The sequence below is a fragment of the Plectropomus leopardus genome, chromosome 21 (genome assembly GCF_026936395.1).
Source record: "Plectropomus leopardus strain MGB_pleo_1.0 chromosome 21, ASM2693639v1, whole genome shotgun sequence".
Lineage (NCBI taxonomy): Eukaryota > Metazoa > Chordata > Actinopteri > Perciformes > Serranidae > Plectropomus > Plectropomus leopardus.
Window position 1 is genome coordinate 22891119 of NC_142196.1, and position 60948 is coordinate 22952066.

The 60948-nt window shown below is 37.8% G+C and overlaps 2 protein-coding genes across 3 annotated transcripts; both read right to left on the minus strand.

Annotated features, from left to right (window-relative positions):
• Positions 1–16173: 16173 nt before the first annotated feature.
• tnk2a (tyrosine kinase, non-receptor, 2a) lies at positions 16174–43043 on the minus strand. 2 transcript variants are annotated; one of them, XM_042510377.2, is made up of 21 exons: positions 42816–43043; positions 40767–40871; positions 35573–35735; positions 35358–35428; positions 34437–34643; positions 34145–34294; positions 33952–34047; positions 33139–33320; positions 32894–33020; positions 32597–32743; positions 31721–31815; positions 31099–31293; positions 30442–30533; positions 29328–29372; positions 28987–29222; positions 25000–25203; positions 24269–24915; positions 21931–22066; positions 20406–20501; positions 19927–20054; positions 16174–18614 (listed from the first exon to the last, which is right to left on the minus strand). In XM_042510377.2, the coding sequence occupies exons 3-21, from the start codon at positions 35733–35735 to the stop codon at positions 18608–18610; spliced, it is 3024 nt and encodes a 1007-aa protein (XP_042366311.2). In that variant the 5' UTR covers positions 40767–40871; positions 42816–43043; the 3' UTR covers positions 16174–18607. The 2 variants fall into 2 exon arrangements, with proteins under 2 accessions (XP_042366311.2, XP_087927756.1); XM_088071630.1 differs by lacking the exons at positions 40767–40871; positions 42816–43043 and adding an exon at positions 37564–38507.
• Positions 43044–44063: 1020 nt separating this feature from the next.
• On the minus strand, positions 44064–60061 carry tfr1b (transferrin receptor 1b). Its single transcript, XM_042510204.2, has 19 exons — positions 59939–60061; positions 57233–57270; positions 56203–56398; positions 55743–55941; positions 54352–54489; positions 53492–53576; positions 53253–53375; positions 53050–53145; positions 52785–52924; positions 51409–51572; positions 51191–51310; positions 50593–50678; positions 50447–50510; positions 50300–50367; positions 50148–50212; positions 49660–49750; positions 48846–49073; positions 48570–48710; positions 44064–47630 (listed from the first exon to the last, which is right to left on the minus strand). Exons 2-19 carry the CDS (start codon positions 57263–57265, stop codon positions 47424–47426), a joined length of 2244 nt encoding a protein of 747 aa, XP_042366138.2. The 5' UTR covers positions 57266–57270; positions 59939–60061; the 3' UTR covers positions 44064–47423.
• Positions 60062–60948: the final 887 nt, after the last annotated feature.

A 60948-nucleotide genomic window follows, 5' to 3' on the forward strand; every position in this document is an offset into this window, starting at 1 on the left:
TAACTACATCAGACACATACAAGCTGTTTTTAACCGTACAATATGTTTATTGTTGGAAAAATCACCTGTGTAAGTATTATACGCCAACAACAATCTATGGGATTATTTGTACAGCACAAAAAAAAGCAATTTCCTGTGGGCTTCCTCTTTGACAGCAGGTCGACAAGCAATGTGTGACATGAAACACAGTCAGGCATATTACTGCCACTGGTTTATGGTAGTAATATGAGTAATTACAATTACCAATATGAGTAAATATAATACACAGAAATAATAGGACTGATAATAGAATTAACCACAATCAAGACAAAATAAAATAATAAATCAAAAGATAAATTAAAGGACAAAACTAAAGACAACATCACATCACATCTCATCACATTGACAGGACTACAAACACCCAAATCTATTAATCTTAAAATGTTAATACGAGGTTAAAGAAAGTAATGGACTTGGTCGGTTTTCATTGCAACTGACTGCACAAGACATACAGACAATGCAAACAGAAGAGATGGAGATAAAAATGTGACTGCAGCCACAGGAGACTCATCTCTGGCATTTCTAGGTGAATCAGGGACACAAAATGATGTGAATTCATTAAATCTGATCTCCTGAATCACTTATCATATATTACCTCAATATGTGGTCCAGCACGTCAAAGGAGTTCTGATGGTTGAAGGTTGTGAAATGGATTCAAACTGTTGCAACTTTTTTGACAAATTTGGCAGATTGCTCAGATTACAGTAGATATCAGGATGTATAAACATGATATTGCATTTCCTGATGTTTGAAACATTCATAAACAGGCACGCAACACAGAGACACAGAGCAACGGTGATATTTTTATTGAGCTATTTAGCGTTGTATTCATTTATTTTGTCAGTTAATTGTCCTAATTAATTCCAGTGACACTTTGCCAGTAATGTTCGTTAGCAGTAAGAGCCGTGCCATTAAGGTGTATCGACTTCAGCTGAGAGACAGAGTGAGACAGGAAATAGGCACGAGGGCAGCAAGTTCGAGGACAAAAAAAACAAACCCTGATTGCAGATGCAGAGTGAATAGAGGCAAACATTGCAACATGGGAGGCTTACCTTGACAGTATTTTTCCATTCACCCCTGGAGTCTATTGAAAAAGGTTATAATGTCAGTTGTCAGCCTTTGGTACGTGCTGATTGAACTGGGAAGTGAAGATGTCCATGTGTAATGAGCGGGCTGTAGTGGCCATTTAGAAATACATTTGCGACCTGTCCTTTCTATGGAATGTGGGAGAAATGCATATTTTCACTGTTAGCCCTCTGGTGTAAGTTACTGTGTGAAAGAGCTGCTTTATTTCACAGAGCTGAAAATAACATGATTGATTAAATGTGTGTGTGTGTGTGTGTGTGTGTGTGTGTGTGTGTGTGTGTGTGTGTGTGTGTGTTTGTGTGTGTGTAGGAGACACACAATGAGGAATATACACTATAGAGTATAGAGGTATGTGGATTCACTCTAGCATTAATTCTTTTCAAATCAAAGCCTGGCTTTGCAATTTTTTCCATATTAATCAAATACCAGTCAATACCTGGGAACAGTACGTTGCAACTACATGCAGACTTTAGGGGGATGTGCGCACCACAACCTTATGCAGATCACAGACCTATATTGGTGCAGACTTTGTCAAAAATGTAAATAAACATTCTAAAAAAAAAGCAGTTTTGTTACAACATCGGGGTTTTTTTGCCAAAATAATTTTTAAAATTGCATTTTTCTGTCATTCAAGCTGCTATTCCACCTTTGACCACCATTTGGGTTGCAATAGCACAGTGGCATTGTTCTTGTTTTCATTAATTGAGTTCACGGGCAAAAGAAGAAGCAAGTCAGCATAATTTATGAAGTATTCTTATACAAAACAGGCACAGGCAGTGGCTGAATGGCAATTTTCAGTGCTTACATGTAATTTCAGATTGGCTGTGATGCCCATACAGACAGACAGAAAGACAGATGAACAAAAGGGCAGAGGATGGACAGAGGTCTTTTCATTTTATGATAGGATAAGTGGGTTTTTGTCATAAAACTGTAGCAGGGGGGCTACCAGGGAAGCCGGGGTGCCATGGCCTCCGTGATACAATCGCTGGTGTTTAAAGCATTAAAATTCTGAAAATTGATAAATATTTGATATTTATGATAAGGATGTTGATTAAAAAATGAACTAAATGAAAGTAGAAAATAATATTAATGTATAATTTTTTTAAGCTTAATTGTGAAAATAGCATTTTGTGTGCAGAGCGATACCAGTATGTGTAATGCCAAAGCGCGCGTTAAGGGTTAAGTATAGTGCTTGAGCAAATGTACTAACTGTATAATGTGTGTGTGTGTAGAAGGGAAGACAGTGTGTCAGGCTGTAGTAACATTAATGGCAGACAGCAGGACGAACCAAAAACTAAAAATGCCACGGATCCAATTAGACTTGCTCGATGTTTTACTGCAGATGCTGTAATTTTTTCACCATCTGCTCCTCCTGTTTCTGCTGCTGCTGCCATGTGTCTTCATGGATGCTGATCACCTCAGCCTCGGGCAAGATGTCATCTTAAGCTCGTCAAGATGACTGACAAGTGTTGGGGCAAGAAGGCAGAATTAACAATATTTCCTGCCTCAAGGCGGAAATGTTGTTCTGATTAATTAGCGGACTTGGATGGAAAACACAACTGACGATGTCCTTACTTTTTCTTTTATTTCTTTTTTTACCCTAAAGCCATGTTAAGTCAGATTTTACTGCCACACACACCCCCCCACAAAATAATTTGTTGGTTTCATGGGGTTGTTGACTGGTTCCAGTAAATGGTAAAACTGTCAGAAAGAATTGCATCTTCAGTTTATGCAGATTTTTTTTCAGATAAATTCAAGATTCCTGATTTCCCAACCTGAAAATGTGACTCCTATGAATCAAGCAAATACATCTAAAAAGCAATATTTTACGGGGTGTGATGAGGTGCCAAGGGGAAAAACATGTGATCTGAGGACATCTACATACTGACATAGTTGAAGATGTTTTTCCCTTCTGAGTATCCGAGTAATTCCAAGTAAATGAAACAACATAGTTACCTGCGTCTAAAGCAGCAAAAGGTTGGTAAGGCGCATGAAACAGTCTGCGCCATCAAGAGGAAGCAATGCAAGCTAGCAAGCCACCAGCAAAGAAACTAAAAAAGAAGAAGGGGTCATTAGTCAGTGACAGTTTTCGAGGACAATGCTGTCTGTTCTGAGTCAGTAGTACGGGCACAGTTATTCAAACTATATATATATCATATCTTTTAACCAAGCATTTTAACCTCTGAAACCTGAGAAAATTGGTTTAATTTGTTTCCAAAAACATGGGAAAAAATATACAATGAGCAAGAAAATGTCAAATGCAAATGTCAAAAAAAAAAGTAAAAGTTGAGAGGAAAATTATCTGAAAATTAGCTGGGGGTATTATTAGGTATGGTCAAAAAGAGGAGGAAAATGTCCAGAAAACTGTGTTTATAATTCTCTGAATTATATACTTAAAATTATGTTCCAGAAATAAGAAAAAAGATATTTTTTCATGAAATGTTGCTGTTGTGCAACATTTGTTGCTGCTGTGTGTCATGATTTCGTAATTCATCTTGCAGGGTCACTAATGTGCATGTTAATGTTGTTAAGGACTTGTATAACAGCTCATCTTTTTTCCTTGGTCTTTTTTATATTCTTCTTTGATCATATTTTACAAGAGAAACAGCCAAAACAATCAAAAAAAATAAAGTTATTAATTAATTTTTTTATTTTGTTTTATTTTTATTTATTAGCAAACGGTCCTATGATTCTTTAACAGTCGAAAAAATAATGAAGCAAGCACTGCAGATGTTTATTTTAAAAAAGTAGTTTTAAGTCAAAGAGAAATTGTGATTCTCCTCACTTTTGAGGCAGATATAATAAACAACTATTTGGACTTTTGTGGAAGGAAGTGTCTAAGCTTTGGGCCTCGGGGTGGGCATTTTCTTCAGTTGCAGCTGACTAACATCTGAGGTCCAGTGACGCTACAGGATGATCTGTCAACTTTAGTGGTGACGGAGGCTCAGCATGGCCCTGTGCTCTCTACAGTCATCGATACAAGATGTTTTTACGCCAACAAGCCCACAAAGTATTGGTTATGTTTGGAGAGGACCCTTTGCGCTATTAACTTTGTATTTAAAGGTCCAATATGTAGGATTTTGGGGGATATATTGGCACAAATGGAATATAATAAAGTAAATATTGCTGTGTTCATGTTACCTTAAAATGAGATGTTTATATTTACACAGGGAGCAGATTTCTGTTTTCAGAGATCACCATGAGGCACCATCATGTTTCTACAGTTGACTATACACTATTGGTGCTGTTTTCCTGCTCCGCGTGTATACGCCACAAGATTAGACAGCAATAAACACTCCCTCATTTCTGCATTTATTTGCACTGAACATGGGAGGGCGTACACTCTACACTATATGGCAGTGGCTCTCAAGGTTTTTAAACCGTGTATCACCTCATAAAATATTAGGCTCTCAAAGTATCACCAAATAACCAATGTTAAACTATAGTATTACAGTAAAAATGTAACCTATCTTCTTTGTAGCTTCTGTTTTATTCCCACTTTATGACCTCAAAGCACATGAACTTAAAAAGTTGGAAAAACAACCTCCTAACTCAGAAACTCCAACATCACATGAATCAGCAAAACTCACAGTGATGACGGAGGTTGTGACTTTATCACGTTACCCTGCAGTTAAAATCATTTTGTCACCATTCATTATACTCTATTGGACCAGTCAATGAATGTATCTCATGTTTATTTCCATGTGAAAATTTAGATAAATAACGGAAAATTAAACAATCAAAATACATGAGAGGCACTTCTTTAGGGTATGGATCTTATGATCTCACTCACACACTCGCAGCATCAAACCAAGGATGACCAAAGGCATTTTTTATTAAAGAGATCAAAGTGAAATGCTTTTGGTTTTCCATTTGAATGATTTCTTACCGTCAACCTAATAAATTGATGATTGAACAGGAAGGCAAAAGAAGGGTAGTGAGGGGTGAAAATGAGCAAAAAAGGGACGAGGTGAACTGAATATCCCTCAATCAAAGGGTTTTTTTGTAATAAATTCTCATTGAAGAAGACGAGTGAATTTAACAGAGGGAGATGAAAGGTGGTTGTGTTTGTTTGTGCTTTCCTGTGTCCGTCTCAGGTTCTTTCGCTGCCTCTGCCGGAGGGACTCGCTTGGCTGTGAGTGAGTGGCTGAGTTGGGAGAAGCATCAGTATCCATTTATCCACACCATTACACACATCAACCGCCAGCACACAGAGTTCACTCTCCAATCTCCAGTCCACAAGATGACACTTTGACCTCTGGCAAGTGCTGGCATGTGATTACAGGAGACCAGAGGAGGAAACAGACAGAGCTGCACACCAGTGTTGTTGGGGTGAAATGTACTGACTTCAGGCGAGTCACAAGAATAAATGTTGATATTTCAAATATATATGTAACACATTTTTGTTATAATGCAGTGGTTATGCTGTGGTTATGTTTATGCACAAAACCATTGATTGAGGTTAGGAAAAGATCATGTTTTGGCTTATAATACTTCATTTCGGTGCCACAGTCATGGCTGGAAATGCAGCCGATATGTAGCTGTAAAAATATTCTATATATGGCGTACACAGGTGGCTAAAACACTGCCCCTATCCACATCAGTACACTGCCTAGCTTCTGTGGTGGTACACCTGTCTGCTTCTCCACATTGGGGGCTTGCTGACTGCCATCTATACATTGATTATAATTAAATCTCTTAAAACATCTGAATTATCTCTTTCAGTTGTGAAATGAAAGGTATGGAAACTTCGGAATCACTCCAACTTTTCTGAGCACAATCTGCAAGCTCTTCATCTCACAGCCAATTAAATTTTAGTAGGGGTTAACATCAGGGTCAGAAATTAATAAGGGCTTGGGGCGTTTTTTGCCCCAGGCCCTGAAATTAATAATGAGCTGGGGAAATATATTTGGACCCCTTGTTTTTTCTCTGTTAATTTTTTTCCCTCTGAAAAGTTGTCATATATTCATGCATGAATGTGACCGCTGTTCCCTTGTGGGCCTTCACAGGTGACTCACAGGGAGTTTGTGATTTTTTAAGAAAATAAGAAAAAGAAGAAAATAAAGATTACTGGTACAAGATGCCCTATCATTAACAGAAAATGCACCAAACTATTAACCAAAAAAAAAGCCTGTGGTAGTGCTTGTGTGCAAGGTGAGAAGTCTATAAGACATGCAAATCATTTTCTAGTATTGTGCTGTCACCCTGCACACTGTCTATTCTGCCATGTGACCTTGTGGACTTTACATTGGATGGATTCAAGGTTAAATTCTTAATGATCAGCGGCTTAATATCAAAGAATGTCAACAGCCAGCGGAGGTATGAGCAACCTTGCACTTACAACCCATTTGCTGAACAGTTGAAGTCTCTTTATATGCCTGATGTGATGTGCAAATTTACATAATAATAAGATATTTTGCTGATGGAAGCATAGCAGTGGCAAAACATTTTAGTTCTTTGCTCTGAATGGGAACCATCAAACTACAGAGCCCTAAATTCCCTTCAGAGATGAATTTCAAAAGGCTGAAAATTTAAATTAGACAAAAATTCTTGAAATTGCTTACAGTAAGTAACTTTCCAATAGGAACACTTTTCTTGGCGATTTATCAGAAGTTGTCAGTTAAGTCATGATCACTGTAATATAGCTTCCAGCCACCAGAGGCAGCACTGAATATGATGCTTTGAACAAAAAATAATCAGAATCCAGTTTATTGATAAGTGGCTTGTCACATGCACGTAATTTGCTTTGTAGTATTGATGTATAACATAAGCACAGTAAGCAAAAGAAGGGAGAATAGTGACGGTTAAAAATAATTAACCATTAGTCATTAGTTATCTGAGGATTATTACAGTCAATGTGTTTGAGATGTGGGTGAATCTCATATCGGCAATCCTGCTCATTACTGACTGGGTCATCCTCATTAAAAAAATAAACAAACATAGGACAGCATCAGATAAGGACTTAACGGGGGATAAATAAAGCCTGAGAGCTCCCTGGGGATCTGTAGCCGGCATACGATTTCACTCTCCTGTTCCACATGAAGAACAGAACAGAGCCTGGCAAACAGCATTAGCCAGATACTCGCTCTGCCAATCAATAACACCAGGCCTAAAGTTTGTTTTTTTTCCCTTTATAACTCAACCATTGCACTCTGAGGATATTGCAGCAGTGGAGAATAGTCAAAAGACAACGTAAGTGAAAGGTCACAGGTTTAACCTCTGCAAAACCCAAAGGCTTCCCATTAATAGATGTGTTGTGCCAGCTGGTTCCACCTTGAGTTGACAAAAAGTGTTGTTAGTCCTTTTAACTGAGTTTACCTTCATCTAAGACGTGGCAGGAGGAAACAAAAAGGGGGAGCGAATAAGATAGGGAGCAGCTGAGCAGGCAGGTCGTTCAGGTCAGGTGGTGCTCAGGAGCTGGAAATTCATCAGTGGCAGATAGAGGACAAGTGAGAAGGATTAGCAAAGATAAGAGGAAGATGACATTCCTGATATGCCCTGAAAATTGTATGCACATATCTGTCTTTCCAGCTCTTTCAATACATTCATCTTTGTATTATCATTTCAAACTTGCTCATTCATCCCTGATTTTTAACATGAGAATGATGCAAATTCTCACTGAGCATAAGTTTGCATAATTGCAATCAAACAGAAATATGCAGAAAGGGCTTAAAAAAATCTCTGAGGACTTTTTTCTGGAGGGAACCATCTATAAGGTTGTCTTCAGATGGAGCTTAGAAACATGTAAATTGGCCAAAGAAAAAAAGAGGGAAAAACTACATGAGAAAACGCTGTGTTATTATTAGATGGCCTGGCTGGTCTCTGAACCAGAAAAGACCATAAAAGTCACATTATTGCTTATTGTACATGCAACGCATGCACATACATGTTTCATACCTGAGAGCATTTCTGTACCTTTGTGTGCTTTGTTTTGTTTTGGGGAGAACTCTTTTACTATTTTCTTCTTCTTGCACCTCCTGCCTCGTCTTCTGTCCTTTGCGCTCCTCGGGGATAACACATTTTCCTCTCGGTTTGACACAATCGATTTCAACCCGGTTCAAGGATGAGTCATTTTCACCCTGTCTTCGTTGGCCTCCCCTCTCTCTTTCTCTGTAAATATTTATATAAGTGTCCAATTACTTCCTTCCTTTGGTCAATACAACCAGATCAAATGAAATCAAATATAAGTGCGACACTTGTGTCCTACGCACAGTCACTGTTGGCACTAAAGAAAGGAGACATGCACATCATGAGGCAAATTAAAACAGTAGGACTGATGCCGCTAACATCATGTTGCTAACAAGGTTAAAGTGGGACAGGTGCCAGAAACTGTAAGACACTGCAGGTATTCTTCACTGCAGGTTTTTACTGTTTTCTCACACTAATATAACAACATCCTCTATTTGTCAGTTACTTTTAATAAGAAGAGCCCAGAACCGTAAAATCGTCTCAAAGGTTTTTATGACCTGTACAACACAACAGCCTCTGTCCTCAGACCGGCAGCAGAACAGAATTTTGATTAGCCCCGGTGCAAGGGTTTTTCTTTGGCCCTCACCTCGGCCCAAGTGTATGCACATGCACTTTTGTATGTGCACGGAAACATACAAAAACCACTCAAGGAAATTGCAAAGCAGACAACTGCCATGTCACCATGGAGGTTTGATCAGCAGCACAAACAGCAGCCAAATTTATCAAACAAACAGCTTGCCCTGGACTTAGACCAGCACACAGTTACAAATAATTTATAGTAGTAGTTAATGCACAAGAGAACCAGTCTACCTACAATAGAGAAGTCCCAAAAAATTCAGTTTTCTATGTGCCCCTAAAAGGTTCTGGGGCTCACAGGAAGTCAGTGTTTTGCATGACAAGGACTTAAATCTGGTCTGAAGCTGAGTCAGTTGTAACTAAGTCCAACCTTATCTTCTTCTCACATAAACCACTAAGACGAGGCTGAAGTTTGGTTGGTGCAACCAATGATAAGTCTGTTCTAAAGATTAATATTAATGTAAGATGAGATGTATTTTTTTGACGTTTTAGTTTATTTGGTAGATTCAGTTCTCTGATCTATTTAGATGATTACGTTAATTTCATTAATGGTAAATCCTCACATTATATTGTTTTAAGTTGTTCCTGCTTTACGTGAAGCAATATGAGAGAACGCTTTTTGTGTGCAGTTGAGTTGTGTTGTTGTCCTGTTGAGAAACTGAGAAGACACTGTTACCATGCTTTCCTTACCCACAGCCCTTAGGTAATTCAACTTCAAAAGTTAAGGCTGGTAGAAAGCAGCGTTACATTTGCAAAGACAGCCTTAGCAGTTAGAACAGGGCTTATTAAGAGTTATTAAGACCAGCAGGTGCAACAGGCTCTTTGGCCTCAGATCTCAGCAAGAATGACCAAAGAGAGGTCCCTCTAAAGAAAGTTTCATCTTCTGTCCGAGAAGAGCGTCTCAATGTCTACTCTGCAACTTTGACATGGAGATCAAGACCAATTAAAAGTAGATTTTCTTTTGTTCAACATTTATGATCTTACAAACAAAAGTTCCCCTCTTACCATAGCAAGTGCTGCCCTGCGTTTACACTAGTGTACACATCCCGTGTGCTGTGTGAGGCCTGCTCATATGGTGATTGCTTGAAATCCCTTTGCCTTTCAGTGGGAGATGTTTGTATGTTTTCATCAAGGAAAGTATACGGGGTGTCAGTCACCCCATGTAGCCTCGAAAAGTGCCAGAAAAATTGCTATATTAATCTTATTTACAGAGAATGGCAGCCGCATGAGGTTTGACATGAGCTACACTGGACTTGTGTGATGAAATGTTTTCACTGTAGGGCTGCGTTTCCCAAACCTCTTCTTAAGTACCACTTGTCCTGCACATTTTAGATCTTTCCCTACTCCATCACAGCTGATTCAACTGATCAACTCATTATGAACTCCCAAAGCTGCTTGGCAAAAAGCTGATCATTTAATTCAGCTGTGTTGCAGCCATCCGGCCGTCCAGCAGCATGTAATAACACTGGACCAGTTCTGTCTGGCCACATTTTCACCTGAAGCCGTCCAGCAGCATATCATGCAGACCCAAATGTTGGCTTTTGGTGTTGTATATCATATGTTCTTTTTTTATTGACAAACCAAACATATAAGAAACATCAACCCTAGCATTTTTTTCTTATTTTGTACAATAATTGAATGTTTCATACATTGAAAAGTATTGTATTTTATGTCTCCATATACTGGTGGATCACCATCATGATAAGAGTGTGAAAAATATGATGTTTATTTCAGAAGAGACTTGATAAGTATAATTAGGTGGGGAAAAAAACTAAATATATTGATATCTGTATTGGTTGTCAGCCAAATGAGTTGTTATCAGAGTATCGGGTATCCCCAAAAGTAATGTATTTTGACATATTTTGACATATTTTACCATATAGGACAAACTGAAACAAGCTGAAGATACCTGAAGTTGTTTGATTATTTTTGCCTTTGTTCACCTTGATGGAGCAAACAAAGCCACCTGTCTGGCCTGCTGAGGGTATCTCATACTCAAAGGCAGATTGTGAGGTATCACTTGGGGATAATTGGTGGTGGATCTGCGCTCTGTTGTGGTCTTTGTCGCTTCCTAAAAATGTGCAATTATTCCTTTTGTAATTGAAGTTGTGAGGGTGTTTTGTTTCTGACTCACTCATTTTCTCTAAGATGTTGACCCTTTCAAGTACACTCATTAGAGCCCTAGTCAGGCATAGTTGCCAGGCTGTGTTTGGTCAGCTTTGGCAGGAACACAAACAGACTGCCAGTCCTGTTTGTCTCCAAATTGTCTGCCCTCTAAGTCACAGCTTAAAAACAACAACAAAACAGTGGGATGGCATGGTTTCGGGCCTGGATCTGCGTCACTGAAGCTTGTGATTTCGGTATAATGAGCGCCGACTTTGGTTTGCGTCTCTTTCAAACACTCACATTTATGTGATTGACTGGACTGAACCCAAGAGCAGATAACAGACGGGAGACAGGATGTTCACAAGGGAACAGATAAACAGGACTTTGAAGAACTTAAAACCAAACAATGTACTCAAAATGACTACTGAGTGAAGTTACACTTTATTGGTCCCCCTGCAGAAATTTGTCCTCTGCATTAAACCCGCCCAAATTATTCACAAGCAGCTCGTGTTCTGAGGCCAAGGATGATGGCATTTCTTATTTCGAGCAAAGTCAATGAATTTGTGTTGTGCATTACAAAGCCGAAGAGAAAGAAAATAAATGCGGCAACTTTCAAGCCTTTGCCATCACATTGCATTAGTTAAAGCTTGTAGAACAATTCAGCTAAAAAAAGTCATAAAACTAACACAGCAGATCATTCATTTTGATCATGAATGTGGGGATGCTACAATGTTTTAACACTGCTACTGTGATGTCAACACAAGCACATGATAGGATTAAACTGCACGTGGCTATATTTAGGCAACAAAGGCACATTGCAACTAAAGCCGGGACAAAATCACATGCTTAGGATTAGACAACATGGCACAGAGGGTTAGGTTTAGGTAAAATAGGCATATTTGAAGAAAAAGTCTGCCATCACAGGCTAGATTTTCGAAATCTTGATAACAAGTGCTATGAGCACGTGTGGTAGTCTAGTTTTCTCTCCAACCACTTACATTACAATGCTATGCTCAAAGGTCCGAAACACACAGTCACACACATTAATTTGCCTGGAGGAAATTTAAGTGCATATTGAATTATATTTAATGAGTTTCATAGGCTGGCTATTATAAATCTATTTTGTATGTTCTGTAATTCTAACCCTGAGTTAATAGGTAGTTAAATAGAGGATGTACTTCCTGCAGCAGCTAAAGAAATTTAACCTGCCAATGAAGATGATGCACTTTCTGTCAATGAGTCAATTTTCACCTCTTCCATCACCATCTGTTACGCTGCCGCCACTGCCAAGGACAGTGGCAGAGTGCAGCATATCACTGAGAAAGTGATTGGCTGCAATCTGCATTTCTGATTTTGTCAATAAGCAATCACAGAACTTGATAGATATGAAGAGGTACTGCCATTTAGGTGTAGCAGCAGCAATGATTAGTTGTCATTCATAAAATGATATTTCCTCCTCCTGATAATTGTTTTTTTTTTTTTTCAAAATGATGGTCTGTGGTCGAGGAAATGCGAACATCTTCATAACAACAGACTTGCCGATAATGTTTTCATTGAATGATGAAGTTCTTTTGCCATTAGTCAAGGTCACATGTAAAGTAGTCAAATGCACAAATGGAGAAGAAAAAGACTATTGTGAAGCATGCCACTCTGGCAGCGATGAAAAGAATTGTCCCTGAAATCAACTCTTTTGTAAAGTGTGTTTGTGCAGAGCTACTGCAGCCCAGGAGGCTGATACAGGGACAGGGAGAGTTATCAGTGGGTCAATTGCCCAGTTAATTAATCCATTTTATTCACTGACTTATCTATCAAACGTCCCATTTGATCCTAGTTAAGCCCTAATGATCAATCTCTAACAATCGCAGGTCTGACCTCCAGCTGATTGGCTGCACAAGTCTGAGCTGCATGTCTGAAATCAATTCAACATCCGGCATCAAGCTTTGACTTCAGCATTACCAACTAGATCTCATCCCAAGTTGTCACATATTGCCGCTTTGCAGTAGACTTCTGAGTCTACATATTACAGTCTAGGTCAGGGTTGGGTATTGTTTGGGGTTTTTTCCGATACTTGCGCTAAACCTATACTTTTAAAATAGTACCAGTGCCTCAACAGTGCCTGAACCTATACTTTTTTTTTCAAAATAAAGCACAAAATGACAATTAATAATAATTAAAAGTAATTATTAGTAATAATAATTGCTTTTTTAAATAGCAAAGGCAAATTAGAACAGTAAATTGAATGTATTACCTCTTAATAATTTAAAGTTCACCTACATATAAATATAAATTGATAAAAAAAAACTCTATGAACAGATTTACATAACACATTCGCATATTCAATAAACTTTAACACAACAACAATAATTTAACACTAATCAGCAGTTACAGCGCTAATACTGTGTACACAAAAATAATCAAGCCCGCAAATACATATTGTGAGGCTTCTGTTTTTCATTCAAACACCACCAAAATTGAAACAGCACTTTAAATGTGTTATTAGAATAATAAATAATAAATAAATATTTTATAAATGTTTAACCTGCATCTGCATTAAAGTGATAAATAAGATTTTTCAACTCATTTCTGGTAAAAAACATAATTATACACAAATTGGTTAACACTTTGATACAACTAGGGAATATATGCAGAGCATTATGTGGCTGTTATAAATCAAGAAAAATAAATGATAAAGCACCCCAGTTTGTTATATTTGATACAGTTTTGTATGAAAAAAGTTCAAACTCACAAACTAACACAGGATGTAAGATTTTTTAAAAATCTGTAAGTTTTAAAAAAATATGATATGATATGATATGAAAAAATACAAAATATGATCTTTTTTGTTATTTTCTGTTCACATTACAAAAACATAATCACACATGCACACACACAAAACCACTTTGCACACCTGTTACATGGAGTGACTTTTGGAAGCAAGGACGTGGTGACACCTCGTGGTTACATTTGTGCATGTGCGAGACCTAAAAGGTGCATGGGTGCACGGTGTACGTGTGTGTCCCATGCATCATCAGTAAATGTGACAGAGTGCTTACTGCTGTAGCAAGTAAGTGCAGAGTGAGCGTCCAGGGAGTCCAGGGATCACACTGAGCAATCGAACCACAATGCACCGCAGCTGCGATCAATTTAGGAAGCGAGAGAGTGAGTGAGGGAGACAGGGGGGTGGAGAGGGGAGGCAGCCTGGAGGTCCCATAATGGAAAGGTCACAGGTTTGATCCCTGAGGAAGCAGAGACAGGACTTCCATTAGAGAAAGGAGTCCTGCACTTTTTGAACCTGTCACTCTGCTCACACGCTGTTCGGAGGATGTTTGGTGACTAATAGCGAGTTTTAGTTAAAACGGTTTGAACTCTGGTCCTTACTTCCTGAAAAATGTGCGTTTGACCATTGCAATTAAAACTTCCAAAGTGAAATTAGCAGAAACATGCTGCAATCAAGAATAAATGTGTTTGTTTGTTGTTTTTTCCTGTCATATTCAGAGTGAAAATGCAGATGTGAATATCTGGGTTTTATCTTCATTTCCACTTAAGTTTTCAAGGTTGTGTTCAGTAATGTTGGCCAAAAACTGTTTTATTCAGAAAATAATAAATCAAATAATAACTGCTGTCAAAGAAATGGTAAATATTAAAATAAATGTGTAAAACTCAGTGTCATAGTCTCCTCTGCCCTCATGTCTAAAGACTTTTTGGAAAAACTGGACCGATCTGAAATAGACTTTCAATTCAAAGAAGTTCCCAGTATTAGCTTCTCTGTCTTTCTTTTCACTCCAGTGAGTTTATTATTAAAAAAATGTTTTTTCAGAGTTTTGGGGATTTTATTTATTGTGACCTTACCTTCCTCTGCTGCCTTTCCCTTTTTTACCTCTCCACACACCTGCTCTGCATCAGCCTCGTTACTCCTTCCCTACATTGCCTGCAGTCATCTGTTACTGGGTCCACCTGCATCACACTACATGACTCCCAAAAGTGTTATCCATCAAGAAACTTTTGTAACTATTTGCATTTTTGTGTACGCTACCTTATTGTAAAGTGTTACAATTATTCAAATTTTTAAAAATATTATATATGAACGAAAATATTAAATGTAAAAAAATAAGTGGTCAAAAGTCATTTTTTAGTAACTTATATGAGCAACTCTTCACTGTTAACTTTGTTTATATTAATCATAATTTAGATATCTGTTATTGATATTTTAACACATAAATACATAAATCTGTATTGTACTTTGTACTCAGTGCTGCTGCTCAGCTTCTCTCTGTATAAATAAATCTTTCTTATCATTGTTTTTCAGTGTTATCAGACCATTACATGGCCATTACCACAGTCATTATCACTACCATTATAATCCTTCAGACGGGGAGAATTGCACCTGCCAGCAGTCCAGAAGGTGCATATCCAATGTCATGAAATGGTTACAGTTTTGTTCATTTTAACTTTCAGTTTTGTTAGGTTTAGGCACTAATAGGGCATAGTAAGATTTAGGAAAAGATAGTCGTTAAAGTTAAAACAAGTATATTTTTAAATGTAATGTGATATTGCAGCTGCTGCACAGAAAAACTGTATAAATGAAGCTCTATCCAATCATCTCTTTTGAATGTTATCACCCCATTAAAATAGCTGTTATCAGTTATTATCACTATCATTATAATGGTATGGATGGGGAGAACTGCACCTACCAGCAGTCCAGAAGGTGCATAAAATAAATGTGTTTTTTACATGATATGACTTGATGTGATGAAATGTTATATAATTAACTTACACACGTCAGTTAAAACCAAAATTTTGGTTTTACATGGGACACAAACACTGTCCAAGGTCAAGTCCTACGTTTGTTTGACCCTTCTATCACACAACTTTTGCATTTACCCCTCAAAATGACCACAGCCAACAGAGGTCACTGCCTAACAAAAAATGTAGGGCCCTACTACCTGAAATGTATGCCTCCATTGACAGCTGATAATGGCCATTTAATGGGCTGATAACGTGAAGCAGGTGACCTTATCTGTCTTATCTGAATTTTTATTTCTTTTAGTTGGATTTAGCAGAATTCATTTTCTTTATCAGAATTGCGTAACTGACATCACTTGCTGTGCTGTATTTAACTGTTAAAAGCATATACAAATAAAAGCCATAGCCTTACTGGTTCTGTTTTCATATATTCATTAACTCACCTATTTATATACTCCATTATAAGTTAGCTTTGGTCTTCCATATTCCCTGCAGCAAGGGTTTTTCAAAGACTTCAAATTTTCCTTTGTGTTGTGTTTTTACAAAGACCATAACCGTATTGCATCATTTGTAAACTCATATAAAGATTGGGATTGAGAGGAGACTTTAATGTTAGCTTTGTTCATTTATGAAATACGCAAAGAACATAAATCATTTTGAAAAGAGAGATTCAAATTTCATTTTATTATAAAACCTTGGAGGCCACAATTGCATTTTTCATTAATAAGCGGCTCTAACATTACAGTACAATGCAGTCAGCATCACATACAGCAGAGTGACTACAGGAGCTTACAACTGAGCATAAGAGAGCGCAAAGTCTTTCACATACATAGACACACAAAAACAAGTGTCAATTTTTGCCACATTGTATGTCCGACTTTTCAAATGAGTTGTCTGAATTGTATCTAGAAGAGAGCAACCTAACGAAAGTTACAATATTGTAACCCTGGTTCTATTGGCACCAGCAGAGCCCTCTACTGGACTCTATGCACTTAAATTTTGACAACATAATCGGCCAATCAGGACGTGCCTACCCAAATACATGCGGAGCGTATATATATACAAGCCATGTGAAGACATCACCATCCATAGGTTAAACAGAGCGATGACTCTGCCTGTGCTAATGGAACTAGGGTTAAAATATTGTAACAGTGGGTGGCACCCGATGAATAAACGCCCTGTCACGATATAACATCGACCCAGCCACACTGATCCTGGCCGGTTTGCATCTAGCCCACACTGCCTGCTTGAACAGTGCATGACGGCCACCTTGCTGAACTGCTGCGGCACTGCATGCGTGCAGCTGTAATAACTGTATTTCCACAATTAAAAGACAATACTGCACTAATTTCTGAATTTGTGCAAGCCACTGCATTGTCAACAACAAGGTTATGACTATAATTAAAAATAAAAAGCTTTGTGATAACAAATGAAGGGATTATGGCGTCAAAAACAGAGCTTGGCTTTTATTTTGAACCTGACACCAGAAAAATAAATGCTCAGTTTGAATCATGTTTGATCGACCCGGAGGTTCAACCTTTCATCTGAGAGGTACCCTTCAATGCACTGGAAATGGTCAATATGAATTTGAATACTCACAGTCTATTTTTGCTGCTAATTACATGTGTGAAAATAGGCGAGATATTTTCTAGATGTTCCGCAGCTGAGCAGCAGCTGTGCCGCGCCTGAGCATTGCTGCATACGCGGACAGTGTGCCTGCTCTAACCTGTTAACATGGGCAACCTAAACACTATTATTACCATTTCTTTATAACCTTTATTATCTTTATAAGCAGAGAAGTAGGGGCCCCAGCCAATAAAGGCAGTATGCCACCTTACTGCGTGGAGAATAATGGATAATGATACAGTCATAAGGCTCCTATACTGTATACATATTCGGGGTGGCATGTCCTGAAAGGCTGGCTACGTTAATGCAAATTTCAAAGGGCGAATGCATACTAGAGGAGAGAATTTCCCACAGAGTCTAGTAAAGGGATGGATAGTTCGTCATCCGTTGGTATCTATGTTTAGCTGCTTATAATTGGTAATTGATCACATTTATGATCAACATTTGCGCACACACACTATAAAGTTGGATGTCAGCTGCCATCACTATCTGCAGCACCAAGCACACATGCGTACACTCAAGCATAGCAGTTGCTTTTGACACTTAAGCTCTTGTGCATGTGTTTATGATTATCAGACAGCGGTCCTTCCATCAGAAAAAATACTCAACATCCACTTTCCGTTCATTATATACGTAACTTGTGGAGGTTCGACTCATATACCCTGTATTCATAAGGAGATGATAGATATCTTCACATTTCTTTTCTGCCATCTTATTGCCTACAATAAGATCCAAAATTCCCACCTTTATAAAGCCTAAAAAAGCTTTGCTTACAACAAAAATGATGCATAATAATACCTGATATGCTATCAGTACATGTCAGAATCTCACCTCACAGACTAGATAAATCTTATTCTGACCAGCAGTTAATGTGTGCTCAAAAATATCCACTTGTGTGTCGACACACTCAGTAAAGTGCTATATCCAATACAGCATCTAATCAGTACATTTTCATAAAAACATACAACTATATCGTTAGCTGACATTTCCCTGATTTTATAATGCTTCATTAACAGCAAAAAGGCATGGGCATTTACAGTGTTGAACAAAATGTAAGCTTATGCGTGCACACACACACACTCACACACACACCTGAACATGCACGCTTTCACAGCAGACACACACACAGTTAAAGTTTGCAGAAACATTACTTTTCATTATTCATATAATAGTAAAACAACATAAATAGCAACTGTTCAAGTAAACAGTGTGACTCATTCAACAAGCTGCTCTGTTAGGTAATAATGAGCATGCATGTGTGCGACAGGTAATAGCAGGTATTCACAGTACATTAAGTGAGGCACATGTACTGCTTTATGTTCCTCCGTTCATTAGAAAGCTTCTGTGTGTCACGACTGCTCGGAGCGGTGACTCATCCGCGCAGGTCAGCATTGATGTGTTGATCCCGATTACATCAGGAGCTCGTATCTGGTTGATTATCGCTCAGTTTTTCCTCTCACTGTCACTTCCTGTGAGACGTAGAGAGACAGAGATGACATCAGGTGTGGGGGAATCCGAAAATCTGCCATGTAATCATAGTCGTACACACCTTTTCTCAGAGGTGTGTATAATAAAAGTCCTGAAATAACTGCATAAAAATAACTTACCTTTGTCAAGTGCGTCACAGATATTATACAAAGCAAAGATTACCAAATTGCTAGTGTGTTTGCCGTCATCGCTTGTGCATGCACGTGGGTGGTGAAGCAGATGATCTTGTCATTAACAAAAACTTAACTCAACTCGGTGGTTCTTTGATACAAATAACTAGGTTGTTTTACTAATGGACTGTTAGCTGTTCATTCATTCCAAGACATCATCTGACCAGTAACGCCTTTGTACCGGTGCCACTTCAAAGGGCATGGACATATCTGTAATTTTGGGATTTTTCACATGCAAACCAGTTTTCATTAACCTCTCTCTCTATCTCTCGCTCTCTCTCAACTGCTACTACTCTTACCATTATTACTATTACTACTACTACTGCTACTACTACTACTACTAATAATAATAATGATAATATTAATAATAATAAAATGTATGTATATAGTGCCCTCCATACCATACAAGAAATGCAGCAAAAAGTGCTTTACAATAAAACAGGTCACCAAGGCAATTCAGCTTAAAAGGACATTTTAAACAGTTTAAAACTTAAATTAATTGTTTAAAATCATAAAATTATTGGATAAAATCATAAATTATGAAATCAAATAAAACATTTTAAAAGAATTGCAGCCATCTTGAGTGTAAAAAGAAGAGTTTTAGAAAGTCAGCGTTAGAGCGAACAGATGTGTTTTTAGGTCCCAAAGTAGATCCCTGAGGAACACCACACCTGTTTTGATAAAACGTCCCCCTTGTTCTAGTCACAGTTTCAAACAACCACCATACTTTAAAATGAAATGATGAAACTGACGAAGACATTTGCCAGCATGTGTGCCCTCAAACTGGGTGTCTTAACAGTAACAAGAGCACAAGACAGACAGTGGTAAGAAGAGCAGATGGAGTGACATTTTCATCCATATGTGATTGTGTTTGTCAGAGAAACTCAGAGAGAGTTTTATAACTCTGGCTGCATTAAACTCAGAAACTCTTTAAAAACACACAGATGTACAACATATATTCGATAAAGAAAACAGCTGTTACACACAGTAGAAACTGTTTATTTTTTGCAGATGTACCACTAAAGACTTACATATGACTCCTTACAAAGTGGACAACTGTTCGTTAGGTTTTTCTGTTTCTTTTTTTTTTTTAAATTTTCTGAGTGAGTTTAGTTTTACACACCTGTTTCGATGTGGTCCGTATGTGTCCAGCATGAGCGTGCTGGCCTGTTCCAGGTTCATCTGGCAGCGCTGCAGAATCTCCTCACACTCGGCTCTTGACCGCAGGCCCAGGCGAAACAACTGCTCCACCTGCAACGCAAACAGTAATAAGAGGCATTTCAGGCAGCAAGGTAGGCAAGGTGTTCACCATGGACTACACATTTTTTAATGTGCAGTTTTTCTCATTTGCAATGTGTCATGGGTATCTTTTACTGTCCTGGTATATAATTCAACTAAAACATGCGTTTTGCAACAAAAACAAAAAAATAAACACCATTCCACGATTAATAATCCATAGTCCTGTATTTTAAAATATGTTAACTTTGAACAAAATGTTATTTTATTACCTGGTATCAGCTTCTACTAAAGGACACAACAGATGACAGAGTTTAACTTCCAAGGCTAACAAAGTAATACAGAAATGAAACGAGATAAGCGTACCTTCAAATGATTTATGGCCTGAGGGATGCTCCAGCTGTGGCTCTGCAGGGCGGCCTGACACTCCTCCAGCGTGACACCGTGAACTGCTCCTTGGACCTGTCGATAATACCATACACTTATTATCAATGGAGGATTCAAGTCAAAAGAAACACAAGTGGACCAATGGATAGTTTGTGTTGTAAACAATAGCAACAACGTTATAAATGGGGGAAAAAAAAGTTGTTTTTTAATTCCTCTAATTTGTAAATAATAACAAAAGCTTGAAAGTTAAGTATCTCCATGCTCAATATTTATTTATTTAATTATTCATAATATAATAATATAGGTTTTTATAATATAAGAAATGAGTGATGAAACATAGTTACAGTGTACAGATTTAAAAAGGATCATATTTTATGATTATCTTAATGACTGAGTGCAACAAACTTCCTAATTTCCCCAACGCACTTAAAAGTTTACAGTCAACCATTCACTCCAACAGCTGTGTTGAAAATAGTAAAAAATTTAATTTTTATTGTTAATCCTAAATGAATATTAAAACAATCATACATTGAGACAGTGAAGGACGAAGAGAAGTTTTACTATGATGAGGAAAAGACAAAAAAAAAAAAGATTATCGCAGGGGTTTGGATTTAACTGAAGAGGCCAATCGGGGAAATTAAATTAAAGATAACATAAAGTTATGTGTTATGATTGACTCATTTTAATGTAGTTCAGCTTTTGTGTATAGCACCATATTATACAAAATCAGTTCAGAGTGCTCTTTCAAAAACAAAATAACAGGAAATATGTGCAAATATACAAAGACATCCATGCATATGCACGTGAAAACACTTACACAACCAAACTGCACAAATATGTGTTCATGAAAAAAAGTGCTTTTGACATCCGTTATACATGCATCTTGCAAAATAGACACACTTCCATCTTTGCTCAATAAAAATATCTGCTGTTAGTCAGCTTGGTGAATGCAGGCTAACGCTATCTATTCAGTTCCTCGGGAGCTGCTGCTGCCAACAGACGCCAGACATTTACGAAAGACAGAGTCAGTGTGTACTCTATGGCAGCTCTCTTACATTCACAGTTAGACCAGCAGGAAAACTGTTCCATACTCTAATTGTATAAATTGTGAATACCATCTCATCAGTCTTTGAAAATGCTCAGGGCACACGTAAGGGTGATTTCCACATGCGACCACAGGCATCTGCTGCTGACGGCATGTCTGAGATATGATGTGAAGACACACCAGCAAGTGCTTTGTACACTAAAGGGAGGATATTGAATTATAGTCCAAAAACAAGGCCTAAATTTCAAAGGGCTTGACTCAAAATTGTCTGATCTTTCTGTCCGAGTTAAAACTTGTGCAGCTGAGTTCTGGATGTGTTGTAAACTGTGTATTGTTTTGTTGTGAAGACCCCTGTGACTTTGTTTTTGTGCTGCATGTAAGAAAATAATAAAGCGATGTGATGATATTTAAATTAGGAGGAAAAGAAAAAAACATGCATTCAAATTTTCTTTTCATTACCTGTGTGACACTCTGCTCCTGTTGCATGCTGGGAGTTGCAGTTCGCCCGTTGTTGTTGTTGTAGGAGGAGTTTGGTTTGGCTCCGCCGGGATGCTGAATCATGGGTTTGACTGCCGCCATATTGGCTGCTCCATATCTGATACAAAATAAGGTGACAGTTTTCACAGTTTTATACACAGTGTGCATGTTTTTCTGCACTTTTCTACAATGAATTAAAGTTTGTACTACACGATAACAATGAGTCTACTAAATATCTAACAATTTATGAACACAATTGTAATACATAGATATTTATAAACTGGCAAAGTCCTTCTGCTATTAAAGTATATATAGTATGACGAAAAGCTCCAAAACACATTTCGAATTTCAAATTTACAGTTAAAACACAATTTCACAAAGATTGCAAAAGAAAAGAGTTAAAATTGGCATTAAACTCAACTTTGGTCACAATATGAATCCAGTGTTTTATATTGCAGCTACAAAATTACTTTTGTTTGTTTTGCCCTGATTGCTGTATATCTATGTTTTATTTTTGTTTGTTTCTTTCCCATTATTTTTCTGTTTTCTGTTCGGTGATGAAAAATCTGCTGCGGGTTTTAAAGTTTTGATGTGAGAATGAAAGAGAGCGTCGGAGCTGTTGGAATCCAAATAAACTGCATAAATATCTCCTCTGCAAACTCAAGACAAATACACTGAAAACACGTCAAGGAGGTGACGTCACACTGTGCAAAAGAAATTAAATAATGGATCTGGATTGAACCATTTTTTGCCTGAGTGAACAACACTTCACAGGGAGACAAATGCAGCTCAGTCGGGCTGTCAGTCACACAGCACTTTCTCACTCGGTATTGAGTGGCGGCTGCTCTCTCTGGGTGTTATGTGAGCTTTCGTTTTGAAACTGTGGTACGACGTCAACATCCTTTAGTGTTTTCAGTATTTTATGTACAATGAGAATAAGATGGAAAAGCTGTTTTTTGTTTAACATACAGGAAAATAGCAACAAAACAATGTGTCATTTTGACTGAATGACGCCGATGGAGAATTTAAATGTGGCAAATATTTCAAGACCCTCTCTAGATAAAGACTTTTATAAGATAGAAGTCTTAGAAAAAGGGAAACTAAGGTTAGACTGTAAAGTAAAACTTGATGAACTTTTCAAATTAAAACATATTATATATATATATATATATACCCTCATTATAGGGATAAGCCCCCCACCCAAATGAGCACTTGTGACATTAAGTAACAGTAAAACTATATCAAAACATCCATTTACAAACTCACACAACTCGTGCAGTATAATCCAAGTGTCATTTATCCAGTCGTATGCTCAGTACTTCTCCAACAAACAGCCGTTTCTGACGGGGAACTGATCTAAATGTGACACTCATATCCTCTCTCTTCGAGGCCAGACTTCATTGACAAAAACAGTAATTTTACCTCGTTGAACACAGGAGCTGCTGGTCTTCCTCTGCTACAAATAGTTAACGTGTTTGTATTATTGTGTGACTTTGGTGTTTTAAATGGTTATTTCATCGCCACAGAGTCTGGCTTTAGAGAGAGCATAGATAAGCGTCACTTTTAAATAGCAAGTTTTAGCACAAATACATGTATTTAGAAGTACTGAGAATACAAATGGATGAAGGATACTTGACGTATACTGCAGGAGTTATGTGAGAGTTTGTGTTTAGATATAGTCTCTGTTAAACGTGGCCACCTATGACTTCGAATTATGGTTTTTCTCCTTTTATTGAGAAAAAAAACAAAGTTTGCTTCATGAACTAAACGTAACACGAGGTTGAGTAACTGATAAACAAATGATCATTTGGGGGGTAATGAGGTCAAAATAACTTTGCACTTGCAACTCCATTGTAAGGATTTAGAAAACGTGACATGCCGCAAAAAAAAATATTTAAAGGGGTAAGCCGCATAAACTCCTGAAACTTTCGAAGTATTTTTCACAGAGGCAAGCACTTATTTTTAACAATGACGTACACATTGAGATTTGCACTGATAATGACTTTATAACAATTTGTTCATAGCTTTTTTAAAATCTTTTTTGTCTAGTTATTAACTTAATACTGTACATTACTGATTTGTTTGAATATATAATCATTGCATATATTGGTGCTTGTATTTAACTGGGTCTTGTAAAGTGTCCTTGAGTGCTTTGAAAGAGGGCTATAATTTAAAAAACATTATTTGTCTTAAGTCTGAATAAAAATGAACTCAGATATTAGCTCCTGGATTAGTTACTGAAGCTAATAAGGAGCTTGTTTCAGTGAAATGTCTTGGCCAACCAAGTTAGTTGGACAAGGTTTGATATCAGAAAGCACACCTTTCCAGAAAAGCTGGTCGCTCTGGCAACGGGGCGGGCGCAGAGCTCGGGGAGCTGTCAATCAGTGAGGAGAGGCTACGCCCCTCACGAAAGGCCAGAGGATCCAGTAAGGAGCTGGATGAGTAGGAGGAACCACGAGCTGCGAGCTGGGAGGAATGTGACGTGGCTTGAGCCTGAGAGGAGGACGACGAGTTGGAGGACAGGAGAGGACCCAGGAGTCCGGATGCCCGGCGTGGGGAGACGGAGAGGGGAGGAGGAGGCAGGGCAACAGGGTAGGAGGATAGCGGTGGCACCAGTGGGAGGGGAGAGGAGGAGCGGGAGCCCGGCTGAGAGAAGGCGTGGTCTCTAGGTGGGATCTGAGGAGGCATGTCGTCTTCGTCGCCCAGGGAGATGGAGCTGGAGCGCGCCTGCGGGTGGGTGGTGCGGGTGGAGAAGTTGCGCTTGGAGGGACGCAGCGGGGGTACGGGGCTGCGAGGAGGCAGCACGGGCCGGTCCTCGAAGCAGCAGGGGAAGGAGGAGGTGGAGGATGGCGAGGGAGGAGGCAGGCAGATCTGTCGATGAGGGCCCAACGGAGCCAGGGGTATAGGCAGCGGGGAGGACGGGAGGGAGCGGCCTGTTGCCATGGGAACCTGCAGCTTCACCATCACCTACATCAACAAAGACGGACAGAAATATCAGTGTGTGTCTGTTTGTTTTTATCATCACAGACAGAGAGAAAAATCTTTCTCTACCTCTCTCTGTAGTTCTTGGAAGAGGTCAGCTGACTGTGACTCGCTCCTGCTCGCCATGGCAGAGCCGGACACGGCCATTGTCTCTTCAGTAAAACCTTTGTTGATGGACCGCACCTCCTGGTCCTCTGATTGGTCCTCGAGCTCCGCTGAAACTTCGTCGTAAGATGGCTGAGGGAGAGGCCAGTCCAGGATGGACGGAGTGTCCTGAGGATCAGAATGATGGACATTCTCAGAGAAGCTGAGAAAAAGACCTATATAGAAAGTTTCTGTTACATCAGCTAATTAAATAAAGGTAAATTTGTGAAACAACACAAGCAAATGTACACAAAACTACAGTTAAATCACTCGACAATCAGAAAACGTGGATTACCAGAACCACCTGGAAATATGGACAATTACAAAGCAGCAGTCAACAGTAAAAGAAGCAAAAAAGGACTAAACTTCAATGCTCGTGTTGCATCAGTCTGGGTCAAAGTGCTTAAACAACATCGTCATCTATCACAACAAAAATGCCCTGCCAAAATAATTGTCCTCTGCAATTATACACAATCGTAAAACATTCCCACTGAGATAAAAATGAATCTCCATATGCTCCACAAAAAGCAAAGACAGCGAATTTTTATGCTGTATGAAGCATGAAGCTACAGCTTATTGACAATTGAAAGGGACCAGAAGACGAGCGGCAAAATGACTGTAAACCACCAAAGCATGAATGTTCACATGATCAATCAATGAGCATAAATCTATCATGGTGCATGTGCCTCGGGCTCATCCAGGGACAAAAGATGATTCAAGATATTTCTTAGCCAAAGGCTGGACTCCTTTTTTTAGAGCACGAATGTGTGATCAGACGGAGCTGGTCTTTGGTGTTTGACAGGACGTCATTATTACGTAATGCTGGAGCACAATTTGCTTTCTGTGTGTGCTGACATGCGACCAGAAAAAGGTATCTGGATGCATCATATCAGATGGAATATCGTGTGAAGATAAGACAACCACTCGCTGTCCTATGATTGCAGCTTAATACATGTGGAACAGTAAGTCCTGCCGCAAAACACACAAATCATCCCTCCTATCAACTTCAGCTAGTTAAAAGGTTCAACAAACAAAAAAATTACTGTCATAAAAAGAGTCAAGTGACCAAGGGGGATAACCAAGCTGGTGCTACAGCTAGCAAGCTCATCTGCTAGAGAGTGTACTAGCAGTTATTGTTACAACAATATCTTATACAGACAACACAATGCTGTTTTATGTTTTTATGTTGCAGAGTAAATCGTTTTTTGGGTTTTTTTTCTGCTATGCACACTAGCACTGAGCTGTTGCTTCTGCATTATCTGATAGTGATGTGGATGGATTACCAAACGGGCTCAAAGTGACCATACAGACACACAAAAAGACAGCAAATGAACTGCAAAGAAACAACAAATAACAAAAATGGGCAAAACAACCACAAAGAGACACAAAAAATTACAAAGATAAGCAAAACAACCACAAGGAGACAAAAAATTACAAACAAGATACACAAAATGACAAAAATAGACACATAATTACCTCAAAGACTCACCAAAATGACTATCAAGATGGACAAAGCAACCACGGGATAAATAAAATTACCTCCGAAAGACACCCCATAAAGATGCATAACAAGGACAAATAGATACAAAAACCACTTCACAAAACAACCACAAAGAGAAGCAAAACAACTACAAGGAAGGACAACAAACCAGAAAGATACACAAAACAACCACAAGGAGACACAAAATTACCTCCGAAAGACACCACAAAGATGCATAACAAGTACAAATAGATACAAAAAACACTTCAAAGAGACACAAAATGACTACAAAGATACACAGAACAACCACAAGGACACTCAAATCAGCTAAGAGACCTAAAGAAAGACGAGGACACAAAATGACTTACAAGGGACACAAAACTTCCAAAAAAGACAAAAAACCCTAAAAGAAATACAAAACATCCACAAGGAGACACAAATTGACTATCAAGGAGACCCAAAACCGCTAAAAAAGAAACTGACATGATCACAATGACACTAAACCACGCAAAGATGCACAGCAACTACAAAGAGATGCAAAACCACACAAAAGTCTGCGTAAGAGACGCGGTCGGGCCTTTATGCTCGTAACGCATTTTCAGTCATGGTCAAAATCACTCATGTTACACTTCTTAAAACCTACACCCTTGGAAAGTTTTCTCGACTTTAGAAATTGAAATCTCAACATAAGCTCAACGGATTTTCATCATTCAAACTGCATTTGAAACGTCCATCTCCCTTTGTTCTTCTGCACTGAACTGCGAAGACAGCCTTCACTGTTCTCCTACAACGCTGATTAATATCAAGAGACAAACACAACTCAACACAAGGACCTTGGACATAAGAAAAGAACAAAAGATTAAAAACAAGTTATTGATTCCTCGTCCAATATTCACTTGTTAAAGCAGCTCAAGAGAAATGAAATGAGAAAAATACAAGAAAAACTAAGAAATGAAAGCTTTATAAACTCAATACACCTTTCACAAATACGCAGGGATGAGCAGCCTCCACCTCAATCCTCACAGAAGCATCATCACAATGAGCAAAATCACTGGACTGGACCGAGAACCATCGAGCTGCATTTACAGCAGACAGGCGAAAACGAAAGGACCACAAATAGCACGCACGCACACACGCACACACACACACACACACACACACTACACAACCAATACAGCCACTTACCTTCAGGTTATCTACAGGTCACTCCCATTCAGGACTAAGTGGGCCATGCAAAGCCCCGTGCCTGCTGCCATTAGACTCTTTAAAGGGATAGTTTGGATTTCTTTAAGTAGGGTTGTATGACAAACTTATCGGTATTATTTTCCATATTATTTATTTATGGACACTTTTAGGTCCACTTAACCCCACGTGTGGACAAATCTCAAGCTACACTTTGTCTGGTGTTGTGTTGTCTTTACTTTTACTCTCTTGTATCCTTTATTGTGTTTTTCAGGACAATTTTCTAACAGATTTTGCTATTTTCAATAGTAATTTTTTAAAATTATTTGGTAATTAATGTTACCTTTTATATGTTATCCCCTTACTCTTATCTTGAATCTGAATATACTTTATTGCTCTGTAGAGCACTTTGAATTGCCCAGTTGTATGAAATGTGCCATACAAATAAAGCTGCCTTGCCTGATAAATAGTTATTTTGATTTTAATACGTCTATTCGGTGTATCTCACTATTTCCTTATTGTACTTATACCTGCACTGTGCAGTATATTGTGCCTACTTCAATTGTTACATATGTTAATACTGTTTATACTCCAAATATCACAGCGTAATCTATATTCTACATTTAGTATTTAATCTAGTGTTTATTTTGTATATTACTTTGTACTTATCTGCTGCAAAACCTTTGAACATTTCTGCTTTAATCATTTCATTTTATTTTTTATGATGCTATGAGTACTATTCTGCATAATTCAGCTTTGAATGTTTCGTTTAGGGACAAATAATGTAACAGAATATGGTCTTATTCAGTGCATATTTCTATTCACATATCTATTCATGTTTTGTATAATGTTTGTCTGAGGTATATATATTAATTAGGACCTGATAATGTAGTGCAGTGGTGTGCTATTTTTTTATTTATTTATTAGAAATGATTTCAGCTTCTAACTTTTAGAATAAATGGCTTTTTTTACTCATTTTAAAGGATGACTTGTAACATCGGTTAATAGATGAAATGAAAAATTATGAAATTTGATACAGCAATGTTTATTAATATGCATTATCCTGTTAAATAAACCAAAGAATAAATTACATCTAGATCACAGTGATTTGTGGAATTGTCCAAACTAAAATAACAAGCTTTACTGTATTTGTGTGAGCTTTAATTTGTTTTAATTGCTTGCATATGTTCTTCCATCATCATAGCTTTTTCCATTCTGAAGATCGAACTACTGTCACTATCCAACTTTACCTTCAACGTGTCCTCATCCGGCTGCCGCGTCTCAGTGAGCGGCGAGGGCGTGGTGGAGCTGAAGCTGTCGTCAGTAAAGTCGATGAGCGACACCTCGCTTTTGGCCGAGCGCACGCCGGATCCCTCCCAGGGTCGCAGCTTCAGCCCCAGGGACACTCCCAGCCTCTTCAGCCCCGACGAGGTGCTGGTGTCGTCGTCGTCGTCGTAATCGTCCATCACAGAGTCGTAGAACGGCTCTGGACACACAAATGCACAAACCAGATTGAGGAAATAGCAAAAGTGTTTATTTAAAGAACAGATTGTAAACTGAGGACAGACGGAAGACGAGGAAAGACACTTACTCTTCAGCAGAATGGCAGGTTGGGGCGGACGAGGAGGAGGTTGCTCTGATGAAGAGAGTTTGAGACATTTAGTTCACATTTCTCTAAAGAATATGAGTATAAACTCTGTAAAATAACATATATGTTGAGTATATGCAGTGGTGGAAGAAGTATTCAGATTTTTTACTACAGTGAAGTAAAAACATTAATACCACACTATGAAAATACTCTATGCAACTGTTTGAAACCTGAAAAAAAGTCTTGATTTCTTTCAAAAACATGGGAAGAAGGCAATGAGCGGTGAATTAGCAAGAAATTGTTTTTAAAAAAAGTACAAGAAAATTATCTGACAATTAGAAACAAACAAACATAAAATAAACCGAGCAAGACCTGAAAAAAATGCTTGAAAATTTTTAGAAATACTGTAAAAACAATTTAAACATATAATTATGATCAGTATAATAAAGTTTTCCCAGGATTTATTTTAAAAAGTTTTCCATCAGCATTTTTCACTGGCTTTTTAAGAATAATAACTTCCAAAAACTACAAATTTCTTGAAGTTCAAGTTAATTTAAAGTAACAGAAGTGCCAGTACCTCAACACTGTACGTAAGCACTGTACTTGAATACATGTACTTTGATACACTCCATCACTGGATGTTACTTATTCATCAGTCAGAAGATTACTTTTTTTACTTTTTTTACCATAGAGGTGATTATATCACCTGGAATTAATTCAAACCACTAACCACTATCATGTTCACTTTCCAGTGATAATAACAAAACAAATTTAAGGAAAATTGGTTCAGTTAAAGTTCAATTGAGCCAGTTAAAGTTGATTTTGTAGTGAAATATGCATCTCTCAATACACATGTATTTGTTTACAGGTGGATCTTGACCTCGCCAATATGGCGCCAATGACATATCTACGTTTCTATATCTATGGCCGCTACTCCGGCTGCTTCTACAAACTGGGGTCATGCCAACCATCATCTACTGCATGTAATACACTGACTACTTGTAAGGACCTCGTATAACCCCACTTCAAAAGATCAAAACTTTTTCTTTAAGTAAATTACTTAAGTAAATGTACTTCAGTGACTGAGTATATGTTTTAAATGTTTGGATATATTTACTCTTGGAGCGGTTGGGGAGTTTGGTCGGCCTCGCAGTGCCTGGCTCCATCCCGAGGACATCAGGAGGGTCCATGGGGTTCCCCAAATACAGACTGAAAGAGATCAAATCAGAGAGTAAATCAGATTGAATTATTTTGAGGACATAAGTTAATTCAGGATGGGTTTATATGAAAAATATGTTTATATAAAAGCTACAAAATGGGCAAAGTAACAACTGAACCTTTCATTTCTTTACCAGCTATCCTTCATATTTGCTAGAGCTAATAGATATTACAGAGTTGGAGACACTTTGCAGCTCTAATCACTGCCAGAAAAAATGTTGATTGAGTCTCTGTGTATTTTGCAGCAGTTGTGAGATGAGATTTGAGAAGTTCAACAAGTACAAAATCTATTGGTGAACTGATGCAATGCTGCACTCCAGTGGACACAGCTGGAATAAGCACTCAGATATTTCATCTAATTAAAAGTAGTAATTGTGAAAAATATTCTTTAAAAGCATTTATTGTTTCTATTCTATTTACATCAGCAACGCTTGAATTTCCCCTCGTGTCGCGTCAATAAAGGTTTAATTTATCTCCCTAGATTAAATCTTTCAAGCTTCCTACTGTTTTATTTCATATTTTATGATAAAAACTTTAATTAATGAATGTTATTGACCTGTCTATGCGGTCTGCATGTCCCCAGCTCCTGTGAGGGTCCGTATCTCCGTGTCCAGTGTGGATGAAGGAGTGCTTGAGCGGCCGGCTGATGTCGTGGGCGGACAAACCGGCGACCGACGTCACAACATGACGAGGAAACTGACCGACGCGCAGCGTCCGCCTGTTCTGACCTCGCCACCAGTAGTGCTCCGCCCTGAAAACACACACACAAAAATAACCAAACACCGTCAATCACCGTCTACTGTGTTTACCACATGACATGTTGCCTGCTCTTGTGATTTGTATTATCTGTGTCCTGATATTCAACAATAATTTAATTTAATTGGATTTTTTCTGAGTGCAAGAAACTGTCTCTTGTCACATGAGTACACTTTTGTAAATGTCAGCGTAAAATTAGGGAACATCTTGTTAATTTGTTCACATCACCAAAAGTCGCAGTATTCATACAATGAGCCAGTAACGGGATAGTAATGACAGTAATTTTCCACAATGTGAGGAATCCAATGTCAACAAAAGATGCATTTGTTGTCACACAGGCACGACTTTCATGCTAGTAATCTTGTTAAATTACTAGAATTAAATGGGTTTTTTTCGAGGGTACCTGCATGTGACAAACTGACCTTCCCTCGATGATGGTGATGACGTCGTTCATTTTAATCTCCAGCTTGTCTTCCTCCTCAAAGTCCTGCAGCGCTCTCATGTCAGTCGGCATGGTCTGCAGAGCACATACACAGTTACACTTTGAGCAAAAAAGTCCGGTGATTAATGACTATCATCAGCAGGATCATAGAGACAAACTCTTCATGTCATTTTGTGTAATGCTGATTTATTTCTTTCCATTTGCTTCCTCTTTATTGTCCTTTATTTGCACCGGTGCATCACTTTGGTGACACACTACTTTTGGAGCAACTGAAAAACATTTGTACTGTAGTACGTTTAGAAGAAAACTAAAACAAAGTGGAACATTTTAAGTACTTGGGCACAATTATTGATTAGAACCTGACTTTTAATAATAATGTAGAGAGCATTTTTAACACAGACTTGAAAGGGCATACTATACGTATGTTTTAGCTTGCAATTCAGTAGGCGTTGTCATTGTTCAGTCTGCATACATCAAACATGAAGTTTATTAGATAATTCTCACACAGTGTAGCTTGCACTAAACCTATAAGACTGCTAAAATCTCACATTCTGCAGGAGGCTTAAAACAATCTAGACTGATAAATGGTAATAAAGAGCAAAATTAAGTATTTCTGAATTTGGGGTGAACTGTCCCTTTAAGGAGAGGATATAGCTATTCATTCCACCACTGCAGAATGGCCTCAGTTTTCAGAATGATCATTTCCTCTAAGATAAGTTTACAGATATAACCTCATTTCTGAATCACATTAACCCAGTTTCCGCAGACACCACAATGACATTTTAGCTTTGCCGCTTATGATTTTCATGATCTGATATTGCAGGGCTTATGAATCTCATTCTGACTACTGTGCTACCTCGAGCAGGAAGTCTCTGAGGGCGATGAAGGTCGGTCTGTCCTCAGGTTTGGGGCTCCAGCACTGCAGCATGACGTTGTAAATATCCTGAGGACAGTCGTCTGGTTTGCACAGCCGCTCGGCCTCCACGTCCACCTTGTGGAGGATCTGCAAACGGACACAGAAATACACTGAAGAATCATTACTATCTGGTGATTTTTTTAAATTGCAAGAGGCTGAAATTATTTTGTGGGTTAAGATTTTTGCAAAAACATCACATGCAATAACAGTTTTTTTTGCATGTTCACATGCATGCACCTGGCTCCCATTAAGGCCCAGCCACGGCTCCTGTCCGTGGGTGAACATCTCCCACAGCGTGACCCCAAACATCCAGGTGTCAGACGCATGAGAGAAAGTACGAGACTTCAGAGACTCTGGAGCACACCTGGAGAAAGACGAGGACAAAGACAGATACACGGAAAATCCCTTAGAGTATGAAAAACTTTGGAGAGCAACACATGACAAAATGACACGATTTAGTGTTACAAGGATGTTCTTCTCACCATGGGAAAGGGATCTTATGTCCCTCCTCCATGATGTATTGGTCGGTGTGTGTTGGCAGCGCCCTCATCAGGCCGAAGTCTCCGATCTTCACTGTGTCATTGGTGGACAGCAGGACGTTGCGGGCAGCCAGGTCCCTGTGGAGGAAACGTCTCTGCTCCAGGTAAGCCATGCCGCACGCCACCTACACACCCACACAGTCACAAAGAGACAGAACTAAGTACATTTACCCAAGGACTGCACATAAGTATTAATTCAAGGTACTTTACTTTCCATAAAATGTTTCTTTGCACTTCTACTCCACTACTGCTGAATGAAAAAATGCCCCATATATATATATATATATATATATATATATATATATATATATATAGATATATATATATATATACATAAAATATGTAGTGTTTGTCCACTGTTTATGAAAAAAATTTAAAAATTAAAAAGGAGCCATTGGAGCCATTCTCATACATTTAATGAGTTAATTCTTGAGAATTTACTTCAATTTCAAGAGATTTTTCTCTAAAGATTACCCCCCTCCTACAGCTTTGTTTTTTGGTTGTTGCTTGTTTTTACCTACAATAGCCCTAACATGTCTTTTTACATTTGCCATTTGCTGCCTGTTCATAATTATTACCATTATCGTTATCATTTCACAGAGATCATAAACATCCACAGTGTGAAAATGACTCTGATGCACAGACAGAGGAGGCCGCCACACGTCTCCGGGCACTGCACCAAACATCGGATGAAATTCAGGGTTTTATCACTTTCAGTTCCTCTTGTGTATTTTATGTTTTTGGTGCTGAACTTACCTGCACGGCGTAGTTACACAGAGACGAGATGAGGATGTGACCCTGACGCTTTCTCAGACGATCCAACAGTGAACCCAGAGGCGCCAGCTCAGCCACCTACACACACAAACACACACAACAATCCACTTATTATTTTTCACAGATCTAATTTGTGCGACTCAGGTGTTTGAGAATGATCGTGTGTGTGTTTTACCATCTTCATGGGCTGTGTGAGGACGATGCCGTACAGCCGGATGAGGTTCTGGTGGCTCAGTGAGTGCATCGCGTTCACCTCTCTGATGAAATCGTCCAGACCGTCAGAGTCCAGCACGCCGGCCTTCAGGCACTTCACAGCCACTGATAACTGGAGAGGAAGAGATGATGTCATACTGATGCTTTGGGCCTGTTTTTGTGAAAGTTTCACACAATTTGCACACTCCACAGCATGTAATGTGTGTACTTGTTAGCGTCTCCACCCTACTTTCTACTGTGTCTCTGCGTCTCACCACTCTGCCGTTGGGTCCCGTCCACTCTCCCCTCCGCACCACCCCAAACGTGCCGTCTCCAAGACGCTCAAACAGCTGTAGCTCCGTCTCTCTGATCAGGCAGGTGAGCGAGGCTCCCGGCTCGCTGTTGGCTGTCGCCGAACTGGACGACGCCCCCTGAGGGAGGGGCTGCTGGGGGTCCGAGTCGGGTCGTTTAACCGGAAACACCTACAGAGCCCAGAGACAGGAACTGGTGACGGGTTTTCAATGATCACAGATTTTACACATGCTAAAAAGAAAGACACATTTCTACTTTTGCAAAAACTGTACAATAAAGTATTTTCTGATCTTCAAGATTTTTGATTTATTTGCAGATCTTCACCAATCCAAGGGATAACATGAGCAAGTTATTTTCTAATTTATGTTTGCTAAAATGTAAAAAGAGACACAAAACATGTGACATAATATTAAACAGAATGATCTTAAAACCAAAACTACACAAATGCAAACTACACAAAAACATATTTTTATGAATGTAAGTGGGTGAATGTGACTTGTAGGATGAAAGTGCTGTGACTGGACTACGAGAGTGCTAGTGCAAGTGCATTTACAATATAAAATCAATTTGTCACAAATAATAAATACACAAATAAAAAAGTTATTTTGCTTTTTTCAAATACACACATTCACCCTGCAAGCGTGTGAGTACTTTGCCAGCCTTGGAAATCAGTGATCTAGTGGAAGAAATTTGTTAAAACTGTGGATATGACTCCAAATATCTCATTTGGCATTCAGACTTTTATTTAGCTGATGTTCAGACACTGAGGTCACAGAGTCAGCGATGAAAGCAATGTGACACTTTACTGATTTCTAAAAGGAAATTTGTGGAAAATGAGCAGAATATTTGCTTGTGTGTGTTTGCAGGGTAGAGTGTTACTGCACCTTGCTCATCCAGGACTTTCGTTTATAAAGTGCTCTTCTCCTCTTGACCGCCTCCCACAGCCTCCTCTGACCTGAACCGACACACACAACCATGTAACACATTTTAGATTTTTTTTCCCAGAGGACTTAATATAAGCACAAATAAACTGACTTTATTTTTTGTAACACTCCAATATAATAATGATAATGGGAGCAGAGGTAATAATGGGACCTACCCGGGCGTCCCATGCCGATCTTCTCCAGGTCTTCATTCTTGACGTAGTCGAAGTGGGAGAGCCGCGTGACGTTAAGATCATCGCGGATTCGTAGGAAGTACTGCTGCAGCTGCACATCTGTCAGCAGCTCCAGCAGCCACTCTGTCCCCTCCTCACACTGCATCTGCACACACACATTATTACACATGTGAGGACACACACATTGACAAATCGCCTGTGTTTAGTGTTTAGTAGGCTCTGAAATGAATTATGAAAACATGTGCACTTAAATAGTTCAGTTATTGAGTGGGATGTTGATGGACCCTGTTAATGGACTCACTGTAATGTTCGGTGGAAATGGAGGAGCAGCTCTTAACTACAAGATCAATATAAAAAAAATCATTTTTTACTTGCTGTAACAGCCATAAAAGCACTACTTTTCTTGTTTTTAACATTTTCTATATTGATTAAAAATAGATAAAGCATGATAATGAGTGAGCATAGGCAGATTTTTTACATTTGGACATAGCTACGCTAGCTGTTTCCCCCTGTTTACAGTCTTTATGCTAAGCTAAGTTAGCCAACTGCAAGAACATGAATAAGCTTTTTTTCCCAAAATGTGAAATTTCTGCTTAATGTTGGTTCCTTCTTTACATTTCCACATGAATCTTAACAAAATGTCACATCGAGTGCTGCAGGAATTATCCCTAAATCCTGCACGAGTTAGCATCTTAACACTCACGACTCTGTCTCAAAGACAATTTGTGTTTTTCAATTATTTTAGGGTAGATGCCTAAAATAAGGTCTGTAGTCAATGCAAGATTAAGAGACTTTTGAGTTTAGTTTAAAAGCATAAAATGTGCCAGTAAATAACCCAAATTTAGATTTTAAAGCTTTTATGTGTCTTTAAAAAGGCTGCTTTTTAACAAATGGCTAAATTAGAGCACAGCAGTTGTCCCAAAGCGCTTTCTTAAAGCCCTTTTATGGTGGCGTTGGAGTTTTGTTTATAGCCTGACATTAGCTTTTTACTTCCGACGATTTCATTTAAGGTGCAAAAGTGATCAAAGATTATCTTGTTGAATAAAATTATCATACTATAAATGTTTGATTGCCACAGAGCTTGTTTTCGGCCATAATTCAAAATTGGCTTTTTGATGAGACAACCAGAGCAATGTTAACTTCTGGGTTAGCGCTACAAAAAAAACCATCCCTGCAGGACTCTGTATCTGAATAATTTCCCAGGATACAATAATTTGCAAAAATATTCAGGTTATTTGAAACTGTTAGTGTGTTAGTATTGGAATAAGTAATTTTCTTATTTTTGTGGATTTTGTTTGTCTTTTTATCTCCACAAAGGCATGATGTGATCTTTTAGACTGATACTGATATTAATATTCACATTATTAAGAGTTAAGTTATTTCTATTCAAAACATCTTCGATGAGGATTTCATTGACAAAGTGGACATGTACAGAACATCAACCCTAAATTGAAGTATTTTTCATATTTTGCACAATGAATGGATAACACATACACTAAAAAGTATTTTATGTCTCCACAGGCCAGGCCATCATGATAAGAGTATGCATAATATGATGTTAATTCCACTACAGACTTGATGATCACTAGAATTTGGTGGGGGAAAAAAGTGGATATACTGATATCAGTATCGGTTATCGGCCAATTGAGCTGGAATATATCGGCATATTGGATATCAACAAAAAATCCAATATAGTGCATCCCTAGACTACATGAGATCACAGGATTATTTTAGCCCGATAACAGCATTTTAGCCTGGATTAGTTAAACCACATTTGCAGCACAGGGCCCTGCGGGTTTAAGACAAGTGGAGTGAATTAAAGGCAAATGAAGCTGCAGAGCTGCAATCAAAATCAATGCACACACAATCACAAACACACTTACATCCTAACACACACACACTTTCTCATAAACACACAAACACAGGGAGAGAGGAAGAATCACTGCATTTTCACACACAGCTTCACATTTTACCATTTGTCCCCCGACACTCTCTCTGATCCTCCTGTCTCCCTCCTCTTCGTCCTCGTCCTCCCCCTCCTCCCCTCCTCTGGTGTAGGGGAGTCGCCGGTACATATAGCTCTCCCCCATGCTGCAGCAGCTCCTCTCGTCCTTCCCCCTCTCTCTTTTCTCTTGGCTCTCCTCTTTCTGTCTAGCTGCTATTCAGAGGAGGCGTTAGCTCTGCTGCCGTGCTCCGAGTCTGGTTTGCTAATCTCCTCTCGGCTCCATGACCTTCTCGGCTCAATCGATGGGCGCATGCACACGCACGTTCACAAACACACTGGGAGGCATTTGACGCCACTCTCTCCAGCCGTATCGCCTCAAGCTATCTATAAACTCTCTCTGTCTTCCCTCCCACTGGGTCTTTCTCTCCCTGCTGACTCACGGCTTCCTGCAGCGTCGGACACCTCCATGCTTCCCTTTCTCTCTCCATCCTCTGCCTCGCTCTAGCTCTCCATCTCCCGGCTCTGCAGCCGAGCCCCGCTGTCTGTCTGATGATAAATAATTCAGCAGCGCTTACAAGAGGATGAGGGAGAGAGGGAGAGATCTCGGAGGAAGGAGGGGAGAAAATGCAGATACAAACAGGCGCACAGATGGATGGTAAATGCATGAATGGTCAGACCAAAGAAAAATAATACGGAGACAGTTCCCAGCGTGCGTCTGATGGACGCAGACATGCAGATGGTACAACAGATAAGCTTGAAATCAATCCAAAGAAGCAGAACATTTCTAAAAAGATGGAAATATCATGTGGGGAATTGGAAAAAACAGCTTTGGGAGTTTTGAGCTGATTTCAGGACCATTTTAAAGAAATGATGATTGTTTACTTAAGTCATTGATGAGGAAAAAGTGATTTCAGTGTGGTTTTAGCTATGGGCCCACGGAAATGATGATTGGCATTTTCCACAATTTTCTGACCTTTTACAAAATGAAAAAAAGCTATCAATTAATTGAAAAAAAATAATCGGCAGATTTTGTCGATAATGGTAATAGCAAATAGATCTATTGATTAAGAAACAGACAAATGTCAAGCAGTTGCTAATTTCTACAATGGTGTATTAGGACAGTTGAGGGTAAAAAATAGGAATAAAAAGACAAATAGAATACAGAGCCAGGGGAGGGCATTAATACTCAGAGAAAAAAACTCTGATTTTTGTCATTTTATTTGAAAAAAAAACCCAGATATTCTCTGAGATTAAAGTAGTAAATTTCAAAGAAAAAAATCCTAAATTTTGCGCTTCAGGCACCGCAAGCCGAGTGCCATCTAGTTTTACTACACCGGAGAGAAGGCAGACATCTCTACGGCTTCAACACTGCAACTCACAACAACATGATCTAGACTGATCAATAACACTACAGATAAGAAGTAAAAAAAAAAAAAAAAGATTTTGGGGGTTTACCGACCCTTTCACAGCCAGATTACGGCATTAAGTGAGTTCTTGTCAGTTTATTTGGTAAAAGCTTATCCACTGTTTGCACTGAGCTCCTGCCAAAGACTGAAATGCACACATAAATCCAATCTGCTGATCCTGTGGGCTTCATTCAAAATATAATTAGCTCAACAAGCTTACATAAGAAGTAATATGAATGTGACTCTTGTGGAAATTCAAGATGCGAGGCGTTAATTTTGAGATTTTGAGAAACAAGGGAAAACTGATAAAAGATACATAATGCAACAACGTAGACTGAGAAGTAGAAAGACACAATGAAAAAAACAATGAAATACTGAATTATCACCATAAGCGACGTTTTGCCGGCAAAGACAGGCTAACTGGCGCGTGCAATACACGGCTGCATGCATGTCTGTGTGTGTGTGTGTGTGTGTGTGTGCTTCTGTGGCCTAAATGAGCACAAAATCAGAGCTTTCATCTCCATGCCTGCACGAGTTTTTATCGAGGGCGATGCTCTAAATATAGGAAAGCTAAATTTAGCTTAAATTCACTGCCATGACGATTGGAGCAGAGCTGCTTTATTCTGCTCTCGTCTCAGCATCAGATACCTGAGATTCAGTCACAGACACTGAACATGTGACGGCGGCAATGATTTATTGTGCATCTAAATTCTTGGTTTTCTACATTCACTGTCCACACGCATTGACCACTGAGTAATTACAGACACCAACGTTCAGTTTTCCTGTAATTTGGTATATTTATAGTAGAATCAGAGTACAGACGCAGAGCATAATGTGGAGGGGAAACATTCAGGGGAATAGAAAAGGAAGGATCTGTTACTATATATTCAATGATGTTTTAGTTTGGGAGTTATTACATTCACTGAGGCTGCAACTACCATCTTCATTATCAAGTAATCAAATACAAAGAATGTATTTGATTAACAGATTACTTGTTTAGTCTATGAAATGTTAAAAAAAAATGAAAAATAACACCTTTTATCATTTCTCAGGGGTCTTCAATTTGCTTGTTTTCTCTAACAAAAAGTCCACTGACACTTCATTAATTCATTCATAACTCTTCTTAACTGGTATATAAAAAACATTTTGTAATTCATACATTGTTCATTTTGTACATCTCTATAAGTCTTGTCAATTCCTGTAACTTTTGTACATGTCTAATTATTTTGTACGTTTCCATGTGTCTTGTATATTTCTATTAGTGCGTACATTTTTTATACACTGTATATTTCTGTCAGTTTTGTACATTTCTATAATTTTTGTACATCTTAAACAATTTTCTATATTCTAATTTTGTACATCTTAGTCTTAAAATGTCTTATGAATTATGCAATCTTTTTTAATCTTTTTTTATTTTTTTAAGTACAACTATCATTATTTAAGAAGGGGCGTGTCTTCATAAGCCATTTTTGTCCTCTAACTTCTCCTACACAGTGTTCAAACTTTTAAAAGTCTTTTTTTTTTACATCTATGTGCTAACAAAAAGGAACCAAAAGTCTGAAACCTTAAGATATTCACTTCACTATTATGTTTCACAAAGAAAACAATTCAAATATGAGAAGCTACAACCAGAGAAAGTTTGTAATTTTTGCCTAAAAAATGAACAAAATAAATCAATTATGAAAAAAGTTGCTGAAGAATTTTCTTCATATTAAGCTCTAATGTTAACCCAATACAACAGTCACTTAAAGTACAATGTTCTCATAGAAAATACACAAAAAGTAACTAAAGCTTGTGTGTATTCTTTGGTCAAAATTGTTCTCACCCTGCAGAAGTCTTCTGGTGAATCAGGAGCTTGAAGCTGCCGTCAGGAGTGACTGAGGTCACTGTGGGTCACCTGGAGGAGGCCATAGATGGAGAGACCCCACATCTTCACATACCAAGAAAAAGAAAGAGGGCAAAATTACTTAAAAAACAAATTAAAATTAGTTAAATAAAATAAACTGACATGGAGACCCAAGAGCCCAAACAACTGTTTTCACTCAAATCATTTATGAACTGCTGCAAAGAAAATAAAACCTCCATCTGTCCGTAAACTGCCGAGTGAAAAACAAGCCATCAAGTCCCAAATGCTTAAGTCCAAGACTCACACTGGTGTCGTCATAGCTGTAACAGATTGTGTGTTCCTCTGAGTTGCCGTAGGGCAGAGAAAAGTTTTTGGGAACTTCCGCTGTCAGGGGGCTCATGTGTGGAAGTTTTAGTGACACAGTATCTAAATAAATAAATATAATAAAATGCTAATTTCTATTATTTTTCAATTATAATTATTTTTTTAAATATAGATAAATGAAAAAATATAATATAATAAAATATAATATAATATAAATTTACTTTTTTCATTATATTTACATTATAACGTAAATAAAATAAAATAAAAAATAAATTCATATTTGTCTTTTAAATCTGTGTTTTGAGACCAAGTGTGGGTATATATTTTTTATTTGAATGTTTCTGCTTATATATCTGAAGTAAAATTGAAAGTTGAGGAGAAGTCTGTCTCAGTCAGCATCTGTCACTACACCTGAGAGCACCGAGGTCCTTTCCTCTTTTTTGTTTTCTTGGATTTTTGGTTTTAACATGGGAGTCTTTTCAAGGTTTCTCGACTACTGTGTCTTCATCCGAGCTGTAACTGAACTTGTTTTTGAAGACACAGCTTTGTTGAAATATCAGAAGAACCGGATCCAGCTGCACATTGCTGGAAAAAGTGCAGACAATTCCTTTATTTTCTCATCAACAGTCAAGATACTCAACCACAAGCCCTCACAGTCCCTTTTATTTTGTGCACATAATGTTTTATCTTTTGCTTACACCACAAAATAAAAAACAATCCTTCAGAGCTTCGGGAGCTTTGAGGATTTCCCCGCCAGAATTTCCTTCCTGTTCGTGTGCAAAATAAAAACAATAAACTTTATTTACAGAGCACTTTCCAAAAACAGCATTACAAAGTGCTCACAGGGCAGAAAAATAAAACGTACAAGTCAAAAAATCAACAGGGTTTAACAGGAAACACTGTAAGAAAGAAAAAAAGACTGAAAAAGACGAGAAACAAAATGTAAATGCTTCAGATCTTAATGTGGTAAGAAAATGTTTTTGTGTGTTTCTGATTATTTAAAAAAAGATACAAGGCAGATCTATTTGACATTTCTTAAAACAATTTAAAAAATGAGATGAAGTCTTCTGAAGTGGAGAAAAGTCTAAAATGTCTAAAATTCTGGCTGTAATTTGGTGTCACATCATATTGTTTATTACTTAAATCTCACTTTCTAAGACACAAACATGATATATAATTTGTTATATTTAATTTGTTTTACTTTACTTATTTATTTATTTAAATTTTTTTTTTGGTTTATTGCTTAATTTCAGGTAATTCATTTAATATAGATATATAAAAGTAGTTAATCTGTTTGTTTGATTCTAATTTTCAGGTAAATTTCTTGTAAGTTTTTTTTTCTTTTTACAAATTTCTTGCTATTTTAAAAAAGTAAATAATACACCAATGCAAATAAAGTAGGATATCTGCTGAGAGGTCTATCCATCTCTAATGAATAGAGTAGACTAGATTTTAATTGATAAGGCTGCTGGTTCAGTCTGTGTCTGCCCTACAAAGCTGATTAGCCTCAGTCACGTTAAGTGTCCACCTGTCTTTCTGTCTGTCTCTCTGTCTGTCTAATGTCAGTAAACATCTCACCGTTATAGTTTGACTTTGTTTTATTTATTAATTTACTGTATTTTGTTTTGGTGCAACATGTCGCATCTCCCACACAGAGACTAACAAGCTACCAGAAGGAAAAAAACAACACACAACCACACCGACCTGTGAAGACGGGCTCTGCGGGAGACCAGCGCTCTTCCCCCGGTCAGTCCTCGCTCCCTCCGCCGCTCTCAGCTGCTGCAGCCCGCCGGCAGTCCGAAGTTATTTGTCGGTAAATTTCAGCGGATCCGTTATCGCTCTCCTCCGTTAATTCCGGGACGCTCCTCAACGCGCCCGTCGGGATTTATGAGCGTCACCGTGCGTAACATCAACGCAGAGATGATTCCTGGCTCGGAATCGCCAAAATAATTGCACTTCCGGTTTGGAGTCTTGGGCTTCAAAATAAAAGCGCAGGAAAAATAATGAAACATTTGTATCATTTTAACTGTCAGTTATTTGATTAGAAATACTGAAAATATCGCGTCCTTTCTTTATTTTATTATACATATTCATTATACATAAATCTAATGATGATGGACGAATAAATTAATTAATTGAAATAATGTAACTTATTTAAATAAATTTTCTTAAATTATTAAGTACTATTTTAACAGTAAATTGACATCAAACTTTGTAGAGATATGTAAGAAATGTAACAATATGAAAATTTAATTTTAAAAAGTGTAAATTTACCAACTAATAAGACCTAAAACATGTTTCAAATAAATCATCTCCCTCAGCTTTAACTTGTTCACTTTTTATCTTTAAATCTTTATGAAAATAAAATGACAAAATAAATCTGCAAAAAAACAGGGGTATATAAGTAGCAACAGTTTGCCAGTTTTCTGCTAGTGCCTCAACATTGGCCGTATTTACCAAATCAAACATTTCTACAACTACACCAGCCTTTTAATACTTTTATCAGGTTATGTACATCTCATATTTGTACAGCAGCAGTGAACAGATGGACTCCAGAAGAGTCACACTGGGTTTTTGACATTCTAGATTTAGTGCAGCAGGTGACTGAGCCAAGTACTTGTGGACTAAAGCAGAACTAAAATTTCTCCAGTGAAAATATTTCAGATTTCTCAACCTCAAACTGCACTTTTAATCTGAAAAGCAGAGCACCAGAAGCATAAAAATATGTTGCCTAAGTAAATGATGATATACTCAAACTGCCACTGTTGAAACATCTGCTTGAGCTTCCGCATTTTTCTGAACATATTAAAGAGGAAGGATGCAGATTTTTATTTTGCCCTTGGGATTTACTCTAAGAAAAAAAAAACAATGGGACTGAGACAAGAATGCCACGTATCTTCTGCAGTGAATGTCTTGTTATTTACCATGACAAAAACTACCATCAGACTGATATACTGGATGCTAAGCCAAAGGTTTTTATTTCACTTTTCTGCTGAAGGTAGAGATCACAGAAACATGAATATAATAACAGGCTTTGACACACAACAGTGAAAGTTTAACAGTGAGCGGAAAAAGCTATTTCCTAACCACCCGGCTTCCGCTCTCGGGAAGAAGTAACCGTACTTTTAAATCTGCTCATAGGAAAGTAAAAACAAGGTGTAACAGTATCAAGCTCAACAGAAGTGATACCAAGAAACAAACAAATGGATTCAAACATGCAATAATCTGAATTATGAGATAATAATGTGTTTGCGCTTGAGTGCACGGTAAAATTAAGATTTTAATTTATACAGCAGTTCATAATATGGTTTAAATGGTGCTGACTGAGTGATGCTAGTTTTTTTTAACATGCTGTTTACTTACTTTTAGGTGCATTTAGGTTAATATGTTCCAGCTGCAATTGCAGTTAATAATTTTTTTTTGTTATATTTCTCTTATTACTGCTTCGGCGGTGTGACAATATTTTTAGGAAACGACTGAATAACTTTTATGGGAAGAAAATAGTCAGACATATTTATCAGCAGCCCAGATGTGAAAATGTTGTTTTTATGTCCAAACTAAAAATCAGAAAATATCAGTTATAACCTAATTAATCTGAAGAGTTTGTAATATGGTCCAAGTCTGTTGAGCTACACTTTATCAAAGCAATACAGTCCCACGCAGTGAAGAGGAAATATGTCGTTGATACACATGCAAAGAGAGTTGTGGCTTGCGGAGTAAATTCATACAAAGGTACAGCATCTGTTGCATCTTCAACCGTTTGTGCTACGTTTAGACGCCTATCACAAATATTTCAACCTTTGAATCCTGAGCAAATTGTTGTGTTTTTTTTTAAACACTGGGAAAAAGGCAAGAAATGTCCCACACTTAGCAAGAAATTAGTAGATTTAGACAATGAAGTGTTTTATAATTATAACATATAATGATAATTATTTAACAGAATAATTGTTAATATCAACTACTTTTATTCCAGTTATTTTCTTGTTTGTTTTTCATTTTCCTTTTTTAATAAACTATAGAAAAACATCTGAAAACTATAAGATAATAATCATTATCATACACTGAAAATTATTTTACAGAATTATTATTATCACTTATGTACTTTTTAAGTCATTTCTTTTTTGTTTTTTTTCCTTTTTTTCTGATTTTAAGGTATTTTTCTTGTACTTTTTACTAATTTCTGACAAATTTTTGAGTGGTTTCTTCCCATTGCCTTCTTTCCATGTTCATAATAGAATCAAGCCAATTTGCTCTGGATTCAAAGGGTTAAAGTCACTAACACAACAAAACACATGACAGGTTTGAGGGTAAGTTTGCTAACTCTAATGATTACAGTGCATTAGTATGTTTGTGTGTTGAGTTGTTTGACTGGATGCAAAACCAAACTGAGATCTAACAAATACAGCGGCAAGAAAGTCGCAGTGTGATGCAGGAATGTGAGCAAAACTGGAAAAATCAATCAGAAGCGCACACAAACATAATCCAAAAATAAAGACTAAACAAATAAATACATCAAGTATAAAACTCTGGGAAACACTGTCCCCGATAAGTTGTTCCACCCTTCAAGTGAAATATGAGAGACACTGCTCTCGATAAATACACATGTAAAACACACACAATCGCACACACTGGTAGGCAAAAACTACCATCACTGCTTGGCATTATGGGAGACACTGCTCCCGATAATGGTTTTTTAAATTATGGAAGGCACTGCTCCCGATAATGCTTTTTTTTTTCTTTTTTTTTTTAAATTATGGAAGGCACTGCTCCCGATAACTTCACTGTATCATTAAGTGCTCCAAAGTAGACTGTGCAACATCAATGGCTTTCTTGCAAATTATGGAATTATCAGCTTAGTTGTTGCACCAATAAAAGGGGAGGTTGATAAAGTTTTGGCTTTTTGTGATTTTTTTTTTTTTTTAAATTCAGTGTTCATTTCCAGGCTATAGTAAAACTTTCCCAATATGCAGCGTAGGGCTGCAATAATGCGTCGACTAGTTGATTGTCAGAAAAATAATAACCAGCTATTTTGATCGTTTAATCAAACAGGGTCCCCACACATTTTTAACTGATGATTTTTCAAAACCTTTACATATTATACCCTGATTACATGACTTATTTAGTTTAATAAGGGTAGACTTAAAAACATGAAATTAACAGGCATTTGAGTAAGTACATTGCTTGCACCTGCTATCTTCGCCCACAAGTTAGACATTCCTGCAGCTAACTAGCACCCGTTTTGGGGGAATAGAAAACCGAAGATCCAATCAACGATCAGGCAGCGCAGCACTAGATGTTAAATATAATGTATTTTGCATAATGTTAGATATAGTTTGGGAATTTTATGAATGCAATTTAAACTATAGCCAAAACAATGTTTATTCAAAACTGTTCCTAAACTTTCAGTGAATTCCAGACAATTTCCTGGCCCAGAAAATAGTTTTTAGATTAATTATTTTTCCAGGAATATCATAACTGTGGGAACCCTGATCAAAGTAATTTTTCATGCAAAAGGAGCAGATAATGCTTTTCCAGACTCTCAAATATGAAAATTCCATGCTTTCCTTCTGTTCTATATCACATTTAACTACATATCTTTTGTTTTTTCGACTGACAAGACAAATTTATTTGAGAAACTGGGATGGATAGCCCTAGCCCAGAGATAAATTTAATAATTTCATGCAACGTTTTAATGAGTCAAGTAAGATTTTTTCTCATGTAGTCATTTCAAAAATTCTCCAAGAAACGAAGAAATGAAGGCCATAATAAATAAATCTAACATCATCCGGGGCCCCATTTTGTCAGCAACAGTTGAGGAGTCATTGGTGTAGCAGATGCTGCCGGAGGATTCGACAGTATAACCGTCATAATTATGGAAGGCACTGCTTCCGATAACGTCGTATAAAAAGACAAACAATAACTTTATAGTGGGCACTGCCACTGATAAAAAAAACAAAAAACAAGGTAATAAGGTTTCTCAGTGTTTGATGGCGAGAGGTCACAGCGAAGGCTTTTAGAGAGCAGGCAAATCTGTCAGTAGTGGCATTTCTGCATTTCAAGTGTTTGATGTTGTTTCGCAGCTTTTAAGAATGTGTTTTTCACTTTTCTGCCTCCTCACGGATGTTTGTGGGATTAAATACCCCAAAAATCTGAATATAAGCCTTTCTTCTCTGATCGACAGCTTGTGCTTAAGTGCTGTTACTGGAGCTCATCCTTCTGCTCTACCTCAAATTTCATTTTGAGTCACACACACGCACACGCACACGCACACGCACACACCACCTCACAACTCCTTGTCCTCCTTCTTCAGATCTATTCTTCAATGTCCCAGATGTTTCCCGCCATGGCGTTGGCACATCCCTGCAGGTTCCAGGTGGCGAGGGCCAGCTGGGTGTGGAGATGCTCCACGTCGGTGGTCTTGGCGATGGATGCCAGCGTATGGGAGCCGCGACCCAGCAGGAGGTGACGGAAGGGAGTTTCAATGGGGGACACGTATGGAGAGAGGAGGCCGTGCTCAACCTGGAAGGATAAAAAAAAAAAAATACATCTTGCACGCACACTGTACTTACAGTATCAATGATGATGTTGATGACTGGGTGATAGTAACAGTACATATTGTACTTGTGAGCCATATTGCAGCATCGGCTTTTGTGGGTCCAGTCCTGATGCTGCATTATTGTGACTGTCATGACCTGTTGAAGGTGTACACTACACTGAAAATGGTTTGTTGTTATAAGATTTTGTCGTTTTTTAACGCTCACTAAGTTATTATAGGCCCTGAAGAGTTATGGTGGATACTTCATAACTTATTAATCTGCTCCTGTGGAGCTTGAATGTACAAAGGGGCAAGTCACTGTTTTTTTGTGTCTTGTTGTTTATGCTTTATGTGTTTTTATTATGCTTTTATTCTTGCTGCTACGCTAATAGCCCTCTTGATAAAATTGAATTTTTACTGAAGTCTGAGTTCAGGAGCATACATTCAGCAAACAAATGTTTCATGATGTTAATTTCATAAACTGATCAGATCATACAGGGCAGGCTTTGATAAAACTAAACTAGGGGCGCATTCAGTCTCAAAATGTTTTGCACTGTTTTGCTACAGTCTCCAGACTGAAATGTTTCTTTGAAACAGTGTGAAACTGAGTGAAACAGCTGGCTTTGAGGTATGGTTTCTTCGGTTTCTGGTTACGTCAGAGGTGTTACCTAGTTACTCAGAAGTGACTATTTAGTTGATCTTTACCAACCATGCTTGCATACCACAACAGGATGAACCTACAAATGTTTATGTTAAATAAACATTTTGCTATGTTTTGTCAGAGCTGAACGCAGCCCGGTGTTTGTTAATAAAGGACCCATTATGCTTTTCCTTATATTCTGTCATACAATATAAAAAGTTACATAGAGGGATGTTAATACATGCATGTGACGACAGCAGAGGTTTCAAAGTGTGTGTCTTACACTCATGATCCTGTCGTTGAGGATCCGACAGGCCTCTCTGTCATCTAAGTCAGTGTTGATGATGTCATTCTTGATGTCGCGAGCAGCTCGCTGGAAGGCGCCGCGTGCAACGTTCAGCCATTTGGGATCCACGTCTTTCAGCTGACCAGGCAGCACAACAAAAAGTTGAACAAACATTAACATGAACACATGTCGAAGAACAAACTACTCTTTATAGCTAAATGTCAAAATATAAATCAACAACAGCGTGGAAAGATGTGAGACAGAGAGACCGACCTGAGAGAGCTGCCTGACGTGGTTGTAGACCTGGTACACAGACTTGGTGATGATGCCGCTGTATCTGCTCACATCCAGGCTGAGCAGGTGGTCGTGGACTAGTCGCAGAGCCATCTGGCCGGCAAACTGTGCCGCCACCGCCGTCATTTCACTGGTGCGCTGGTTTGTTTTGTAATCAAGGTGATCTTTGTTGTCCAGGTTGGTGCCATAGTAGTTATAGTACTTGGTCTTTAAACAAAAACACAATTTATATTTATTTATTTCTATATATATATATATATATATTTATATATATACATATATATATATATTTTTTTAAGCATCAAAATGTAACAACCAGACTCAAGTAGACATCAGCAAATTACACAAAAACAGCACAATTATGTTTATTAATCGGCTGTTCTGTGCTCAGCAGGGCTGTAACCAACCAATGTAAATTAATTTGTCAATTAACATTTAATTGTTTCACCTATAAAATGTCAAAAGATTACGAAAATGTCTTGTTTTGTCCTCAACCCAAAGATATTTAGTTAACTGCCTTAGATGAGTAAAATTGATTTTTTCCAAATTTATATTTATATTGATTTATATTTACCTTATATTTAGAAATAACTCAAATCCATTTAATCGTTGTTGTAGATAAGGGGCATTTTGTTTATTTCAAATCTCTGCTTTACCTGTTATGTGATTATCTCTGCTAACAGGAGGGTTGTGAACATGTAAAAATCCCCATTATTACTTGTTGTAAGTAAATGTAAACACAGATTATTATTAACAGTAAATATCTGCTGTGTTTTTTAATATCAGGACTCACATTGGGAGAAGTGAAGTGGAAGGAGATGGAGGGAATTCCAGAGAAGGCCAGGAAGGGATAGGCAGGGTCGTCAATTGACATCGGGCTCAGTCTGCAAACAGCATCACGTACAGTTACTGTTATAGTTGTGACGAATTGTTATGAGAAGACAGAAGATTTAGCTTTCTGCTGCAAAAAAGAATCAATGCTCTAGTTATTATGGTTCTTTTTTTAAATCCATTTAAACAGGATCATGCAAGCAACAATCTTGCAGTCTTCTGCAGAATTTCCATTTTTAAAGGTTCAGTGAGAAAAATAGGTGTAAGAGTTTTTTTTCTTGTCATCTTCTGAGTTTATTTTGCTAATTTATGAAACCAAACATCACAAAGCAAACTGGAATGCACCCCCCAGTTGAAACTATGAGGAAAATATCACCATGTACCACATATAGGATGTCAGGATGGTATGAAAAAATAGATACCGCCCAAGCACAATAGTTATCTACTTACACTTTGGTCCAGGCAGTTTTTCCCACCATATCATACACAGTGCCAGAACCAAGAGGACTCTTCACCTGCATGGACGAGGCAAGTTAATTTCATTAGTACAAACACAACTGGTTTATACAGAACTGAATCAGCACTGAATGGAGTGTTTTTACCTCTTTCATCGTGTTCTCCAGGAGGGTGTAGAGCAGCGGACTTGCTGAGGCCATAAAGCTCCCACGACCTTGTGAGAATATACACTTGAGTCAGCTGACAATCACTGGAAAACTGTAAGCTCTCCTGCAGCTTTGTGCTGTACTTACCCATGACAGCTCCATCCAGGTTTATGTAGGTGAAAACACGTTTGTCAATGGAGGACATGTAACCCTAAAAACAGACATATTACAGAACAATTTTAGTACGGTTCTTCTTTTCTTGTGCCTCCAGATCAAAGTATTTTAGTTCTTACCTCCAACCACTCGGTGGCGCCAACACTTCCGTACTCTCCGGCGCTCCAGCTTGCAAACACCAAGCTTCTCCTGGGCCTGAACCCATCTGAGACAAAGAAAACCCATCAGAAAAGTCAAGTGGACATATGAACACAGACAGGTTTAGCCTATGGTACTCATTCATCCTGTCAATACAGGGCATTTAAATCATAAGATCTTTTTCTAATATACTTCAAGTTAAAGTGAGGGTATAAAAATATTTTCCAGAGTTAGTCATTCTTATTTTAAAATGGCCTCCTTTGTTTTTCTGGACAGAGTTACTGTGTTGCAGTGGAGCAATAAAAAAGGGAGATTGTTTTACTAAAAAGACTGTCATGTGGAAGATATCCACTTGATTTGACTGATTCAGCCAGCTGGATATGTATGGGTCAATTATAACTCATATACAAGCCTCTCCATAGCATAAATAAAATCCTACCAGAAGAATGTAATCAGAAAAAACTAAATTAATTTTGTTTTTCAGGCTTGGTTTTTAGCCTTTAATAAAGGAAACACAGTGTCATGTCTCTGTTAATCTCTGCTAATCTCTCGTGTTCTGTGTTTTGTGATATTTGATACCTTTCTCCACCATCTCGTGAACAGCCTTGGCCAGCTCAACCAGTATGGAGGTGCCAACGGTGGCTTTGGTAAAACCTTTCCCCCAGGCGTCTCTCTGAGCCCCCAGTACAATGTAGCGATCTGCAGATTCACAAGAATGCACCAACATGTTATTTTACATGTATGATGACAAAAAAAATTATCTGCCTGTAGGTGATTAGAAGAGTGAGAAAAGGTACCAGGATCAGTGAATCCTTTGATGACTCCAAACACATTGTGGACTTCCCTGTTGACCAGCACGTTGTTCACCTCAACGGTGATGTTCTTGATGCCACCCAGTCTGTAAGTCACTGACGAGAGGGCGCCTTTAAACGTGCCATCAGCTTCAGGCCCGCTAATGTTCCTAAAGAGGATAGAGAAGAGTTTACTGCAGTTTCTACTTTTATTTCAAATGCAATGTAAATGTATTTACAAAATGAACTTTAAAACTGAGAAAAAAAAAATATTTTGCTCTAATACTGCTTTGACCAAAATTGATTTTTTTAGGAAAACCTGTCCAAAACAAAATTGTTAAGACATATACACCCATAACACTCATATGCAAACACTGTCAAAGAGACGTCTGGACTGAATTAATAATTTTTTAGTCTCACAACCTCCCAGAAAACTTTCCCTAACAAGATTTTACCTGTTCTCTCTGAAAACAATTCAAAAGAGTCACACAAAGTCGTCTAATCATTCAAAGTTTGTTCTTTTTCAAAAATCCATTGTGACGTTTATGGTTTCAAAAGGCTTTTTTGTGGAGCACACTGATCAGGATATGTGACCCAAACTTCAAATCTATCAGACTTATGGTGAGAGGGGTAATTACAGCACCACCATGTGGCCCATTGTTATCACAGCTGCTGAGCACTGATTTTAGCACATGCACTGTATTGTGCAACAACCAACAACATACTTAAAACCTGCTGCTGCTACTTATTTATTGATATTTAAGACATGCTCCATATAATTATCTAAGCTTTGAGTTTTTGTTACTGTTCTACTTCATCATTGTTTGTTGTTTTACCTCATTTTACTTTGTCCTAATGATTTAATTTTTATTTCATTCCAGCTCAAGGCAATTTGAGCAGCAGTCTTGGTTGTTAATATACAGTAAAGTGTGAAGCAGTGACTCTGCAGGTCTTTCCTTTCTGCTGCTGTCAGACTGTACAACCAGCACTACACACACACTCCATAATGGACTCAAACCTGTGCAATTTCATTATCACAACCTGCACTTTTATTATCATAAAGTGCATTTTATCACAATCTGCAATTATTTTCCATGTGCAGTTGGTATAAATATTTGTTAACTGCTGATTTTTGCATTTGTTTTCTTAATATTTATATTGTTCTTTTGCTTTATTTATCTTGTACATAACTTGTTTGGATATCACTTTGCTGCTGTAATAATGCAAATTTCCCCCTATATAATAAAGGATTATATCTTGTCCAAAGTGCCATACAGCACAATGAATGTACATATTTACTGTGCACCACATGTTTAACCAGAAGATCTATCAAAGACTGTTCACCTCAGAGTGTCTGTAAATCTGTGTATTTGTGTCCTTACTGTAGAAGATCAGAGGCCTTTGTGGCGGTGATAGTCTGGGCTGGGATTTTTGGGAGGCCGGATGACTTTGTTGGGGGGAACTGGGTGTGGTTGAAGGAGGGGAATCCAGGAGTGTAGGGGTCACCAGAACCCAGATGGACCTGAACGGGGACACACACTAAATCAAGTCGATGCTGTACCAACTGGTTTCAAAGCAAGACTTCACCGGCTACTTGATTCAGTTGCTTTTAACAATCTCCTTCAAAACTAATATGCACAAACTTACATGTCCATAGAGTGCTGTGTCTGCTACATAGTCAAAATCTTTCGGGTCGGGGTAGATTAGAACAGCAGAGGCTCCCCTCTTGGCAACGTTATCCACCTGAAGGAACAAAATCAGAAACATGAAAACAAGCTTTTAGTAAAGTTCCTGAGAAACTCAAAAAGTGATGTATACAAAGCATCTAAAGGTCTCAAATCAGCCGTCACCTGCTCTGCAAAAGTGATATTTCCAGCTCGGAGCAGCAACACACAGTCTTTCAGCTCAATGTTGTTCTTCTGAAGAAGTTCCAGATCCTCCTGACGGCCGTAGTTTCCGTACACCAGCTTGCCCTACGAACACAGGTCAGACAGGCCGCTACAATCAACAGCTAAAAGCAACAAATTCATTTTCATATTTCATTTTTTTTAAAAACATTTTTGTTCATAAAAATGATACTGAAACTCACCTCAGCCTTCCCTGTGGCGCTGTAGGCCAGATACCCTTCAGGCTCAAAGTCCACTGAGCCAAAAACGACACGGTTTGGACGCTTGCTGCAGATAAGAGGACAAAAGCATGTTACAATGTCATTCATTTACTTTCATTTTGTTGATCACAGCAATTACTCAGAATTAACTAATCCCTGTGGTTTCTGTGCAACCTTGCAATTTTGTCCAACTTTTCCACAAATTTGATCTGTCATTGTAGTTTCCTGTGAGTTTCACCAATCACAGCGTTGCCCCGCATCACCAAACTCACATATTTGTATCTGGTCACGAAGATGCAGACGTGCAACACAAAAGTCTCACATTTACCAACGAAAATTACTCCTGAAGACCATAAAAGAGCTATTTTTTTTTTTTTCAATTTTTACTTTCTCCTACAATATCTTTGCAAAAAGACATCTAAAACAGGGTTTGTGTTTTTTTTCTTACTTTCTTTCTTGTACCCTCCTTTTTTTAAATATCTGTTTATATATTTATTCACTTGCATTGCTTGTGTTATCTTGTTTGTTAGAAAGAATACTTTATCAAGCATTCAGTTTTTTATTTTAAAGGATGATATCGTTTCCTCTATTAATAAATAATTTAAGTACCCGATCAGCATCAGGAGTACTCCATCACACTGACTTTGAATTACAGCACCTCCCATAGGCCAACAAGGACATTTGCTCTTAATGTGTAGGACAGTGGTGATCATGATGGTGATTCAAGTCCCAACACCAAATCCTGATATGTTATAGAATTATTCTTTTAAATTAAAAAATCAAAAAATCAGAATCAGCTATTGTATCAGATGCAGTAAAGATGCAGTAACTGTTGCATCAACCTGTCTGGCATCTGCAGCTGAACGTAGTGGACGTCAGTCCAGGGATCCATCTCCGCTTTCTTGAATTCTTCAAAGATGCGGTTTGCCAGACTCATGTCTTCATCGCTTCCAGCTGAACGTGTGGGCCGATCAAAGTCACTGCAGGAAAAAAACAAAACGCCCCTGTTAACCACTCTTTCATGCACAGGTCAAACATCTCTGAGAAAAAAACCCCCACAGATGACTCATAACACAAATTGTGCCTTTTTTTTGGTTTTTCTTTCTTTTTTAAATGTCAGCCCTCATTTTCTATCTGGGTTACAAGAAACACTTTCAAAATGACACATACCTCCCACAAAGCTGAACTCATTTCTGAAAAATATTAGGTGTTTTTGGACCAAACTGTACTGGGGATTTCCTAAGAACTATGTGCCTTAAAGGGCTTTTTTCCTGATTGCATTCATGCTGCCAATAGGAACATGGAGGCGGCATAACCTGGCTATTAAAGATTCTTCGTGAATATTTCGCTTTAATGGGTCAAAATAAAGCCTGGACTTTACAGTTTACCATTTTGTGGTCGAAACACATTTTCTTACTTTTTTTTTTTATTATTATGATTATTAGGAGCTGTTTGCGTTTATTTGACTAACAAGGTTTAAAAAAAAATGGAGGTTGCCTGAGCTGCATTTGCTCGTGTGTTCGACCAATCATAATAAACTGCGCAAACGTTTCTGCTCTCTGTGCTGAAACAGATTGCTAAAGTGGACATTAGTGCTCTTTTTATTCAGAACATCTTGTAGTGATTGTTCATCGCTGTATAATACTTGTATTTTTATCAGTCTTTTTAAATAAATGCGTAACAACGGTGCTTTACTCTTGCAAAATGCTTGTAAATGACAACCTAATTTAAGGTCTTTTACTCATGTCTGAGCCTTGCTGTAGTTTGCTTTAGAAATTATTCAAATCATGAATCATCTCCAAGCCCGAAGAAAACTTATGATTTTACTTTTTTTGTCACACAGCTCTGGCTTAGAGTTTGAGTTATGTGTGCAGTAAAAGAAAAAGAAGAAAAAACAAATCTTCTAAGTGGGAACTGCAATTTAATTTCAGACGTTTGAAATCTCTCTTGCTCGTCTGTTGGTGCTTCTTTGGGTCTGCATCATCCACTAGTCATGAAACTTGTTTATTATTCTTTATATAATTGTTATAACCTTCCTCTTGTTTTCTGTGACTGTCTGTGGTGTAATACTGTGGTGTAGATTCTTTTCATTTGGGATTGTTTACTTATTAATGGATTGGCAGGACGTTTGTCTGGCTGTTTGTCTGGTAAAATGTGTTCTCTTTTGCTTCGCCTTCAGTGTGACGACATAAATTTGAGTGTGGTTTTTAAAGGTGTGCACAGAACAGAGTACCTCAGAGATTTTTTGAAGGTCTCGCTGGTGAGTTTCTGCGTAAGGAGTTTGGTGACGTCCACCCAGTCCATCTGTACATCTGGAGCTGGTGCAACAACAGCTGGCCTTGTTTCGGGCTCATTCTCAGTTGTCTGCTCGGTGCCACAGTTCACCTGCTCCACCTCAGTTTTCGGGTGGCTGAGGTAACCGAGCACATAGCCTGGAGGACAAACAATGCAAAACACAAAAACTGGTCAAAGGAATGTAAGAAAAACAGACAAAGAAAGAGGGCGGAGTTTTTATATATTAAAAGAAAAATAAAATTAATTACCAAAATAACTTTAAATATCTATTCTGGCACAAAATATATAAATTCAAGCATTTCCAATGACCAATGTCTTTTTATGTCTATTTGAACTCAAATTCATTAACTTTCAAGGATTTTAAGGATCCATAGATGAACAGAACGAGCGATGCTTACCGGTGATAAATATCAGGATGGTCCCCAGGGCCAGGTAGCAAATCATTCTCCGGCTCTGATGTGGAGGTGCCGGCCTGAAGCTCGGAGATCCTCCTGCCTGGTCCTCTGTGGCATCATCTGACAGTTTGACCTCAACGTGTCTTTCTCCGTCCTCCGCCGGCTGCAGAGTGAACCTGCTGTACCGCTCACTTTTAATCTACAGAGGATGAAAAAGAGGAAAAGATAAGAGTGACAACTATGAGAGCAATGTGCTCCTGATCCCACAGCTGCACAGGAGGACAGCTGGCCAAGTGGTAACCAAAGGTCTAATTATTAACAAAAGGCTGGCAATTTTTCTATTATACACTGTGCAAAATGGACAATATATTATTACCCATTTAACATGTTTGGTCTTGATACAAAAATAATAAAAACAGTTCACCTCCAAGTCAAAAAACAGATATTTGTCCTCTTCCCTGTGGTACCAGTTTTAATATAGATTGATTTGGTATGAGCTGAGTGTTGGAAATATCAGCCATAGAAATATCTGTCCTCTCTCCAACATAATGGAACTAGATGGCATTCGACTTGTGGTGCAAAAAGTGCCAAATAAATAAATTTGAAAAACTCAACAGCAATGTCTCTTTCCAGAAATCATGACCCGGTTACTAAAGATAATCCACAGACCTTGTTGTGAGCAGTTTCATGTAGGAACTATTTTCTTTGATGCACACTTCCTTTTGCACAGTAATACTGTTGGCAAGTGTATTTAGATAAAAAGAAAATAGCTCCTACATGAAACTGCTCACAATAAGGTCACGATTTCTGAAAAGAGACACGACTGTTGAGTTTTTTAGAAGTTTTTTTTTTCCTCCGTGCTTTAAGCACCACAAGCAGAGTGCAACCTAGTTCAGTTATTTTGGAGAGAAGGCAGACATCTGTATGACTGATATCCCTAACACTCAGAAACTCACACCAAAACGGTAAGAGGTAAAATGAGCTTTTTTTTTTCAAGTTAACTGTACCTTTCATATGAATAGCAAAAACTCACCATGTTGTTAAACGCAGTCCTCACTCGATCCATTGTAGCTGTTGTGTAAAGGACAGACAGTGGGAGACGGAGAAGATGAGTTTATGAGCAGCAAATTAGGAACGATGAAAGGAGATGATGAAAGGAAACAGAGAGGGAGGGGAGAGGATGTCGGGGGAGTCAGGCCACCAACAAAGCTCATATTCAGATTAACATCAAGGGCTGCTGTAGGTCTGCAGACTGTTTTCTCAGCAAACAGGCTGACTGTTACTCAAAGAAACCTACACAGGATAAACCGCTTCAAGACATGATATTATTTACAGTTTAAAGTAAGTTTCCTGCTGTCATAATCGTATAATATGGACCATTTTGCTGGATTTTTGTCAATATTCTGGACTCTTTGCAGACTAAATGACTAGTTGGGGGAACAAAGATGAATGCTGTATTCATTCTGATTAAAAGTTATTTCCCTGTCTTCATGCAAAACTTCAAATGTCACGACATCCGAGAACTGGTGTGACCTTCACCTTCCACACACATACTTACAAAACACGAGACAGATAATACACCGAAAACAAGACCTTCGGGAATTGTTTCCACATCACAACAGCGATATTTTTTGTTTCTTTTATAAACATGTCAGACACAGAGGCGTCAGTCAGGGCTTACGGACAACTGTTTGTTCCAACTGTCACTTTCAGGTAGATCTTCTTCCTTGTGCAAGTGAACTGATGCAACATGAACCAAGCTTACCGGTTAATCAACCCACTTCCTCGTTACTGAGGTGAAGCAGGAAATAGCTACTGGAATATCATAAAAAGATAATATTCAGTGTAACTACAGTTTACTGAAAAAATAAAAATTGTTTATTTTTTCCCCTATTTTATTATCAATTATTTTTTATGTATTATTTTATTTTTATTTTATTTTACTTATTTATGTATTTTCATTTCATGCTCTAAATGTTTATCTGGTTGTGCACTTTGTTTATGCAACTCCATACTGTCTCTATAAAAAAAATCAATTACAATACATATATGAATAAATATATAAATAAAAATGTCAAGGGGCCAGGGCTGCACATGTGGCCAAGTGCAATATCCATATCACAGGAGCTGCATTTTTTTTCTATATATTTTATATTCATATCACAACATTGGTCTAAATAATTGCAATATGATTTTTTCAGCATATTGTGCAGCCCTAAAACTGCTCTCAAAAGACTTGACAGATGAAGTTTTTTGGCGGGCTGCTGCACACGATCTCAACACTTCCTTGCTGATGTTATGTATGCGACAGCCTATTAGTATGAGGAAGTTTTCATACAACTTTATCAGTTAATCTGCTGATTATTTCCTTGAATATTTAACTTATCTTATCATCAGGAAATAGTGTAAAATGCCAGGCCCAGTTTCAAAATGACATCCTCTTAAAGGTCTTGTTTTGTCCTATCACAGTCTTAAACCTGAAGAGAAAGGGGGTTTATTTTACTAAAAAAAATATTTATTAGTAGTAGGTTTTACTTACAGGAAATTTCCTTTGGTTTTGGTGCATGCATTAAACATACAATAAATGTATTAAGAGGAATAAAATATGGCAAAGACAATCACTCAAGATCACACAGTTATCAAATTTTGAGAAGTTAGAAAATATTTTTGAATGATAAATATCTTCCAATTAACAAGTTAATAATTAATTTATATCTTTTATTTATTTATTTTTTGTCTTATCAATTATTTAAAACTTTGTTTAAGCTTAAAATTGTTAGCTGCAGGTTTGTCCACCAGTCTCTTTCAACTCTGTCCCACTTCATTAGTTTTTTAGGTTCTTAGGTACAACTAAATTTAATTTCTGATTAATCATTTTCCCACCCTATTAGCCAGTTCATTGTTGGTTTGTTTAATGAATAGAATTGTGAAAATATCTGTAATAATATCTAATTCCACTTACAATCATCTAGGAAAAAGAAAATTTGCAATACCTTGCATTTGAAAGACTTGAACCAGCAATTTTTAGGCATTTTTGCTTGAAATTTGACCAAAACATTTTTTGTGTTGTTTTTAATAAATCTGAGCATCCTAAAGCATCCTCATTAAAATACGTATGTTTAAAACCCTAATAATAAGAGTTAGACTTATATCTAGTGCAAACCTACTCACTCATTTGTTCAAGAGCATACCACTAATATGTATTCATTTTTTTAACCGCGTTATTTTGCAAATAAACTGTAAAGAAACCGTTGGGGAGTGGCTATGTGAGGTTGCATCATTTCTTGACTCCACATGTGGACTCTTCCGCTAAAAAAAAGATAGATTTTTCTTCTGACACATTTTGACAGTTTTGTATGACTGATCTTTTTTTTTTTGTTTGTTTGTTTTTAAATAAAATTATTTCGTATTTTTTTTTGGTGTTGCAAAGACAACTTATACCTTACATTTGTAAACCGTGAGACGAAACAAAATCAATACTTCCATATTAAAGACGATATACATGCATATTTTTCTGGGTTAATCAATGAAATATGCATTTACGGAGGAAATGTTAGAGGCAGAGAGGACAGGTGACATTTGTAGCATCATTCATGAGTAAGCTAGTTAGCTGCACGTTTAGTGACCTCCGTATCTTTCCGGTTGAGGGAAAGACTCTCGTAAAAGGCACTGCAGGTCAACAATTATCTGACTTCGAGTAATAGATGAATAAAATGTCTGTCAGTGTCAGTAATCTCACCTTTTCGCCGCTGAGACACCACGCGTCTTCTAGCAGGAGCGCCGCTCAGCCGTGTCCTTACTATGGCACTTCCGCTTTACGTCATCCTGCAAGCAGTCACGTACGCATTCTTAAAGGCGAAAGTACACTGATTCAAGTGCTGTATTGAAGTACTTGTATTTGTACTTAACTTAATTTCTATAATTTATTTTTGTTATAAATGAAATTACCAAACAGTTTATACAAGTACTACTACTCTGATAACCATTTGAGTCTTTTTTTGTTTTAGTTAATAGTTTTGAGGGTTTTTTTCAATTTTTTTTCTCTTTTATTTTAATTTTTTTGTGTTTGATGTTTTTCTATTTTCTTTTTAAAATATTTATTTGATACGTTTTTAGTTTTAAAGTTTCTTTTCCTTTTTTAATAATTTTGAATTGTGTTTATGGTTTTTTTTATATAATTTTGAGGTTTGGGGTGGGTTTTTGTTTGTTTGTTTTAATAATTTTAATAATTTGAGTTTTTTGAGTGTGTTCTCTTAATGATGATTTTTTCTGCACTGGGTCTTTTAGTTTTCATACTTTAAGTACATTTTCCTGGTTATACTTACTTACTTTCACCTAAGGAGGAGAGGTTTTTGGATGGCAAACAACAAAACTGGATATGTATTTGTTGCAACCAAACCAGATATTTTAAGTCAAAACATTATCTTTATCTAACCCCATCTAAGTGGGTTTTTGTGCTTAAACCTAACCACAGCGTTGTCAAAGCATAAAACCGGAACATGAAGAAACATAAAAGTTTATCTGCTGCGTAAGAAATGTACATACATAACATATCTGTGGTTTGCAGAAATGTGCAATGCCAACATTTATTCTGGCGAGAAGGTATAATCCACTCCTCTGACAAACAAGCAAGAAGACAAACTACTGACTTCAGCATGTTCTTTTATAAACGATGTGTTTAAAGTTGTTCTACATGATTGATTACAGGTGAAGGAGACACCACAGTGCAACTAATGGTCTTTATAATCC

Bases quoted from the DNA above. Each gene is read 5' to 3' on its own strand.
- tnk2a (XM_088071630.1), bottom strand. From the start codon at position 37,680: ATGGGGGAGAGCTATATGTACCGGCGACTCCCCTACACCAGAGGAGGG. The intron at 34,048-34,144 runs GTAAAACACACA...TTGTGTGTGTAG, and splicing joins TCACACAGCCCATGAAGATG to GTGGCTGAGCTGGCGCCTCT. The intron at 29,223-29,327 runs GTAAGTGTCTTT...TTGTGTGTCCAG, and splicing joins ACCTGCCATTCTGCTGAAGA to AGCCGTTCTACGACTCTGTG.
- tfr1b (XM_042510204.2), bottom strand. From the start codon at position 57,265: ATGGATCGAGTGAGGACTGCGTTTAACAACATG. The intron at 55,942-56,202 runs GTAAGCATCGCT...TTTGTCCTCCAG, and splicing joins CATCCTGATATTTATCACCG to GCTATGTGCTCGGTTACCTC. The intron at 52,925-53,049 runs GTAAGTTTGTGC...GTCCCCGTTCAG, and splicing joins ACACAGCACTCTATGGACAT to GTCCATCTGGGTTCTGGTGA.